Source organism: Prionailurus bengalensis, chromosome E2 (assembly GCF_016509475.1).
Source record: "Prionailurus bengalensis isolate Pbe53 chromosome E2, Fcat_Pben_1.1_paternal_pri, whole genome shotgun sequence".
Classification (NCBI taxonomy): Eukaryota; Metazoa; Chordata; class Mammalia; order Carnivora; family Felidae; genus Prionailurus; species Prionailurus bengalensis.
This window is the reverse complement of record NC_057352.1, coordinates 51,671,782-51,734,965: the sequence shown is the minus strand read 5'-3', so window position 1 is coordinate 51,734,965 and position 63,184 is coordinate 51,671,782. Positions and strand designations below refer to the sequence as shown.

General features: G+C 40.5%; 1 protein-coding gene across 1 annotated transcript; it reads right to left on the bottom strand.

Annotated features, from left to right (window-relative positions):
* Positions 1–21,092: 21,092 nt before the first annotated feature.
* Positions 21,093–23,024, bottom strand: LOC122495224 (metalloproteinase inhibitor 1-like). The gene is made up of 5 exons (XM_043600979.1): positions 22,822–23,024; positions 22,565–22,638; positions 22,303–22,417; positions 21,922–22,043; positions 21,093–21,647 (listed from the first exon to the last, which is right to left on the bottom strand). Exons 1-5 carry the CDS (start codon positions 22,934–22,936, stop codon positions 21,435–21,437), a joined length of 639 nt encoding a protein of 212 aa, XP_043456914.1. The 5' UTR covers positions 22,937–23,024; the 3' UTR covers positions 21,093–21,434.
* Positions 23,025–63,184: the final 40,160 nt, after the last annotated feature.

Sequence of the window (63,184 nt, the reverse complement as noted above, 5' to 3'; positions counted from 1 at the left end):
AAAACCTGGAGGTAGACAAGTGCCAGGTCCAGAGTGCTCTAGGTTAAGAAAAGTTCTTATATCTCGTGAATCTCCCTTAAAGTCTGTGGAAGGCATGAGCCATCTGGGGTAGAGAGACAGGGAGAACACAGCCTGTCTGGAGGGTTGAGTGATAGGTCTGGCCCCTGATCCCCACAAGGTCTTGGTCAAACACAGGAGATGGACTGGAGATGTGAGTTTAGTTTAAGGAGTAGGTCCATGCTTCATGGATGCCACTGGCAGCTTGACCCTTTTTCTCTGATGAGCTTGTAAGCCTGGCTCCCGGTCCAAGGCAGGAACAGGGCAATAGTTCACGGGGTAGTGGACAGGCTTGTGGAAAGGGCATGATGCACAGGGAACGCTTCCTATGTTGTCCGTGACATCCCCCTGTCTAGAATTTTATTTTCCCCTGAAGATTAATGGCCCAGTATCCCTCTTCCTGGTCTCCTGTTTTCAGGGGGCTTTTGGGGAACTACACTGCTTGAGGCAGGAAGCACCTACTGTGGGTGCTCAGGAGTTATGACAGACTAGATGAACTGGTCCAGGCCCAGACAATCAAACTTACCTCCTCTAAAATCCCCTGGGGACTTTGAGAGGACAAAGGGTACACCTAATCAAATAGATTTGTTTCTGATATGCATGATCTCCTGCTGTGTGCAGAGGAGGTCATGGGGAATGGTTATAGCCTGGGGTCACAATCCAAGTGAAGGACCCTGGAGGGCAACAGGGGCATTGGTGCCTGGCCTTCCTATGTCCTCTGGCCAAATGCCTGTTCATCTCTGGGTCTTCCCAGGACTGAGGAAAAGCTGAAGATTTGGCTACAAATTAATGTGTATCCAGCATTTATGAAGGTATGCTGATTGCTTTCTGACCTGTAATTGCCCACTCATTAAGTCTTTGACTAGATAGGGACATTTCCTTGCTTGACGTGTGCTCTCCTGTGACTCTTGCATACAGGATCTCCAATGCTCAAGGATACATAAGACTTTTTGGAGGGTCCACAAACTGTAGTACAGACCAGATGAACGGGTTGAGGTCTTGAAGCCATGGGTAAGAGGAAGCCAGATTCTCTGTTCATTCCCTGAGGAAGCATGGACCGGCTTTGGTAATGTCTTGGGCATGGCCAATCTTGTAGTTTGGGATGAGAGCCATAAGCATTGACCACTGACTTGTGTGTGACCTTCCAGTGAGGGCCTGACAGGTCTTGAACATTTTTAGGATGGGGATGAGGCCATTAATGTTGCATACGATTGGCTCAGTCTAGGACCTGGGAGTTATGCTGCGTCTCTATAATGATTCTTCTAGGGTTGTATTTACTTTTCTGAGAACCAGGAAAGGTTCTTTACTTTTTAAGATTCATACAACTAAGTTGGGCACACCCAGATAATCCGGAACACTCTCCCCAACTCAGTGTCCTTACATTTAACCAAATCAGCAAAATTCCTTTTGCTATGTAAGGTACCACATTCACAAGTTCTTCACAAGTACATCTTTGGGGGAGCCATTATTCTGCCTACCTTCTATGAATTGAATCATGCCCTCCATAATTCATATGTTGAAGCCCTAACCCCTAATGTGATGCTATTTGGATATAGGGCCATTGGGCCATTAGAAGGTTGTGAGAGGGGGTCCTCATGATGGGATTAATGGCCTTATGAGAAGAGACCTGAGAAGTTACTTTCTTTTTCTTTCTACCACCTGAGGATATGGCAAGAAGGCAGTGGTCTGCACACCAGGAAGTGGATTCTCACCAGATACCAAGGCTGTGGCCACTTTGATTTTGGACTTCCCAGCCTGCAGAACTGTGAGAAATAAACTGGGTCTGTTGTTTAAGTGCCCAGTCTATGATATTTTATTATAGCAGCTTGAATTGACCCAAACACTCCCATAGTCCTCAATCCCATGCCACACTCCTATCTTTTTACAGGTGATCAAGGCTACTGAAGGGGTATTTGAGTTCATTTATCTGACTTCTAAGGACAACAGTGTTTACATTCAGAAGTGGACACCTCGGAAGAAATTCTTCATCTAGGGTGAGTTGATCACTCTCCAGACTCCTACCCCTAACCCTTGGCATGTGTTCCTCCAAAGTGGACCATTCATCTTCCCAGGCTAAGAGGTCACCCTCTCTGCACATTATTCTTCATGAGGCACCCAGGACACTGCACTCCCAGGACTGGTCAACCATGCCCCATTCTATACCTGCCCCAGGGTCCCCTGAGCCTCTGGAATAGACTATTTGTGGACCACAGTGTGTTCTTTTCTGTGGATACCTGCATGCACTTAGGTCACCCTCAGGCTCTGACTTCTTTTCCTATGAGTGCTTCTGAATCATAAGAAATTAAAACTGAAGGCAAGCCACAGGAATTACTAGGGAGAAGATTTTTAGTTGGAAGCGCTAACAAGGCAAACCACAGATCTACAAAAGAGGAGGCAGCTATGTTATTTATTTATTTATTTATTTATTTATTTATTTATTTATTTAAGTTTATTTTTACTTATTTTGAAAGAGAGAGATGGACAGCAAGCGGGTGAGGGGCAGAGAGAGAAGGAGACAGAATCCCAAGCAAGCTCCATGCTATCAGCACAGAGGGCTCGAACTCACAAACCGTGAGATCATGACCTGAGCTGAAATCAGGAGTCGGATGCTTAACCGACTGAGCCACCGGATGCCCCGCAACTATGCTATTTTAGACTATATTGGGAATATTTTGACTATTATTTGACATGGTTCCTTTTAAAATCTTCCCTTTTAGTAAGTGGCCCACCCATTTGGTTTGGGAACACACACTCTGGCCTACTGCCATGGGCTGTAGTTCAGCTATGAACTTAGCTTTCAAAGCCTTTGCAATGTGATTCTGACTTCTTTCACTTGTGTGCTACCCAGAGGCCAATTGTGAAACCTGTTTGGTATTCTATACAGTAGTCGATTTCTCAGACATTTTGCTGTGTTGGCTCTGGTCATTTTCATACATGCATCTCTTAGGAGTTTGCCAAGACATCGTATACAAATTTAGTGAATCCCTTTCTCTGGCTCCATCGTTTCCATAAACAATGCTTATACGCTCTAGCTGGAATAGGGTAAAGTGCCATCTTGTTATTGAGGGGAAGTAACAAGGGTGTAGGGATGGAATGCCAAGCTCTAGGAAACAAGATGACAACAGTCACACACACACTGAGGGGGAAACAGACTTTTTGTCCAGGCAAGTCACTAAGCAAACAAATAAAAATCCAGCCACCACAACCACTCACAAGGTGGGAACAGAATCCAAAGTTGGTACAATGTACTACCTAAATTGCCAATTTTTCAGTAATACATGCAATGAAATAGGAAAGTATGCCTTTCACACAGGAAAAAAAATCTGTCAGCAGGCATACTGAGGGGGCTGAGATGTTGGACTGAGCAGAAAAGGACTTCAAAACAGGTATTATAAATATGTGATTAAAATGAAAAGAAAGCATATGTAAAGATAATTACATGACTCATAAAATAGATAATATGAATACACAAGTTGAGGTTATGAATACAAACCAATGAGAATATCAGGAGTTTTAAAAGTATAATAACTCATACGGATAAGAGAGTTTCCATGACAGGTTTCAGCTAGAAGTAGGAGGAATCTATAAAACTGAAGACAGATCAATTAAGAGTATCCAGTTGATGGACAGAAAGATAAAAGAATGAAGTACGATGCACAAATCTTAAGATACCCTTGGGGAGCCATTAAATATATTGCATTAAACACATAACCTTAGTTCTAGAAAGAGAACAAAGAAAGAGGCAGAAAAATTTAATGGCTGAAAGCTCCTCAAATTTGAGGAAATGTATTCATGTGTGCACTTAAGAAGGTCAACAAATCCATAACAGCTTAGACACAAACATATCTGACCCTGGAATCTGTGGACTAGATGCACCTAGTCTAGGCCACTGTTCTACAGCGTCTCCCCTTTGGCAGTCTCAGCTGAGATGCACCACAAAGTTTTGGCAGGGCCTTCAAGCTCCTGGGAGGATGTACAGTCAACTGAAGTTCATTTTCATCTTTTGGGGCATAACCATGAGTAAAATACAGGCTAATGATGGGTTCACAGGGCAACTGGAATAATTCTTCTTAGTTTCCTTTACATTGGTCGCTAACTCCACCTGCCCGTGGGCTCCTTTGTTTTATTTTATTTATTCTTTTAGAGACTTTTGATTCTATTTGTTTATTAATTTTTTTTTATTTTAGAGAGATAGAGAGGAGAGGGAGAGAATCTGAAGCAGGCTTCACGCTTAGCATGGAGCCCGATGTGGGGCTGGATCCCAAGACCCTGGGATCATGACCTGAGCGGAAATCAAGAGTCAGATGCTCAACCGAGTGAGCCACCCAGCCGCCCCTACAATTTTGTTTTTTAAAGTATGACTTTTTAAATAAACTTTTAGGGGTACCTGGATGATTCAGTTGGTGGAGAATATGCCTCTTGATCTTGGGGTTGTAAGTTTGAGCTCTGCATTGGGTGTGGAGATTACTTTAAAATAAAATCTTTTGAAAAAATAAATAAATGAACTTTTAACTTGGAATAATTTTAGACTTACAGAAAAGCTGGAAGTTAAGTATGGAGGGTTCCTGTATACCTTTCATTCAGTTTCTTCAGGGTTAACATCTTACATAACCTTGGTGCACCTGTCAAAACAATGAAATTAACATTGGTACAATACTGTGAGCTAACCTAACTTTATTCCCATGTACACAGTCTTGCCACCCATAGCCTTTTTCACTTCCCTGATCAGATCCAGGAGTCTCTATTTGCCTTCTTTAGCTTTTTACAATATGTGACAGTTTTCACTCTTTCCTAGTTTTTCATGATCTTGATAATTTTGAAGAATACAAGTCAGGTATTTTGTAAAATGTCTCTCACTGTTGGTTTGTATGATGTTTTCTCTTGGTTAGATTTGGATTATAGGTTTTTTAGATGAATATATCACAGAAATGGATTGCCCTCTCATTGCATCATATCAAGTGATACCACTACGAGTTATCCCTGGTTATATTCACCTTGATCCCCTGGTTAAGAAGGTGTCTTCCAGGTTTCTCCACTCTAAAGTCACTACTTTTACCTTTTCGTATGTTATTTGGAAGTAAGTGAGTCACTGAATCCAGCCTGCACCCAAAGAGGAGGGAAGTGAAGTTTTGCAGGGGTTTCCACAATTTGCCCCTTCTCTTCACTGATTTCTTTATTCAATATTTTATCTACCACCATCTGGTAAAAGATACTTACTTTATTCTTTTGGGGTGTAAGCCTATACGACCAACATATATTTTGGGCAAATTGCCCCAGCTTTAGCCATTGTGATGTCCTTCAGATCCAGTGTACAACATGATGAACTTTGGTTAATAATACCGTATTGTATACTTGAAATTTGCCGAGAGAGTAGATATTAGGTGTTCTCACCACACACACACTCACACACACATGCACACAAAGTCACTAAGTGACAGATTTGTTAATTTAGCTTGACTCTGGTCATCATTTCACAATGTATACCATACATCAAATTATTACATTATATACCTTAAATATACATAGTGTTAAAATCAATTGTACCTTAATGAAGCTAGAAAAAAAAAATCTTTGGTTTATGGCATGAGATGATGCCCCAGGGCCACTGTGCATTTTCATTTCTTCAGCTCTGGGATCAACTGTTTCTCTAAGGTCCTGCACTTTTATCACATCCTACCAAATTCTTTCCTAACACAAAGCCTTGCGAGTGCTTCCCATGAAGTCAATAACTAAGAGAAAGTCATAATACATCCTAGCCAGGGACATATTGAGCCTGCTAGCAAAACAGGGGCAATATTTCAATAGAATAGTGGAATCTAGCTGTCATGTACTCGCAAGAGCCTGGAGGTGGACATGGGACAAGAATCTGTGATTGGTGGCCAAATGGTATTGAAGATTAAATTTGGAGACAGGACTTAACATCACCATGTTGTACACTGGATCCTGTGAACTTATTCATCTCATTTAAAGTTTGTACCCTTCAGCCAACCTCCTTTCTTTTCCACCCCTCACCCCCACCAGTAACCATGCCCTGGAAGGATGTACAGTTTTTAAATAAGTAAATAAAAGTTACAGATATACCAAAAGGACACGGGAGTCAATCTGAAGGAAATCACAATGGCTAAAGCTGGGGCAATTTGCCCAAATGGCAGGAACTGAATTAGATGGTGGGAACATGTTTCTAGGATGGTTTCTAGAAGTGGGGAATGATGAAAGCCCTTGGTGGAGAACAGCCAGAATTGGTATGGCAGACAGCAGAAGTAGGCACATTCGAGGGGGTAAACTGTGTAAGACCAGGTAGTTTTCTGGCACCTGAGGGGTGTTAGCAGGCCTGGTAGTGTTTTGAACCACTCTTACTACTTTTCGGACCTACTCCCTTGTGCTGACTTCCAAGTTAGATGAAACAGAGATGAACAACCTTCGTCAGTCCTTCAGATAAACCACCAGACAGGTTTGAGCGCGCGCGCACACACACACACACACACACACACACACTCACACTAATTTGCCACTAAAGTCTATTCTGTTCCTTCCTGATTCAGGGAGCAGGGTGCCTCTCTGGAAATGCAGGTTGCTATTGCTTTAAAACCACCTTATAGCTGGGAATGGGGGGAATAAAGGCAAATAAAATCACCACAGAACTTTTCTACTGTGTTGAAGTCATATTGTTTTCTTGATTCAGCATTTGCTTGGCTGCTGTCAGTTGTTGATTGTTTCGCAGAGTTCTGATAAAGTTGGTTCTGACATTTTCTGCTTGTTTTTTGATGTGTCTCGGGGGGAGATGAGAGCTTGCAGCTGCCTACTCTGCCATTCTGATGACATTACTTCTCTGGATATTGGTTTTTAAATACCATACTCTGATTTTAAAAATATGGGCTTTGCAAACGGGTACAGAAGTCAACCTGAAATTGCTCCCCATAGGCAAAGCTAGAACAATTTGAGCAAATACATAAATAATATGAGGACTGGATTATAACCCCCAAAACAAAATAAATCTCCATGAGTCCATAATAATGTCAAATAACTAACGAAATACATAGATGGGGGTGGGGAAGGGGAGCAGATCTCCCTTACAGAGCAATTTGAATTAATTCCAATTACTCTCCCTGCCCTGGAATGTGGGCTGGACTTAGTGACTCACTTCCAAATGAAAAGGTATGGAAGGGGAACAAAAAAAGTGGCTTTACAGTGGAGAGACCTGGTAAGTCACCACTTTAACCAAGTGATAAAGGTTAACATCGCCAGTATCATGTGTATATAATGTACCCCTGATACGATTAGATGAGAAGGGCGATTCTTCTTTGTGGTAATTTTCTCCACAAAAACCATAATTTCAGTCTAATAATAAGAATACAGGAGACCAACAAAAATTGGGGGACATTGTACAAAATAGGTGAGCAACACTCTTTCAAGTTTTCTAAGTTAACGGAAAACAAAGAAGGATCAAGAAACTGTCACAGATCAGTGACTGAGGAGATACAGTGACTGAGGGCTGTGATATTCTGGATTAGATTCTTGTATGGAAAAACCACATTTGTGGAGAAACTGATGGAATCTGAATAGAGTCTGCCATTGAGTTAATAGCATTGTGTCCATGTTGATTTTTTAGTTCTGACCGGCGTCCCCTGGTGATGTAAGATGTTCTCATTAGGCAAGAACTAGGTGAAGGGTATGAAAAAAAATTCTACGTACCATCTTAGAACCTTTTATGCAAATGTAAATTTATTCTATGATAAAAAATCGAATAGAACAAAAAATAGAGGATACACTTTTGTGGAAGGACTCTGAACAAGTTTGGAGATGACAAATTATGCTAAAAGGAGAAATTCCATCAATTCTCCAAAACACTAATTTTTCAGACCTCACTTATTCTGTAAATTCTCTACAATTCTACCCTGGGTCTGCATCTTCCAGTGTTTTCATCTTACAGTGTTTATGGTATTTGGTTTTATTTTGGGAAACATGTTTTACTTTAAAGTAGTCAGATTGATTAATAATGGCCTCCACATTTTGTGCCTTCTGTATCTTGGAATCCTAAAGATAGTCTCCTTTGTGTTATCATAAAAGTTTAAAACTTTTGTGTTACGGGAACTAGAATATTCTCCCTTTCCTCACCTAATGATTCTTGGTTGAGCAAATTACGTAGGGAAGTTTCAGGATATGTCAGCTGGACTTTGACCCCAGGCTTCTCTGGATCTATTTCTTTTTTGTACGCTTTGTTTTACTTTGGATGGAGTGAGGCGTCTGATGTTAGAGAACCCCAGACACAATGGATCTTTCCTTTCATTCAAGTTAATTTTGTGTCTTTTGAGAATGTTTACAGTTCATATATACTTTAGAACTTCTAATTTGTTGATAGTTTTTAACCGTTTTGAAAATTACATGCACATTTTATTGCTAAACCACACTGAAGGTAAATCACAGAAATCAGTATGTTTCACCCCTGAATACATGCATCTCCTAAGAACTAGGATATTTTACACAGCCAAGAAACTCACATGGGCTAGATAAACTTACCTAATATATATTAAATTTTGAAACATTTTTTAATCATTCAACTAACGTAAGGTTCCACGTTCTTGGGCCTCTAGAACCCACATTATAGACAACTCTGTCTAAACATCATTTATCCTACAGACTGTGTACCATAGACAAAATAGATTCCACATCTCAGATATTTCAATATCCTATTCTAGACATTATTTCTAGAGACTCCATTGCTAAGTCCAGAAAAAAAAAATCCGTTTCTGGTGCCATTTCAATCACTCAGCTCTCAGCCACATTCACTTACCCCACGGACATTTGCTACTGAACCCACAGACACTAATCACTGACCCCATACAAGTCCATCAGTGTCTCCATATACCACCATAATGAATCTCCAAAGTCCCATCACCTATTTCACAAACTAAATTCTACAACCCACTGTTCCAGTGAGATTTGTGGGCAAGTCCCCAGGTGGGGCAAGAAAGAAGAGAGGCACCAAAGACCCCATCTTTGCTCACATAAAGATTGTTGTCCTTCTCAAAAATGACCAGCAGATGGCAGAAAAATCCATGTTTTGGATATGTAGACTCCTGCTCCAAACGTTACGGAGCTTTGAGATAGGGGTTTTTTGTGTGTTTGTTTTCTGTTTTTGTTTGTTTTTTGTTTTTGTGTTTGTGTTTGAGACCAGCTAATCTGCCTGGTGAATAATGAGAATTAAAGATCATTGTGATATCAGAAAATTCTCCATCAAAACATTTTCTTCTCAGCCCATTGCAGCCCACCAGTGTCACTGATAACACTCCAGTGTCACCGATCCCAATCTGTACCTATCTGAAGATTCTTGTGGTTCGTGTCACCCTTCTCTTCATTAAAACCCATTAGGAGGCAATAACTACATTGAGAACTATTTATGAAAGTCTTGAATGTAGTATTTCATGTTTCCTACTAGAGTTTTCGGCATTGCCATAGAGATTATTTGTTAATCCAAAGTGATGAATCTGTAATGGCCAGAGTGGTGTATATAACATATTTGGATGAAGCTAAGAGTTCATCTGCCTCTTAAATTAGGTTGGTGGAGGCTGCCCTATACTTTTTGTAATAATAATAATAAGAGCCGATGTTTGTTCAGCACTTACTATGTGCTAGGCACTGTACCAACCACTTTACATAGTAGGCAGATTGAATCTTCACATTAACCCCACAAAGCGATGACTATTAAACATTTTTTACAAAGTATACAGATGCCCAGAGAATTCAAGTAATGTGTTTCAAGGCCCTACAGTTAGAAAAATGCTCAGGACCGCATCTTTGCATCTATTCACACCATATGCAATGAATACTATGGTGGTAGCATTGTTGGGGCTTTATGGATTCAAAAGAAGTTCTTGTTCTCTTGCCCCTGCAACCCATGTGTTGGAATCTTCTCATTACAGGATCTGGGAACCAGTTTTAGTTGTGTTACCCTGGGTAAGTATGACCATTAATTAGCTCTTCAGGGGGCATTGTGACAATATCTAGGCTGATGTGAGCGGAATATTTTAAACCAGGACTGTCCCACTGGCTCCAGGTTACACGACTCCCTTTAGGGCAGTGGAATGTTTAAATTACACATCCCAGCTATTGGCAGGGATCAGTTCAAGTCTATCTTCTTTTCCTTCAGGCAAAACATCACTCCGTTCTTCAACTTGCTGTGTTTCTCTGGTGGTATAGCTTGACGCTCAAGAGCTCTGAGCAGCAGCTCTGCATCAGCACCCCAGGGCTGTTGTGAGACATGTGGTGTGCAGTGTCACAGTCCTGTGCCTAGAAAGCAGTTTCCCTATTCGTCCCATCTCCTACAACTCACTACAGTAGTTGGGATTCTGGGTTGAAAGTAAGAGAAATCAACTCTAAGGCACTCATTTAAAAGGGAGTTAAGAGGGGCACCTGGGTGGCTCAGTTGGTTAAGCAACCAACCGACTTCAGCTCAGGTCATGATCTCGTGCTCTGTGAGTTCGAGCCCTGTGTCGGGCTCTGTGCTGACAGCTCAGAGCCTGGAGCCTGTTTCAGATTCTGTGTCTCCCTCTCTCTCTGACCCTCCCCCCATTCATGCTCTGTCTCTCTCTGTCTCAAAAATAAATAAACGTTAAAAAAATTTAAAAAAATAAATAAAAGGGAGTTAAGAAAGGGTTGCTCTTCTTTCTCTATCAGGAACTTCTCCCTCACCCACATGGCTCTTTTGGTCATGACCATCTTTCCCTGGACACAGAGTAGAAGTCTTGGGTCAACCCAGTCCAATCAGAGTACCCCAGCTCAGACCACACTTATTGGGGAATGAAGGGTACATGGCCCAGTGAGAGTTCTCCTTGGATTTTTATGCCCGAGAAGAGAAAAAGCTGGTTATTTTCTGTGGGGTTTCTGAGTTGGCAGATGAGAACCTGTCTGAGGAAGGATGCCAGAAGAGTCTCGCAGATTCATGAGGGGGAGAGACGGACTAAAAGTCCTACGGGTATTGAGTCCTAGCATCAAGCTAGGCCTGAAGCCAGGGGCAGTTCTTTGTTTCCTAATTAGGAGAGCTCATAGATCTCCCTCTTATGCTGAAGTGACTTTGAGCTAGTTTTCTGTCACTTATAACCTAACATACTGGTTTGTATGCCTCAATCCACAACGGGCTCTGTGGGTTCCTTCAGGCCCTATTTAATCATTTCCTTAATGGATGATTATTTTATTTGTAAGATCTTTATTTTTTTAAGTTTGTTTATTTTGAGAGAGAGAGGGTGCAAGTAGGGGAGGGGAAGAGAGAGAGAGAGAGAGAGAGAGAGAGAGAGAATCCTAAGCAGCCTCCGTGCTGTCAGTGAACTGTGAGATTGTGACCTGAGCCAAACCCAAGAGTTGGAGGCTTAAGCAACTTGTAAAGCCACTTGTAAAGATCTTTAAAGGAGAGCATCTCACTAATCAGCAACAGAGCCCTAGAATGTCACCATTCATCATTCTTCAAACTAGCCTCAATATCTGGTGCTGGCTTTAGCATCATTTGGTGTCGCATTATAAATGAATTCATAGGTTTAGGGATATTATCTTGTTATTGTCCGTTTTCTCTTGGGCGAAAAATTTAAGGTCAAAATCATTAAGTAATTTTTGTAAAGGCAAATTGCTGAACTTGAGGAGAAAATCCACTAAAACTTTTCAACTTTAATATTAGGCATTCCTAAAACCTAAATATGGAACCAAGGGATAATTACGTTTGCACAAAAATTTGGCATCAAGAGCACGAGTTAAATCACACACAGATCACTTAAATTAGCACAAATGGTCTATCCTCATCATCTGTTTGCCAGCTCACTTCCCTGACAAGCAATGATGGTCTCAACCAAATACTGTAGAGACTCCTAAACTCCCCTCAGCTTGCAAAACCAAAAACTGAATTCAGAGTATGTGAAAGAGAGATGTTGTAAACATGCTTATAACAAGATCTGGAAATTACTAAGTATGCTATTTTTCAACATATATGTGCTAAGCATCATGAAGGCCAGGATACCTCCATCTTCTGTCATTAACAATATGAATTGGTTATCTCCAAGGGAAGTATTCAATTTGAGTCACTTTTCAGGAAACATCTCGAAAGACTGGAAGGTAAGAGCTTATATGCCAGTAGTCACATTTTGAGATTGTTTGCATTGTGTTAGTGGGCCCTAGATAGATGTGAAAGTCCAACAGAAAAAGAGGACAAAACTGAATGGTCAGCATTTCATTTTGTTGCATTATTTTAAAGTTAGTGGTTATACAAAACCAAGAGCACACTGTATACACAATATGTTAGCCAACTTGACAACAAACTATATTAAAAAATAAATAAAAAAATAAAGTTAGTGGTTATAGATTCAGTCATACAAATTTAGTATAACAGAGGTTTACAAAGGAATTGTAATTTAAATACAATGCATTATGCGACATATGTAAGTAAATTGCACTTTGAAAAGAGAAAAGGTGTTTTTTAAAATGTACTCAGAGGTGGGGTATGATTTTCATTGTATATGATATTGCTATAAATGATATCTGCTGATATTAGCCTTGATCACCTGGTTAAGATGGTTTCTTCAGTGTTTTTCTACTAGAAAATCACTATTTTCTCCTTTCCATATTCTATTCTCTGGGACATGGTAAGTCCTCTCCATACTTAAGAAAAAGGAAATGAATTTCCCACCTCCTAGAAGGCACATATCTACACATGCTATTTGAATTGTTTTTAACTTTTATTTATTTTTGGGAGACACAGAGAGACAGAGCATGAGAAGGGGAGGGGCAGAGAGAGAGAGGGAGACACAGAATCTGAAGCAGGCTCCAGGCTCTGAGCTGTCAGCACAGAGACCGACATGGGGCTCGAACCCATGAACTGTGAGATCATGACCTGAGCTGAAGTTGGACGCTTAACTGAATGAGCCACCAGGCTCCCTTGCAATTCTTCTGTAAGGAAGATTTGTCTCTTCTCCTCATTTATTTAATATTTTGTTTTTATTGGCACAGAATGATGGATATTTATTTTATTCTTTGAGTTATAATTTAATATTATGTATTTGTTAGGAAAATTGTCCCGTATTTTAATTGTTGCAGTTGTTAAACATTTTGCTTGGAAAATTGTTCCAGCCATGGCTATTGGGAGTTTTTTCATATTGATTCATGTGTCTTTTTAATATACATGGGATCATCTTGTGTTTTAACTGCCCTTGCCCTGTATACAGCCCTTTTCCAAAAGAGTTCTGATTTCTTTTATTAGATAATGGTGTTTAGAAACCAAGATCTGGGCACTAGGTGTGCTCATTGTTATCAGGGTGTCAATGCCTCTAGGTCTGCTTAGGAGACAGAGCCAGTAAACAAACAAACTAATTTTATAAATAATACAAACACATATTTATATATGCATATTTATTTATATATACATACATATGCTAACCTTTGTATATAAGCATACCTATTTGTGCATCTGTGCATCTGAATATATATTAAAATAAACATGAATTCATACTGCACTCATATATCTCTGACCACAGATACAATGTGGTCTTTCTCCCCCTTGCTTATGCAGGGGTATTGGATGAGTTCATGGGTGGTACTGAGAGGACATGATAGGGCATAGGAACAAGCAATTGATCCTTGACCCATTTGGCACCTTCTCCTGATGCCAAAGCCTGGGCATGTGGCTAAAATCAGGGTGGGGTGCCCAAGTGGCTCAGTGGGTTAAGCGTCCGACTTCAGCCTAGGTCATGATCTCACTGTTCCCGAGTTCAAGCCCTGTGTTGGGCTCTGTGCGGATAGCTTAGAGCCTGGAGCCTGTTTCAGATTTTGTGTCTCCTCCTCTCTCTCTGCTCCTCCCCCACTCACGCTCTGTCTCTCTCTCTCTCTCTCTCAAAAGTAAACATTAAAATAAATAAATAGGGGCGCCTGGGTGGCTTGGTTGGTTAAGCGTCCGACTTCGGCTCAGGTCATGATCTCACGGTCCGTGAGTTCGAGCCCCGTGTCCGGCTCTGTGCTGACAGCTCAGAGCCTGGAGCCTGTTTCAGATTCTGTGTCTCCCTCTGTCTCTGCTCCTCCCCTGTTCATGCTCTGTCTCTCTCTGTCTCAAAAATAAATAAACGTTAAAAAAAATAAAAAATAAATAAATATCAGGGCTCATGGCCTAAAAAAGATTAAATGTTATATATTAGAGGCATGGCAATAGGCTCCTGATTGGCAAGTAAGGTCCAGCCAAGTGTCTGCCTGAACTTGGGTATTTGTAGAGAATGGAGAGAGAGTGGTCATTGTAAGCTGAGGATGTAGGGACATGGCTATGTACAAGAAAATTCATTGCCGACTTTGAAGGACATTGGGGGAAAGTGAATATAGGGACTAATCTCTGAGCAATTTTGTGACATCTTACAGAGTTCTTTCATATTCCAGGACCTTTCCAGGGCCAAAGAAGTAGTCACAAGAAAATATTGGTTTCCTTTTAGGAAATGAGGGTGATTTCAGTACATTGTTAATTTGCATTATGATAACATTAAAACCATGATTAATACTACACTGGTGAATCTTGTTGTTCCTTTTTAATCTATATGAAACTAGGATAGTTGTGATGTGCCATTGATATCATTTTTTGCTTTTACATTAACAATATGACTGAAATTAATACTGCAATTAGGAATGAAGAGATAGTTCAAAACTAGGAGAATAAATTCATATTTTTATGAGTATGGTGAGGCTTGAAAGAGGTAGATCCTTGGGGTGCCTGGGTGGCTCAGTTAGTTGAGTGTCCAATTTTGGCTCAGGTCATGATCTCATGGTTGGTGGGTTTGAGTCCCACACTGGGCTTTGCGCTGACAGTGTGGAGCCTGCTTCAGATTCCCTGTCTCCCCCTCTCTCTCTGCTCTTCCCCCAATCACACTCTCTCTCAAAAATAAATAAACATTAAAAAGAGGGGTAGATAATTATTTATTAAAGTAGTGTTCATTATTGCTAGTGTGAGTAATAATAACTGCTAACCATGAAGTATACAATACAAGTCCAATTGATTGAGTGCTTACTTGGTATCAGGTAATACTTCAAGTACATTTCATGTTTTTAACATTTAATCTTAGCAGTGTTCCTGTATGAAAAGTTCTGTAATTATTTACATTTAACAGTTGAGGATTCTAAGGAGTGAGTTGTTGAACGAGCTGTCCTGAGGTCCTACAGCCAGAAATTAATGCAATTTGGATTTTAACCCAAGTACCTTGAGTCCAGGTACTATTAAGTTAAAATTTGTCTCTCATGGTGGTTAAAGGAATACTTACCACAAACCACTAATATTATTTATCCACATTCTGTAATATTATGTTATATCAGTAAAGACAGAAGAACTGTATGAAAGTCTTTTCCTAAATTTATTGGTATCCAGGCTCCTACCTGGCTCCCAACTTCCTGGTGGTCTCTGTATCCTCCTGGCTATCATGGCCATGCCTGGGCAAGTCTACTCTTGTACGCTATTATACCACTGGATTGTTTACTTAGAAGTTGGTGAGTCTGTAAAGAATGCAGAGTCCCTGCCTATGGTATTTCACCATTTGGTTGTAAGGGGTAAGAATTCTCCCTGCTGTGGTGGTTGAGTGGGGGATAGGGCATGTGGGTGCCATGGGGCTACACATTTTGTCTTTCTGAGACTTGGCTGGAGACACATAAATACATAACCACGAGAGGGCCCATGTATACTCTTTTCCAACCTCTCAATCAAGATGGCTTTATTCTAGGGCCTCACCATTTCAATAGGAAAATGCAACTCTATGAAATCACATCACCCTACCAGCTCCTCTCCATACACATCTCCCTATGAGAACAGAGGATTCTCCATCCTGCTGTGAGAGCATGTGCAGTATGTGGGGGTCAGACAGGTCCTGGTCAGATACCAACACTGCAGCCTCCCATCCCACACGTATTCCTGAGTCTGCATCATTTTTCCTCTTTCCTCCACAGATGATCAAGTCTCCTGAGGAGAAATTTCAATATACCTACACATCTGATGAGAAAAAGTACCATGGTGAAAAAATACATTCATGAGTGAGTATTTTCTAGCAAAAAAATACTCCATTTAGAATGAGCTCATATACCCCAGCACTTTGTTTTCTCTGACCGCCAACATGAACCCTCAATTTTGGCCAACAGACCAGAAACACAGTCATTGTCTCTCCTTAATAATTTAGGACATTGTGCTCCCAGGACTGCCCATCCAGGGCTGATCTGCTTCCTTGCCCAGGGTATCCTGAAGCCCCAGGGCTGGATTCACTCAAACTACAGAGGGAACACAGTGTGCTGACACTCCAAGTTTGACTTCTTTCTTCATGAGCGGCTTTGAGTAACAATAAATTAAAATTGAATAGATGTAGCATGCAATATGGGAATGTACAACTAGGAGCAGAAAGAAAGCATCTTGGTGTCTACAAGGCAGAAGCTAATTCTACCATGAGTGATCCACCAAATGTTCTTTCAGCCCAGGAGCTATTGCTTTCTCTCTCCAGCTGTACCTTGCTCCATCTCCCTCTTCATTTTTTTTTTTTTGTTCTCCTTCTATCTTCATTGCCTTTACTTATTCCTTGTTTTCTTTCTGTTTTTGCCCATTCTTTATATTTGGTGTACCTCTTTGTCTTCTCTTTTCCCTATCATCATTACCTGCACCAAGCCTTTTTCTTTACTCGTAAAATTTGACCCCCTGATGGACAAAGACAGACCCAGAGTTGTTAATAGATGGGCTGGCTTAGTGTGTTGAAACAAGGTGAAAATGGATGGCTACCATATGATATGCTAACTCAAGGGTGAATTTCAAACAAAGAGATGAGGGAAAAATTCTCCCAATTCAGAGAGGACAAGGAAGTGCTCCTGGTCATATTGTTTCTGTGGAAAGAGAAGTGACCTGAAGTTAAAAAATACCTGCATTAGTTTTCTAGGACTACCATAGTGAAGTAACACAGACTGGGTGGTTTAAACAACATAAATTTATTTTCTCACAACTATGGAGGCAAGCTGTGAGTAGTGTTGGTTTCTTTTGGGGCTTGTCTCCCTGGCTTGTACATGGCTGTCTTTTCCTGTGTCTTCACATGGCCCTTCCTCTGTGTGTCTGTGTCCTAATCTCTTTTTATAAGGATGCCAGTCATATTGGATTAGTGACCCAATGACCCCTAGTGACCTCCTTTTATTTAATTATGCCTTTAATGACCCTCTCTCTAACTACAGTAATGTTCTGAGGTACTGGGGGTTAGGACATCAACATATAAATTTTGGGAGCACAATTCAGCCTATAATAATAAATGGACACATGGGCAGTGGCAAATGAATGTTCCGGTCCATTTCCATCAGCAGCTAATTGCAGATGGTGTCACATGGAGGGGAGGCTCCACCTAGCCAACCCATGGAATCACAAGAAGTAATAAAATGATGGCTACTGATGTAATCAAATTTATAATGGAAATGGACACACAATGCAACTTGCACATTTCAATCACACAGTCTAAAGAATTTTTGTGAATAAATACACTAGGTAACAGTATCTTAATCAAGAGACAGAAAAACAGCATAAATACTCCAAGTCTCTCATACATGTTTGGAGCTAATCATTCCCTTAGGCCAGACAAACATTGACCTATTTCTATAAATGTAATTTTGGATGTTCTAGAATTTAACATAAATAGACTAGTTCAGTGCAATCTCTTTTATAAATGGTTTCTTCCTCTCAGGACAATGCTTATAAAATGCATCCACGTGGTCATCTATACTGGTAGTTCGTTCCTTTTCTTGGTGGTTACTATTACATTGTATGAATAAACCAAAATTTGTTTATTCATTCAATTACTGATGACAGATGTTTATTTCCCAGGATTTTTGCCATTATGAATAAAGCTATTATATACATTCATTACAAGTCTCCTTATTTTAAAAGAAGTTCTCTGTTTTCATTATTTGTATAAATAATACGTTTGTAATCTGTTGATCCTATGATAATTGTATCATTAACTTCATAAGAAAATGTTGAATGTTTTCCAAGTTGGTTGCAATATTTTATAATCCCAAGAACAAACTGGAAGAATTCCAGTTACTTCAAATCCCTGTCAACACTTGGTATTGTCATTCTTTTAAATTTTAGCCATTGTAGTGAATATGAAGTTGTATCTTATAGAGGCTTTATTTGTGTTTTTCCAATAATATTTTTAGGGACTATTGGCCATTCCTGTATCATGTTGTTTTTAATATTTTTTTAATGTTTATTAGTTTTTGAGAAAGAAAGAGAGAGAGAGCATACTTACCGGCAGGAGAGTGTCAAAAAGAGGAAGACAGAGAATCCAAAGCAGGCTCTGTGCAATGAGCACAGAGCCTGATGCAGGGCTCAAACCCACCAACTGTGAGATCATGACCTGAACCAAAATCAAGAGTTGGCCGTTTAACTCACTGAGCATCCCATGTATCATGTTTTATGAAGTGTCTATTCAGACATTTTGCTCATTTTTATTGTTATTTTTCCTTTTGAGTAGCAAGAGGTTTTTTTTCTTTTAATATATTCTGGATATAGCATGTTTGTCAGATATATGTGTTTTGCATTTAACTCCCCTCTCTGGGGCTCATTCTCTTATTTTTGGAATTGCAGCTTTTGAAGAATGAAAGTTTTAAATTTTAATGAGGCACAATTTATCAGTTTGTCTTTTATACTTTCTGGTTTTTGTGCCCCATGTAAGAAACTATTCCCTATGCAACTGATAAATTTCATTTCATTTAGTCTCTCAGCAGATAAAGCTTCCTAGGAAATATATGTCACCTACATATACACAAATATTTATAAACATTTTTGTGACTGTGTGTGTGTGTGTGTGTGTGCGCGCACATGTGTGTGTGGCCTGATAGGCACAGAAAACCTTCCTGTTCCCGTTTGGTTCCCTAAGTCTGTGCCATTTTTTCCACAGTCTTCTTTTTCTAGAATTCTCTTCTGATTCCAAGGTCACTGGTTGAACTCCAGGGAGAGCGAGATCGCAGACAATTGGTGCGTGGATTTGGCAGCCTCTTCTGTGCCTATTAACCATAACCATGTCTACTTACATTCTTGACCTTCTGCCAGGAGATATATGTTTCTCTGAGAGTTTTAAATGGGAAGACCTGCTCACTGGAAGGTTGAAATTGGGGGTCGGGATCAATTAGGTTGGGATTGTAGATGTAGAAATATCAGGCGGTGTCTTTATTCCTGGCAATGCATGTAAGTTCACCCAGATTTCTGAGTCTGCACCATGTCCCCTAGAGCCTCCTTTCCCAGAATGGACCCAGGTGTGTTTGGGACCCTTTGGGGCCTTAGGGTAGAAACTGTGTGCATGTGAGTTTGAATGAGTGGATTTATGTTAAAAACTACATAAACCTGGTACTATATTGGTAAATTTATTTTACAGGGGTATATGTTGAAACTACTTTACATATATACTAGGTTCGAACAAATAATAAAATAAAAGTCAAGTTTCCTATTGTCAGAAAAAAAAAGGTACAAATAATCAATAGGTGAGAGCTATAATGAGCCCTATATTATTCTGTAGTTGGCATTAGTATGAAACTCAGGTTTATTTTAATATATTGAGAGAAAGGGTCATAGTTATAACCATGTGGATATACTTAAATTCATATGCATACATATGTTTCCTAGTTCTGTCTACTGAGAAGGCCTGGAAGCAGTGACACCCCAGTAGCCATGACGAACCCGTGTCCAGATACGATTTTCTAAATTCCATTGTTCAACTAAAAACCAATGGGACATGGCGAAGAGTATAAAAAGGAAAAACGGTGCCTTTCCAGTGGAGAAACTTGGCGGACCCCACCCTAACCAAGTGATCATTGTTAACACTATCAGTGATGTAGTATCAAGGCTAGGTATTTGTGATACAGTGCAATGAGAGTATTTCCTCTTTGTGCTATTCTTGAAAATCGACAGCCCCAGTCTGATCATGAAAATACATCAGACACATCCAAATTGAGGGAGTCTCCAGAACACCAGTACACTGTAAAACTGCCAGGTCACTGAAAATGAAGTTCCTTTAAGAAGTTGTCACAGACCAGGGGTGCCTGGGTGGCTCAGTCATTTAAGCGTCCGACTCTTATTTTGGCTCGGGATGTGATCTCATGGTTCATGAGTTTGAGCCCCCATCTGTCAGCGCAGAGCCTGCCTGGGATTCTGTCTCTCTCTCTCTCTCAAAAACAAATAAATAAACTTCAAGAAATAAAAAAAAAAAAAAAAAGTTGTCACAGACCAGACTAATTTCTTCAGTATCCTGGATTAGATTCTGGCACAAAAAAGAGGGAAAAGTGGTAGAAATCTGAATAAAGTGTCATTTAGTTAATAGTATTGTACTCATGTTAATGTCTTAGCTTTAACAAATATACCAGTGTTGCATAAGATGTTACCATTAGAGCACCTAGGTAAAGAATATGTATGAATTCTTTGTACTATCTTGGTACCTTCCTCTGTAAATCCAAAATGATCCCAAAATTTAAAATAATTAACAAAATAAAATTAGATTAATAAAATACATAATTAAATTAAATACTTAATAATACAGAGAAGACACTCTTTTTGGAAGGACTCTGGGAAATTTTTAAGTTCATAAATTATGTTCAAAGGGAAACTTCAACCAATTCCCCAAAACATTCTTCAGACCTAATTTTTATCATAAAGCTGTAAATCCTTTCCAATTCCAATCTATGTCTGTATCTTATATTTTTATAGTGTTTATGGTACTTTGGTTTATTTGGGGAAAGATATTTTATTTTAGAGTAGTGGAATTTATCAACATTTTCCTTCATATATTTTGGAACTTTTGTGATTTGAAGTCCTAAAAATATTGCCCTTTGTGTTCTTATAAAAGTTTAAAAGTCTTTTATTTTCAGAATTTTAATATGACAAGGAACAATGTTTATATTTGCAAGTGAGTCTTAATTCTGTGGGAACAAGGAATATCCTTTCTCCTGTGATTTATGGTTCTGCAAATCATCTGGGGAAAGGTTAAGGGTGTGTCAGATGGAGTGTGACCTTGGTCAGATTGGATCTGGATCTGTCCCTTTGTTTGGACCCAGGGCTCTTGCTTTGAGAGGATGAGGAAATATCAGGAATTGTGGAATAAGAAGGATTAGAGTCTGGCATGAGGTTGCTGGATGAAGAAGAAATAAAAGATAATTGATGAACAGAGAAGATAAAGGGAATTTGTCATCAGGGTGGTTTATCAACTTGGGATTTGTTTTTGTAAGTTTTATTGATGCATACACTACTTACAGAAAGTAAACAAAACTTAAGTGTACAATTCAGTGGAGGTGTACAAAACTAACTCAGTTCTGTTAACAGCAGCCAGACCAGGAGACAGAATATTAAACTCTATTATATGATTCCGGGCCTAGTGAACAGAGGTCGCTGGAGCCGAGGTTTGGTACGGATAGTTCATCTGGATGCGGGTCCATTCACAGTACCCATTCATGGAGGGCACACACATGGAGAACAAGGAATGGTTTCCTTCCCATACCTTGTAGTTACAGTCTTTTTGTTTCCACACACACTCTCCAAAGTCAGGTTGAGGGCAGGAACGCCAGCAGTGGAGGCAGGGCTGAACCTAGGTGTGGAGGGAGATACAGAACTGCCCACTTCCTGTTCATACACTCCATCCTGGACCGACAAGAGCAACAAGGGTCTGTCAACAAGGAGAGGCTAAAGGGAGCAGTGAGGAGGGAAAGGACAGAAAGGAAACAGTGGGAAGAGGTCAGGGAATGGAAGGAAGGTGAAAGAGCAAGGGTCATCCAGAGGGAGACAGCAGGGAGGAAGATCTGGGAACAAGGACATGGGACAAGAGCAGTGCCTGGGCTGCAGAGAAAAATCACCATACTCACTTGACATTTGCATCCTGTTCTGTATGCTGCCTCAAAACCTAGCCTCTGCTCTCTGGTGAGCCGGTACCAGAAATAGACCAGATGGCATCTTGTGAAGCGCAATGTGCCCCCCCTCAGATAGCCTGCAGTGATGGGGGAGCATGGCCTGAGTTAGTATACCATGTATGCATATCCCCTGGGAAGTCAGACCAGAGGGTCTAGAACCCCCGAGGCTGGTACAGAGTCAGCCATGAATGAGGGTCCAGCATTGCCCCAGGAAGAGTCTGTCAGATCATGACAATGGGGCCCTTGGTCCTTGGTGGGGTTAGTTGCAGAAGTCAGGTGGTCCTTTTAGGAGGAGGTAGCAAGGTTGAGGGGCTGTATGTGGACAGGGATGCTCACCTGCAATAAGTAATAGTGATTGTTGAGTGGTCCTCAGCCTATAACTACAGTCTTTCCAACTGATGGGTGAGTAGATCTCGTGGATTGTTGGGATGCCTCTGGGAGCCTTGAGTACCTGCAATAGGAGGGAAAGAGTGACTAGGACCTTAGGTTTACATAGAAGTTGCTAGGCTCCAGAAACCATCCAAATCTCTCAGCAAGAGCAGATAATCTTGCTTATTTTGAGGAAAGGAGGTAAGAAGAAAGGAGGTACTGAGTTTACCTTAATGACATTGACTCTGAAACCTTGTTTTGTCACGGTGTTGTTTCCTGGTCCTTGTATATCAGCTAATATGACTGGGAGGAGGAAGAAATGTGTCAGGGGCCCATAGCTTCATTGCTCTAGGATTCCCACATCCAAAGTCTCATGAAGGCATTGATCAGATCACCCACCTCTGAGCTCCCCCACCTCTGCATTTCTACACCCTATGGTGAGAGCTCCTTGGGGGAGACTTCTCTAAGGTGTCCCCTTAGACTCACCGACATCTGATGTGCAGTAATATGTCTGAGGGTGCTGAATTTTACAATCACAAGCATTGCAAGGTGTTGACAGGGCCAGGAGCAAAGGAAAGATTACCAAGAATGAAGGATCCATGATTGGGCCCTAGGGAACACAGGGCATAAATTACAGCATGAACTTCTAGCCCAGCTCCTCCATCCACCTCTAGACAGAAACTGGGATAACTTCGGATGACTGTTTATCTCCCTTAATGTTTAAGGGCCTGAGAAAGATTGGATCTAGCTCCTGGATGCATGAAGTCTATGTTCTACGTCTAAAATGCCTTACCTCTGTCAGTCTGAGCCAAGGTGTCCCGCGGCTTCTGCAGAACACCTAGCACCAGGAAGGATGAATAGCCCTCTGCATTTCCTTTTCGCCCTAGAGCATATCCACTGGGGAGGTACAATTTGATAAGTGGGTGTATTAGCTGGAATCATTTTTCTCTCATCTGCATTTCCTTTCATCCTTCAGGCATATCAACCAGGCAGGTACTGTGTGATTATTGCACGCACTGTCACTTGGAATCTCTCTGTATGGTTATTCAAAGAGCCACCAAATTGATCCATTCCTGGTCAGTATTTTGGGCTGAGCTGTGTCCCTCTAAAATTCCCATGTTGAAGTCATAACCCCCAGTCCCTCAGAATGTGACTGTATTTGCAGATAGGGTCTTTAAAGAGGGAGTTAAGGTAAAATGAGGTCATTAGGGTGGACCCTAATCTGATATGACTTTTATCATATCAGATCATACTTTTATGAGAGGACATTAGGACACAGACACACATAGAAGGAATGCCATGTGAACATAAAAAAAGAAGGTGGCAATCTATAAATTAAGGACATACTCTCAGAATAAGACAACCTTGCTGAAACCTTGATCTTGGACTTCTAGGCTCCAGAACTGTGAGGAAATAAGTTCCTGTTGTCTAAGCCACTCAGTCTATGGTGCTTTCTTATGGCAGCCCTAGAAAACCAACAGACACCTTTGTTTTATTTTTAAATATATTTAGGACCATGGGGTGCTTGGGTGGCTCGGTTGGTTAAGCATTCGACTTTGGCTCAGGTCATGATCTCATGGTTTGTGGGTTCAAGCCCTGCGTTGGGCTCTGTGCTGACAGCTCAGAGCCTGGAGCCTGCTTCGGATTCTGTGTCTCCCTCTCTCTCTGCCCCTCCCCTGCTCACACTCTGTCTCTCTCTCTCTCTCTCTCAAAAATGAATAAACGTGTAAATAAAAAAAAAAAGAAAAGTATTTAGGACCTTTATACAATTTAAATTTGCATTAGGATTTTAAGAAAACAAAGTCACCTGCAATACCAAACCTACCAAACAAAACTTATTCACTCATTCAATTTCGACTCCTTTCCCGCAGCTCTCTTCTCTGCTACTTGCCCTACACCCCCCACCATGATTCAATTTACTATGTTGTGGTTTATCCTCCTGTTGCTCCTTTAATGGAAATACCTATAGGCACAGACACAAGGGGTGCCTGGTGGGCTCAGTCAGTAGAGCACATGAGGCTTGGTCTCTGGATTGTGAGTTCAAGCCCCACACTGGGTGTGGAGCCTACTTAAAATAAAAAGTTAAAAGAAAAAGCACAGACATAAGCACATCCATTGTGGTGCACTAAATATAGCTTTGGTCATCTTGCCATTTTTATTTTAGGGCATACCTCATGATACTCCTCATTCTTTATACAGTTGTATAGTACTCTGTGTTGATAGGCCCTGGATTATCCAACCATTTCCTAATAATTGGTTCTTTCAACTGTTTTCTGTGGGAATACATCTTTTTGGAGCACCTGGGTGGCTCAGTGGGTTGAGTGTTTGACTCATGATTTCAGCTTGGGTCATGAACCCAGGGTCGTGGGATTGAGCCCCGTGTTGGGCTCCACGCTGAGTGTGGAGCCTGCTTGGGATTCTCCCCCTCTGCCTCTCTCCCTGAGTTGCACTCTCTCTCTAAAATAAAGATCAGAAAAAAAATTTAAAAAAAAATACATGCATCTTTTCTTGTATTTAACAAGGTGTCTTTATTTTTTAAGCATATTTTTATATTTTTTTATTTTAACCACTCAGTGCTCACCATGACAAGGGCTCTACTTATTCCCCATCTCCTATTTCACCTGGAATCCCTCCACCCCCGCTCTGGCAACCATCAGTTTGTTCCCTACCGTTCGGAGTCTGGTTCTTGGTTGTTTCTGTCTCTTTTTATCCCTTTGCTCATTTGTTTAGTTTCTTAAATTCCACATATGAGTGAAATCATATGGTATTTGACTTTCTCTGACTTATTTCACTTAGTATTATAGTCTACCTCCATCCATGTTGTTGCAAATGACAAGATTTCATTCTTTTTTATGGGTGAATAATATACATGCTACATCTTCTTTATCCATTAATCTATCAGTGAACACTTGGGCTGCTTCCATATCTTGGCTATATGAATAATGCTGCTATAAATGTAGGGGTGCAGGTATCCCTTTGAATCAGTGCTTTTGTATTCTTTGGGTACCCAGTAGTGTGACGGCTCATTTGTAGGGTAGTTCTATTTTTAAATTTTTGATGAACTTTCATATTATCTTCCACAGTGGTTGCACCAGTTTGCACTCCCACCGACAGTGCAAGAAGCTTCCCCCTTCTCCACATCCTCAACAACACCTGTTTCCTGTGTTGTTGATTTTAGCATCCTGACAGGTGTGAGGTGATACCTCATTGGAGTTTTGATTTACGTTTCCCTGATGATAAGTGGTGATGAGCACTTTTTCATGTGTCTGTTGGCCATATGTAGGTCTTCTTTGGAGAAAAGTTTGTTCATGTCTTCTGCCTATATTTAATTGGGTTATTTGATTTTTGGGTGTTGAGTTTTAGAAGTTCTTTATATATTTTGGATACTAACCCTTTATCAGATATGCCATTTACAAATATCTTATTCCATTCCATAGGTTGCCTTTTAGCTTTGCTGATTTGATGTAGTCCCAATAGTTTATTTTTTCTTTTGTTTCCCTTGCTTCAAAAGGCATATCTAGAAAGAAGGTCCTGTGGCCAATGCCAGAGAAATTAACTGCTGTGCTCTCTCTAAGATTTTTATGGTATCTGGTCTCACATTTAGGTTTTTCATCCATTTTGAATTGATTTTTGTGTATGGTGTAATAAAGTAGTCTAGTTTCATTCTTTTGCGTTTTGCTGTCCAGTTTTCCCAACACTATTTGTTGAAGAGACTATCTTTTCCCCATTTGATATTCTTTCTTGCTTTGTCGAAGATTAATTGACCATATAATTGTGGGTTTATTTCTGGATTTTTCTATTCTGTTGACTTATGTTCTATTTTTGTGCCAGTATCATCTGTTTTGATTACTACAGCTCTGTAGTATAACCTGAAGTCTGGAATTGTGATGCCTCCAGCTTTGCTCTTCCTTTTCAAGACAGCTTTGTCTATTCGGGGTCTTTTGCCGTTCCATACAAATTTTAGGATTGTTTGTTCCAGTTTTGTGAAAAATGCTGTTGGTTACTTGATAGGGATTGCATTAAATGTGTAGATTGCTTTGGGTAGTATAGACATAGATATATGTCTTTACAAGTGACTTCTAGAAATACGGTTGGAGTAAGAGCCATTGGCATTGTTTTTCTGTGACTTGTCCATATCTTGTCCTATTTTTTCTACAGGGTTATTGACTGTTTCTCTATTTTTAGAAACTATATATTAAAAACATTAACTCTCCATGGTATAATTGTAATTATTTTTCTCATATAACATTTTACTAATCTTGAGTTAAAAAATATATAATCAGTTTAACAATATTTTGATTAACTGCACCTGGAACTTGAATCATAGTTAGCAAATGCTTCCACTACTAACAAGTATTAGAGGATTTTACCATGATTCTTTCCATAATTTCACTTTTTATATTTAGATCTCTAACCAATTTGGGATTTCTTTTAGTATCAGTATGATTCATGAGCACAATTTTATTTTTGCCATATGGATATCCAATTAACCCAATACCTCTATTACAAAGCTCTCTTTTTCCATACTTAACTGAGATATCACCTTTAGCATATACTAAATTTGCAGATGTATTTGAGACTATATAATGATTTTCTATTTAATTTGTCTATTTGTGCATTCCTTCATCAGTATCACATTAGATTTTAAAACATAATTGAATATGTCCTAGATATTTTAATATTTTTCTAGAGGGGAATTTCTCTTTTTCGTTTTTGGCTTTTTCCAACTGCTGGTTGCCCCCAGTTTTGGTCTCATGGCGCCTTTCCATCTTCCAAGCCAGCGATGGCTGGCCGAGTGTTTCTCACATCACAGTGTACGACATTGACTCTTCTGCCGTCTTTTCTCACATTTAAAGGATCTTTGTGATTGCACTGGCTCCACTCTGGTAAGCCATGATAATCTATTTTTTAAAACCTTTTAAATGTTTATTTATTCTTTAAGAGAAAGAGAGAATGAGAAAGAGAGAAAGAGAGAGAGAAAATGAGCAGGGGGGTGGGGGCAGAGAGGGAGACAAAGAATCTGAAGCAGGCTCCAGGCTCCGAGCTGTCAGCACAGACTCCGATGCGGGGCTCGAACCCACAAACAGTGAGATCATGGCCTGAGCCGAAGTCAGCCGCTTTAACCAAGTGAGCCACCCAGGTGCCCCCATGATAATCTATTTTTAAGTGACCTGATTACAAACTTGATTCCATTTGTAACATTAATATACATAATGTTATTTAATATGACATTTATAGGTTCCAAGGATCAGTATCTGGTTATCTTTGGAGGGGCATTATTTTGACTACCATAGCGGTCTCTCAGTCTCTCTCTGTCTCTCTCTCTCTTACACACACACACACATTTTTCCTATCCAGGGATATGGAGCTCCACCAGACACATTATGAGAGCTCCACCAGACACACCATCCCTTTTACATTTTGTGAGGCTCTTCATTGGAATTATCTCGAGGCAAACAGAACTACATTGATGCATTTCAAGTTAACTGTTTTATTTTTCAATAAATTTTAAATAAATGGTTTTATTTTATTGCATAAGATATTCGCTGTTTTCTTTTAGTCTGGCTTTTTTTCCTTACAGTGTCTTCTAAATAATACACATATTTTCCTTTAATTAAGAAAAAGTTGTTTTCTAAACCTTTCATGTTTTTGTCGTTGTTGTTATAATATAGGAATTCTTTGCCTATGTCAAGGTTGTAAAAATGTTTTGTTTTCTTCTAGAAGTTGTAGGCATAAACTTTTGGCCTTACGTTTAAGATCCATTTCAAGTCAATGTTTGTGTGTGGTCTGGGGACAGAATAAAAGTTAATTATTTTCCATATAACATCAATTGTTCTGGCATAATTTCTTGAAAAGACCAATTTTCTCCATTATATTACCCTAACCTCTTTGTTGAAAATCAACTCACCCTACATGTGTGAGTTTGTTTCTGGATATTTTCCTCTACTACCTATATAAGTATTCTCATGCTAATACCACATTTTGTTACTGTAGCTTTATGATATACTTGAAATTTTGTAGTGTTATTCTTTTAGATGTATTCTTTTTTTTTTTTTTTTAACCCATCTTGGCTATTTCCATTGCATACAGAGCCTGCAGCATATACAATTTAGATACTGCTTGTCAAAAATGCCTGCTAGGCTTTTGACTGGAATTGATTTGAATCTAGAGATTATTTTAAGGAAAACTGATACCAATATTGAGCCTTTCAAACCATGAGCATTTTATCTCTATTTATTATACCATTTAAAATTTCTCTCTGCAGTTTTGTATTTAGTGTTATGAGTCTGGCACATATTTTGTTAAATTTGTTCTTAACTATTTCTTATTTTTATGCTGTTGAGTAGGTATTGATTTTTATTAAAAAAATTTTTTTAATGTTTATTTTTGAAGGAGAGACAGAGTGTGAGTGGGGGAGGGGCAGAGAGAGAGACACACACACACACACAGAATCTGAAGTAGGCTCCAGGCTCCAAGCTGTCAGCACAGAGCCCGACGCGGGGCTCCATCTCGTCAACTGCGAGATCATGACTGGAGCTGAAGTCAGACGCTCAAGCTCAACTGACTGAGCCACCCAGGCGCCCCAATTTTTAATTTCAATTTGTAATTGTTCCTGTCGTATACAAATGAGTACGAGTGAATTTTCTACATTGTTCTTGTCCCTGTGACTTAGTCAAGTTCACGTATTGGTTATAGTAGCTTTTCTTTAGATTTCTTAAGAAATTTTACATACAAGATTTTGCCATCCATGAATAACAACTGTTTTTCTTATTATTTTCCAATCATTATGACTTTTATTCCTTTGAATTGCCTTATATACTGACTAGAACTTTTGTTACAATAAAGAATAGTAGGGTTGAATAATGGCGGGCATAAGAGCAGAAATCTTTACCGTGCTGCCTATCTTAAGGAGAAATCATTCAGTCTTTCACTATTAAGTATGATGTTGGTTGTAAAGTGTTATTATACGTTCTTTAATATGTTAACAAATATTCTCTCCTATTGCTATGTTTCTGAGAGATATTATCAAAAATAACTGTTGGGGGGTGCCTGGGTGGCTCAGTTGGTTAAGCATCTGACTCTTGGTTTTCGGCTCAGGTCATGATCTCATGGTTCATGAGTTCGAGCCCTGCATCAGGCACTGTGCTGGTGGCTTGGGGCCTGCTTGGGATTCTCTGTCTCCCTCCCTATCTGCCCGTCCTCTGCTTCCACTCTGTCTCTCTCTCAAAAAATTGAATTTTTCTAGATTTTTTTTTCTGCATCTACATACATAATTAAATTGATCCTCTTTAACCATTTATTTGGTTAATGTAGTAAACTGCATTATTTGGTTTTTGGAAAGATCAATCAACTTTCAGTCACATTGCTGGATTTAATTTGCTAATATTTTCTTGTGGAATTTATATGTATGTTCCTGAAGAATATCGATATTAGAGGGTGTGTGTGTGTGTGTGTGTGGGTGTATGTATTTTCTTGTGTTCAGTGTCATAATAATTTTTCACTGATAAAATAACCTAAGAAAAGACATTTCTCTTCTTTTTTCTTAGAGTTTGTGAATGAATGTATTATTTCTGCCTTAAAAGTTTGTTAGATTAAGTGGTGAAGCAAAGTTTATTTGGATGGTAAGAAAATTTCAGTGAACAAAGTCAATTTCCTTGACTGATGCAGCGGTAATTAAATTTCCAATTATTCTTGTGTGTATTTTGGAAATCTTTATCTTTCATGGAATTTGTCCAATTCACCTACACTTTCAAATTTATTAGCATAAAGTTCTTTATAATATTCCCTAATTTTATTTTTATGTGTGATATATCCGTCGTGATGTTCTTTTATCATTCCAGATAATGGTAATCTGCGCATTTTCCCATTTTTCCTTGATTAATACACCCCTTGAGTCGTCAATTTGATTGCCCTTTTCAAAAGACAACCTTTTTTGGTTTAATCGCTATTCTCTATTTTCCTATTGATTCCCATTCGTTTTCTGAAAGAAGGTAAGAAGAGACCCTATTTCTGATTTTCCATATCCTAGAAGCAGTACTCCTTCTTGCCTGGTCAGTGTATATATAAGACCTGGCAGATGGGGATGGGGAGAAGGGCTTTCATAGTAACAGAGAGAACAGTAGCATTAACAGGCATTTACTGAGCACTCACTATGTTACCTGCCAATGACTAATATTAATAAGGGAAGGCTATCTTTCTGCTTCTTCAACTTTGTAGCATCATTCATTTCTCATTATGGCAATGTGAGATTGTCCAGTATTGCAAGTATTACTGTTGACTCACCTAATAAGCCTTGGTCTTTGATTACCTCACAAGCAGAGCAAGTATTGCCCAACCAGAGAATATCATTGCTTGTTTCCATTTCCCATGTATCTGGGATCAAAAACGAACAGGGACGTTGGCTAGGCAATACACACCAACTTGTCGCTGTGGAGTCTAATGTTTCACCCACTAGTTTGAGTATCAAAAAAACAGTCTTAGTCTCACCATGAAATTGCTATATGATAAGGAACTCTTTTGATTCAGTTCTTTTCTAAAAAATTGAGAATGATGTGCTAAATGTTTTTTGGCTCTTACAGGGGAGAAGTCTGTTTTATAGCTATTATAGAGAGAAATTAAATTATAGTCCGTAAAACTGGTTTTGAACAGCTAAGTTCAACTTTGAGTTGGGACACTCAGAGTTTAACCATTTTTCAATATTTCACCTAAAGAAGAACAACTGGTCTTGAGTCAAGGCAAAAATACTAATTAATACATTAAAAGGTGGAGAGTTTTATGATGTTTAAAATGAGTGACAAAGAAAGTTCGGTAGAATGATTAAAAGAAAACTATGAGGGAGAGATGAAGAAGGATGTTTTGAATTATTTTTTTTTGTTTTTAGTTTTACATTTGCTTCATTGACTATAAGAATAGTGTCCATACATCATTCTTTGATTCAGGATTACTTATGGAGCCCCTAATATAAGTCAATCCCTAAGGAAACAGGAGACAAGAACAGTCTAATTTTCCAAGTTAATAAAAAGGTGTGTTGGTGGAGGTAGGTGGCCGGGAAACGTATCATAATAGGGTGACAAGTGCATTAGGACACATAAGAGACACCTTATATGGTCTTGGGGGTAGGATAGAGCATGGGAGGAATTTATTATAAGCTTGAAATAGGGAAACATGCAAAAATAGTAAGAGAACAGGAGTTTTAATAGTTAATCACTACAAATACGTGAAATCAGCTCTACAACAGAAGATAAAATTACCTTGCTGGTGACAAGGGACTAGTCTCCCCATTGCTGCTTTATGTATTGAGAAGATAAAAAGAGTAAATGAAAAAAAATTAAGGTCTTGTTTTTTTAATAAAACCTTTTTCTTAAATTATGAAAGACATGAAAAGGACATCAAAGACATAGAAAGTGAAGATTTTGTGGGTCAAGATACCAGGGACACAGTGACCATAACAACCAAGAACAAGTTTAAATAATTCTTAAGAATAATTAACGTCTGAGGGCACCTGGGTGGCTCATTCAGCTGAGCAACTGACTCTTGATTTCTGCTCAGGTCATGATCTCAAAGTCATGGGATTGAGCCCCACATGAGACTCTGGGCTGAGTGTGGAATCTGCCTGAGATTCTCTCTCTCTCTCTCTCTCTCTCTCTCTCTCTCTTGCTCCCTCTGCCCCTCTCCCCTGCTCATACTGTCTCCATGCTCTCTCACTCACTCTCAAAAAAAAAAAAAATAATAATGTCCAAAACTTAAATGAAAAGATGACAATGTGTCCTTTTTAAAGTCATAGGTCATCGTTAAAAGGCCTCATCCAAGGATTATTCAATTATTTAAGAGGACCCATCTGTGTTTGATTTTGTTCTTTACTACTTGATGGGAGCATTGATAACATCATTTAATATGTTCACTTTTAGATTTCTATCTCACCAGAAATCTACACTCCAAAAGGTTTCAGTTTATGGTCCTAAAGAGCATTAGCCAGTTTTATATCTATTAACAAATTCATTTCACCATTCATCTGACTCTTTACATTTCTGTTCCTTGAATTCTGCTTTGAAACAGGTATATCATCTGATTGATTGCTTCATTTCTTAACAAACTTAATTAAACTGTTGGCATATCCTTATCATATGTTTATGTAAGTTGTGTTTTTAACTTTTTGAAATTATCCCTCAACAAAAGGCATTACTCTATAAGTAAAGTCCAACAGGAAATGCTGAGATTATTAGACGTGATTTAATAATAGACAACTCACAATCCCTCTGTTAGAGCAATCTAAAAGTCTACTTTGCTCTTGGCTTAAAGACTGGATCAAAAATCTAAAGTTCCCAGTGGGCTCCACACCAAAGATGAGGACCTAGAAATTAAATGGCCCACCACTGGGGTGCCTGTGTGGCTCAATCAGTTAAGCGTCCAACTTCAGCTCAGGTCATGATCTCACTGTTCGTGGGTTTGAGCTCTGTGATGGGCTCTGTGCTGACAGCTCAGAGCCTGGAGCCTGCTTCGGATTCTGTGTCTCCCTCTCTCTCTGCACCTCCCCTACTCGCACTGTCTCTCTCTCTCTCAAAAATAAATAAACATTAAAAAAAATTTTTTTAATAAATAAATGGCCCACCGTCACATCAAAATAAAATCTTATTGCTGAGTGAAAAGTTCATGATTTTGTCCTAGCACTCTTTGTATATGTATACACAAACAGATTTGAAATGATAATTACCATATCTCAGAGCAGAAAGGTAAGAGATGATAAGGTGCTTTCATTTCCCACTTGGTACAACTGTATCATTTAAATATTTGAAAATGAGCATCTATTAGCTTTAATAAAACATAAATTAAAACAACAAAAATATCCCATACTGAAAAATGGCAATTTCGTATTATTTGTATTAATCATTCCTACTGTAATGCTTTGAAATCAACATGGGTAATTTGGAAAGGAGTATTCCACTTAAATTTTTTCTTCCATTGGTTGAATACTGAAAATCCTATAACAATACCACTGCGAGGAGTACCCTCCCCGCCCCCCAGCACTGGCAACAATCATAATTCACTGAACCAATACTGTGTATCATGTATAGGAGACATCTGATATATACTATCTCATTTAATCCTCAGCACTCCTTTGGAATGGCTATCACTATCCTATTTTAGAGATAAGTTACAAAGAAGCTTAGAAAGCCTGAAGCATTTAGTCAAGCCGAACTGGAATGTGCACCTCCAGACTTCATGAAGCCTCATCCACTATTCCACGCCACCTCTGCTCTATTCTAGTGCCCATATTAAAATGCAAGAGCAGGAGCAACCTCCAGAACTGCCTGCCCAGAATACAAGGTCACAACCTGGTCACCAAGACTCAGAAGGCGTCCACTGCATAATGGTGACGGGTGGGTGCTTCTGTTTGCACAGGTCCCTGGATCCCAGATCTGATTCCCTGTGGAAGTAATGAAGCCGGTGAGCATCATCATTATTCAGAGAATTAGAAAACAAGAAGGAGCACAAAATCATTTCCAAGTCACCTGCTGCCAGTTAAATAAGATTTGAATGGATTTTCTAATGTTTCAAAGTACTTCCTTGCAGATGACTAAGACATTCATAAAACCAGCCATGAGAGTTCTATTCCCTGTAAGAGTAAACAGTTATGATAGAGGAGTAACTGCCTACACCCAGAGAGCCTTTTAAGAGGAGACTGATAAGAGTTTATATATCTCAGACAGAGAGAAAGGGCCCCTTTGATCATTCTCCTGCAAATCCCCAAAAGCTGACAGAAAGCTGCTTTAGGTTGTGCCATATTTTCTTTTTAAAATGCATATGGAACAACTAGCTTAGAAGTAACACTTTCCTTTTGAAGATATTTTTTTCTTAAATTGGAAACAATTATGGGAGTTAGACTCTTCCTCTTTTTTAAATAGAAATTTTCATTGTAACTTTTTCTCTGAAAAACTCCTTTGGAGGTAAAGGCAACAAAACCATGCAGTTAGCTTCTGGATTTGTTTATCAGAATGGCTCAAAATTCCCCCCTTTTTTTTCCCTCTGTCTTGTATGTAATCAGAAAACGAGGCACAAAACATCACCACCAGCTGCCTTATTTCCTATTCCTTGGATTTCAATAGAGACAGACCAAATGGTCTCCTGACTTAGCTGAAGGAGATAGAACGATGCAGTTAGGGACCCTTTATTTATTTTTTTTTTATTTTTGAGGGGGAGGGAGAGAGGGAGAGAGGAGGAAGGGAGAGATAGAACACGACTGGGGAGGGGCAGAGAGAAAAGGAAAGAGACAATCTCAAGCAGGTCTGCACTGTCAGCACGGAGACCCATGTGGGGCTTGAACTCAAACTGTGAGCTCATGACCTGAGCTGGAATCACAAGTCAGACGTTTAACTGACTGAGCCACCCAGGTGACCCAGGGACACCCCCTCCCCCCCCTTTTTTTTAACTTCCTGTGACCTTTTTCTCCAAGAAAAATGCCTTTCTGGTACCCTCTACTTCTCTGGTCACTGTGATGGGTCTCCAGTTTTCAGGTGAGATGGGGTCCCTTATTACTTGCTTCACTCCAGTGCTCTCATTACTTGAAACAGTGATAGAATTCTGCACAACACAGTGGCATTATCAAATTAGGCAGGGAGGCATGAGCACCTTCTTCCAGCTCCTCTCCCAGTCTAGAATGTCCTACTCCCTTTCTTCCATTACATCTTCCAAGTACAGCTTTAGCATTACCTCTTCCACGGACGCACCATCATTCCCACTGGCAGGCATCACAGAACTTTTTGGAATTCCTAATAAACGTAATGATCATCAGGCTCACAGAAGACATTGGGACCTAACTGTTCTGTAATTATTTTTGGATAATTTAGCTTTAATTTATTTCTTCATTAATTGAGCACATATTCCTTGGGGCCTTCTAGGGGTTAGATGGCACAGTCCATGCCCTCAAGGACCTGCCAGTTTCCTGGTGATGGTAGACAAGTCAACACCTTTGAGGCTCAGTTGGATAGTTATCCTCAAATTCAAATTGTTCTAAACTGAACTTCGTCCCCTTCCTCCAAACTCATTTCTTCTCCTAGTTACAGCAATAGCAGTCAGGCCCAAAGTGACTTAGGTCGTCCCCTTGAGGTCACACTTGCCTCTGCCTTCTCCCCCATGCTCAGGTCCAATTTTTAACAGCCAAGTAAGCACCCCCTGGAACTCATGGGCACTTGTGGTCCTTCACTGTCCCTTCTGCCTGAATATTTTCCTTTAGTCTGGTAAAGTTGGAAGGAAAGAGTCTATGAGGACTAATGCAAAATGGACACTTTGCATGGGGTTGATAGGAGTTATAAATTATTATTGTTGGTGTCATTATTACTTCAAAGGGGAAAAAACCCAATTCAACCTGGCTTAAATAATAAATGAGCTTTGTTGGCTAACTGAAGAGAAAGGAGAGACTAGCTTCGGGTCAGACTTGGTCCAGGGCTCCAATGATCTGGTCAGGATTCCAGTTCCTTCTCCATTTCTTGCTCTTCTTTGTTGGGGCTCACAAGTTTCTAGCAGTCTCTTTCCTCTGATTCCAAGACGGCTTCAGCAGTTTCTTTGGGTATATATGTCCTGCTTATGTCCGGAAGGGATCAGAGAGAGTCCATTTCTCATAAGTTCCTCCAGAAATCTCATTGACTTGGGTTGGTTCCTATGTCCACCTCTGAACCAACCACTATGGCCAGGAGAAGGATCATTGAGAGTGGCCTAAGCCAAAAAAGATCCACTCTGGCCTTGGAAGTGAAGTCAAGACTACTCACGTCATAGCAGGGAGTACTTTTCCGAAGAAAATTCAGGGTGCTGCAGCTGGCAGGAGATGGGAGTACTAAGGAAGTGATACACAAACGTCCTTTCTAGGGCCCAAAGAATGCTTTGATGGCAAAATGCAGGTTTGGATGCGATAATGGCAGCAATGGGAAGCCAGTGGGATCTTCATGTAGTTGGTTATTTTCAGATTCCTCTTTCTTGTTTTTTTTCTTAATGTTTATATTTGAGAAAGAGAGAGGGAGGGAGGGAGGGAGGGAGGGAGGGGGCGAGAGAGAGAGAGAGAGAGAGAGAGAGAGAGAGAGAGAGAGAGAGAGAAAGGGGCAGAGAGACGGAGACAGAGAATCCCAAGTAGGCTCCATGCTGACAGCAGCGAGCCCTAAGTCTCTCAAACTTAACAAACTGTGAGATCACAACCTGAGCTGAAATCTGATGCTAAACTGACTGAGCCACCCAAGGACCCCATCCGGTCTCTTAATTATTGAATAGAATAACGATGAAGGGGAAAGGAGAGACTTTGGAAGTTGGTAGAATGTTACAAAACGTATGGTAGTCATTTTTGGAAGGGATTAAGCCAGTGCTATGTCTTGGCAAATGGAAAAGTCTAGGTTAAATAAATCCAACAAATGAATAAACATGTATTATTGGTGTGATCAGCCTTTCTAGCATTCATCAAAAAATATCTGAATATTAAAAACAAGCCACCTACTCAGTGCTCTTTGCATTCTACAGACTTTAGAGTAAATGAATCAATAGTTAAGAGGCTTTACACAGAAATTAAGAAGGAGGAGCTTCTCCAAGAGGAAGATGATGCCAGAAACTTTATACCTACCCACCTTATTACTGAGTTGTCCTAAGGAATGCTAAATTAGTTAACTGTCTAAATGTTATACTTTCTCCTCAGCTTAGTTTTATTAATGAAGTATAGATAAGCTTCTTTAAACAAATATTTGCAATCTGAGAGACACTGGAACACCAAAATATCAGAGCTAGCAGGAATCCATAGTGTGACCCATCTGATAGATGAGAAGGTGGGTTGGGAGAGGGAAGTGGCAAGCCTGAGGCCACCCAAAGAACAGGTGGCTAAGGTACTGCTCTGGAGACAGCCAGTGTGGAGCTCTAACCTCCCTGAAGATCTAGGCCTTTGTGTTTCTTTCCATCTCATACGGGATCTCAGTCCCTGGAAAGTGCAAGCCAAAGATGATGCCCAGGAGCTGTTACTTACGTAGCTTTATTAAAGTATATAACTGATACACAAAACCTGCACATATTTAATGTGTAAGATTAAATGAGTTTGGGCATATATGTACACCTGTGAAATCATGATTCCGCTTATATAAGGTACGTAAAACAGTCAAACTCCTAGAAGCCAGTCAGGTTCTTGTGCACTGTCCAGGGTGGGACAATGCCTTCTTAGCTCACTTAAAGGCAGTTGTCCTCAAAAGTTGACCGCTAGATGGCAGAAAAAATCCATGTACCTGATAGGGAGGCACCTGTTCCTCAGATTTTGGAGCTCTGAGTATCTCTGAGGAGACAAGCTCATCTGCCTGGTGAGTCTGGAGAATTAGGCATCAGCCTACCACCATGTCAGTTCTGCAAGTCTGCATCTCTCTCAAGAGTCCATTGGTTAATTGCATCTTTCTTTGCAATAAAATATATTAGAAGGAAATGATCTAGTTGGAAAACTATTTTTGAAAAGGTTTAAATGACCATTAGGTAGTATTTCATATTTCTGAACTAGAATTTTCTACATTACAGAAGAGATTATTTGACAACCCAGAGAGATGAATCTCTAACTGCTAAAGTGGCATCTGAAATATTTTTAGACAAAGGGGAGGGAGGTCATCAGCCTCTGGAGTAAAGTCAACGGAGGCAGCCAGATACTTCTAGCAATAATAATAAAAGGCTCATCTTTGTTCAACACCTACCATGTGCCAGGAACTGTGCAAAGCAATTTATATTGGTAAATTTACTTAATATTCACAACAATCGTGAAGTAATGCATATTAAATCTGTTTTACAGAAAAGTATACAGAGGTCCAGAGTTTAATTAATTTGCTCAAGGTCATATAATCAGGAAAATGTGACTTAAAAAATGTATATAGACTGCACAGAACTAACAACATGGTGCTTGATGTCAGCATTGTTAGGGCCTTATGAATCCAGATGAAAAGTAATTGTCCCTTTGGGCCTGGGACTCACGTACGAAGAACATCTCATTACTGGAACATTGGAAAAAGTGGATCTGGAAAACAGTTTTAGCTGTGTTACTCTGAGTAAGGATGAGCAGAAGTTCTTAAGGGAGCATTGTAATATACCTAGGCTGCCGTTAGCAGAGTGTTTTAGACTAGGACCAGTCTGCTGGCTCCAGGTCGCATGGCCTTCTGCACAGCGGAGTAGTCAAGTCACACATCTTGGCTTCTTGGAGCAGCCAGCTCAATCTGTCTTCCATTTCCTCCACCGGCAAAGCACATCCAGCCTGACGTACTTCTCTGGTGTGTAACTTGATGTTCAGGAATTTTGTGGAACACGTCAGCACCCGTGGGACAGAGTAAGCTTTGTCGGGGGTGTGGCGTCCTGTGCCTAGAAAACCACCTCTCGGCTCACTTGGCCATGTCCTGACACTCACTGCGGTTGTTAGGATTCTTGGTACAAAGTAAAAGAACCCAGCTCCAGACAGCTCATTAAAAAGGTGGCTATGAAATAAATTTAAATATACCTCATAGTACATAGAATGGAAAGCGGCTAGACTTCAGGTTGAGATTAGAAACTGGAAAGATCCTGAGATCTTCTCCCTTCACCTCCTGTCCCCACCTATACTTCTCTGTACATCTTCATTATTCTTGGTTCTTAGCCCTGAACTTTTCCTGCTGCTTAGTAAAAATCCTGGCCATCCACGGCTCTGAAATCCCCATGGTATGTGTTCTGCCACACAAGAAAATCTGACTTCCAAGTTTCTCACAAAAATATATGATTCTGAGACATTCTGGGACAATATTGTGCAAAGACCTTAATTCTTCTGGCTCAGGCCGTAACAGGCTTTAGAAGCTTTTTGCTTTGCTTTTCCATCATGATGGGGGCTGTTCTTGCTCACTTTCAGATAAGGCTGTATCAGCTCTGCTAATATAACCTGTTAATTTCAAAGGACTTTGTAAGTTGGCTGTGATTCAGATTCTCAGAATTGGGAAAATCTGTGTCTTTTGAGATAGGAGAGTTCTTTTCTTTCTCCTTTTAACTTTTGTTTTTTCCCCTAAAATATCAGAATGCAATTTTTCCAGGTGCCACGTGGCTCCTCCACAACATACAGACTGCGGTAGTTGTTTTTAACGAACGTTATCACCAGCCGTTCAGCCGTGGCAACTTTTGTTTCAGTGTTGTTGTTGTTGTTGCTTTTAACTTTGGGAGGTGACAGAGAACTCCTTGTAAGATGCACACACCGAATGTCACCGTCTGCATCACTGATATTCTCCCGGGTACCAGGAACTCGGCACTGCAGAGGGCGCCAGCACTCATCCTGTCTCTAAGTGTGCACACACAGGGAAAGCCTTAGGTAAAACTGGCAAGTGTCAACAGGCGTCACTATGTTTGCACCCCAGTTCTCTCCTGTATTGCCCCCTTTCCCCGGCAAGACCACCCTGGTGTGATGAGATGTGGGTATGTGGAACTTGTCTGGTTGCCTAAGAATTGCTAAATGGGATCCAAAGCTGAAGGAAGAGGCATCAGAGCTCAAACAACTGGGGACAGATCCCAGATCCCAAGAGAAGTCTCCAAGCTGCCTCTGCTGCCTCAGTGTCATCCCTCACCCTTTCCTGCCAAGCTTATACAAACAGAAGATTTGGAAGAGGAGGGTGGGCTGTACTGTGGCTCTTCCCACCATGATTTTCCACCTATGTTCTAGCCTTTTAGAGATTCTCCAAGACCATCCTTTATGAAGGACACAGGCCTTGGGAAAACAGATAAGCATTCTTTTTCCCCAGCTCTGTATGTCTGCACATACAGGAAGACGGCCTGTGTCAACAGGGAGCAGGAAGGAAAGAAGACAGAGTGCAGTGGAACCCAGTTACCTTGGAGGGTCAAGGTCATGAGAGTGACCCATGGGTCAAGAAAAGTCTACTAAGGGTCTTGACCTTAAAACCAATAGTTATTATGAATTCTTTCTCATGCCACAGGCAAAAGTCAGTTTCAGGTAGATTACACATCTAAATATGAGAGAGAAAACAAAGATGATTCCCATCTATGATTTATAACATCCCCACGACCTTGTGGCCGGCAACAATTTCTTCCACCGTACACACTCACATGTACTGTAGCAATGCTATTTAGTGCCAGGTGTTTTATAAAGTTTATGTTCTACTCACACAATTCTATGAGGTAGGAGTAACTTTCCACTTCTGTCTGGGAAAACACAATTCCATATCTGACTGGTTGCAAACCTGACAGGCACGCGTTGAGAAGTCTGCTTGGAGTTCTCATCCGAGCGCTCATCTCAGCCCACAAGTTGGCTGCAATGACATTTCTAGTTAAATCAGGACTCCTTTTCATACAGAAGTGTTAGATATTGCAAATTGAGAGAAAACAAATCTAATATTCATTAAACACCTATCATGTCAAGGACTAAACTAGCTCATCTATATGCTTATTTTGCTCAATCCTTACAACAGCCCTATGAGGCAAATATAATTATGCCCATTTTTACAGTTAATAGAACTGATACAGAAGTCAAACATCCTCCCCCCAGGTCACAAAGCTAGAAACCTGGGTAAGAGCCAGGACTGGATCAAGATAGTCATCTACGTTTACTACCCATGACATGAAAAGGGTAGGGGTTATCTGGCTTAGAAACTTTTCAGAGCATACGCTATTCACCTTTGGCCTCCACTATGGGATACTCTTCGTTTCCTTTCCATGGAACCAAAGGGATTCCATGTTCTTCCTTTTCAATGGCCAGTCAAGGGGTTATTTTCCAATTATACTGAAAGATCTTTGGGGCTAGATTCACTTGGATTTTGGAAATTTGTCCTTAATGATTTTAAATGGCAAGTTCAGTTATATAGGACCATGGATGTTCTATGCTTGATATTTCAGGGCAGTGATCCATGCTTCCTTTAAAAAGGAAACTTAAAAGAGATTTAAATTTTCAATTTTATCGGATTCATAGAATGGGAAAAAAATATATGGAAAGGTACTATGGGGCACAGAATTTTTTTTTTGTTGTCATTTCAGGAAAGTTTTCTTTATTGTCCAAAAGTTTGTTTTTAAATAAAAGTTCAGAGGCAGAGACACTATCACTGATGAAGATCATTTATCTCACTCTTTGATTCAAACCTTTGTATTTCTGGCCTTCCCCTATTTTTCTCCAAGATTATAAGCTTTTCCTGTGAAATCTGTTTTCCACTCAGCTTTCCTCCAACCTCCCCACACTCCCTACCCGGTAAGCACTGGAGACTCAAGAAACAGATGGTACACTTGGCCTGAAGATGAGGGGGCCATGTGAAAGTTGTGAGAAGGAAATGAGTTTGTCCCTTCTCGCCCTCCTGTCATCAGGAATTGGGCAGTGACTGCCATGTCTGTGGAAAAGTCTCACATATGGTATCACAAACTAACCTCAGCATGATGCTGGAACCGTAGGTGGAACCAGAAATGTCCATCCTTCGAGGTGATAAAGCCGTCTGTGACTTTCCTAGGAAATAATCATATGTGATAGTTGGATAAACCCATCCATGACATTTTTAGGAAATAACCATATAACCTTATCTTGTATTTCAAATTACTTTAGGTATTTGGTAAAAAAATCATGAGTTTGTGCCACTCCTCTGAGAAGTGGGTTTATCCTGGTTGGAGAGTCAGAGAATAATAAGGTTACATAGTTGCCAAAATAATTTACTTAGAAGGATAGCATCTGGTCATGAGAAGTTTAGAAACTTGGATTGAAGGTTTGGGGATGGCGGTAACCTATAGAAGGAGGAAGGTTCTTTCAACTTTAGCTTAGGTCAGGGAGAAACACGGCAGGACAGACCTAGCAGCAAAGTTATGTTCAGATCGTACTTGGAAGGAAGGCAGCTGATGCCTGACAGAATGCCTGAAGGGGACAGTGTCCCTGGATGGAGAAACTCCACAGAGCAGGACCAGGCAGAATATGCCAAGTCTGTGGTGTCTGTGCCATAGAGGACAATGGCTTCCTAACACCAGACACTTTATTCTGATGAGTTGAGAACTGGAGTTAAATTTTAAGAAGTAGTACCTAACATACCACTTGTTGATTTAATGCACGTCTCCTTGAGGAAGGGTCTGTCTCTTTAACTCTTGTTTCATGTTATTTAAGGGTTAACCTAAAAACAAAGTTATGTTTGGTTAAACAGCTTTATTTTTTAACTAAACTGCATTTTATTAAATGGCAAAAACAACAGCAAAGAAACGGGAAGATGTGGGGAGCCTGGGTGGCTCAGGTGGTTAAACATCTGACTCTTGGTTTTGGCTCAGGTCATGATCTCACAGTTCGTGACTTTGAGCCCATGTCGGGCTCCACACCGACAGCGCGGAGCCTGCTTGAGACTCTCTCTTTCTCTGCCCCTCCCCCACTCACATGCGCACACTGTCCCTCTCAGAATAAACATAAAACAAAAGCAAAAAAAGAAACAGGAAGATCTGATGGAATTAACTATGGTTTGAAGTCAGACATTGCTGGTCTTCGAAATCTTGATCTGCCACTTCTTAGCTGGGTGACTGTAGTTAGAGCACCTACTTAGTTTTCAGCATTCTTGTTTTTAAAACTGGGATAATGGTATGTTTTAGTGTTGCTGCGAAAAACGAGTCAAATAATAAATGCAAAACCCTAGTTTAGTGCTTGAAACTTAGTATGCAACTGATAAACAATTCTGGTAAAAGAACATTATGTCAGTCTCTTCGTTATGCACATCAAAGGAGTTATATTTACCCCTAAACCCTTCTTCCCTAGCTGGCACCAACCTTTCTAACAAACATGGAAAATACAGGTATAGGGTTCATGAAGAAACAATTTCTTGATAACTTATTTTGCAAATGCAAGGTATTTTAGTAATGGCAAATCCACGGCTCACAGCTGCAAAACTTACATGAAGTTTCTCCTCTTCCCATCGTAAAATGCTCCAGAGATTTGCACTGGGTGACTATTAGAATTAAGGAAAGACCATGACCAAGTCTTTAAAACCCCCAAATAAGAGGACAATTGGGTACACTTTGGGAAGAAAGGAAGCATTCCTTTACCTTGGTTAAGTAGATGAAGCCACCAGTACTCTACCTGAATGACAAACATAGTTGAAGTCGCACATGCAGGTCATGAGGAAATAGTTGCTCCTCAGCGGTTAAAATCTAGCAGGTATTTAAAGAACATTTGGAGATGTGTAGCTTTCGGCCCAACTTCAAAATGGTTTCACAGGGGACAGCTTGAGCGAGAACTGACGATAGTAGTGTTTAAAAAGTGAAGGGATCGGGGAGATCCAGGCCTTCTCATTCCTTTCAACTCCCATTTCCCAGAGCTCAGCAGCCCCCAGCATGAAGGTGAGGTCTGCAAGAACTGGTGGGAATCAGCTTCATGATCAAAGGAGCCAGCCAAGGAGCAGCACAATGGTGGTTTTGTACGAAGACAAAGCAGATGGCTGTGTTTCAACCAATTTACCTCTTTATTCCATCCTATTAATATTTGCAGCCAGGGATAAAGGTTCTTAAATACTTTTTGCAGCATTTCACTGTTTTGCTGAATTAGAATAACAACATAGAGGGCTGTGGCTGCAAGGAATGGAAAATGATTCTGCGCAGCTTAAATGCAGAAGTTATTTCAAGTCTTATTGGGTAGCTCATCAGATTGAAAGAAGAATTGAAAATCAATCAGCACAGTATCAAGGTAGGTCTAAGAACCCCGTAGCAGGAGTGATCAGTCAGTCTCTGTGGAGACTGATATACAAATGGCTTAGATCTACCTCCACTCCCATGATAGGTCATTCTTCTTGAGACTCAAGTCCTGGGAAAGGGAGTTGAATTATCCTGAATGTCCAGTGGGGAGGGGAAGAGTACAGGGCACTGTGATTGATACAACGAAAGATGTTGATCAGTTTTGCAAAGAAAAACCAAAATAATATTACTCAAAGAACTCTGGAAGTATTCTGGGCAGGCAAAGCCTGTCTCTACAAGACACATCATTCTGGCAGGTAATGATTTTACCTGGAGTAAAGCTTTCCCAGTAAATCAGGTGCTAATGATGAGTGAAGTATAACAGGAGCTAATTATCTGACCGACACCTCACTCCTATTAGAGCTCAGGAATAGCGGGCACTTTGGCATAGATGATTTTACAATAAGTAAGAGGGAAGAGAAAGAAAGAAGAGGAAGGGGGGGGAAAGGGAAGAAGGAGAAAGACCCAGTGGCTCACAAGAAGCCATGATAACCCAATGAGGGCTTGGGGGTGGTGGTGGAATAAATATCTTCAGCCCTTCCATCTTCCCTGTGTGCAACATGCTTCACATAGTTCTGTCATCATGTCACAAGGCACCTGAAGAAAGGGCAGGTAGAGCCTATTCCCAGAAAGAATATCTTTCTCCTAGATCAGCACTGCCTACAAGAAATATAATGCCAACCACGTAAGTAATTTTAAACTTTTTAGTAAGGCACACTACAGGTAAAAATTAACAGGTGAAATTACTTTTAATAATATATTTTGATTCATTATATACAAAATATTATCAGGCAAACATATAATCAATGAAAAAAATGAATGAGATATGTGACCTTCTTTTCACACTAAATCTTTGAAATCCAGGGTGTAGTTTACGCTGACAGCACATCTCAGCTGGGACTGGCCACCCTCCAACAGCCACATGTGGTCAGTGGCTACCATATTGGACAATGGATGCTTAGAAAATTCTGGCATTCTGGCTTTGCTTTGCAACATCGAAGTAACTGAACAATTATTGTATGATTATACAATTGTATCTGGGGTATGTGTGAGGGTGGGGTGTTTTGGTTTTCTTTCATTTTAAGCAAAAGTAAAGGGAAACACACTTTATTTCCATTCCATGTTTCCCAAGCTAGGACATTGTTTCTGTTCAGATTCACAGTTGCCATTTTTTTTTTCCTAATCCTGTTCTGGGAGGAAGCCAATGTTCTGTGAAACTTCAACAACGGTTTCTTGGGAGACAAAAGAGAAGACTCCCATACAGATGAGGAACATGAGGCCAAGGGAGACCAAATAACTTGCCCAAAGATTGCAGGCTGCATGGTTGCAGAGCTGGGATCGGAGCCCCCATGCACGGCGCTCCCATCTGTGGGTGCAGAGCTGCCTCCTCCGCGGTGTGTCCCTGACCTTTGTCCTGCATCAGACCCACTGGTGTCTGGCCCAGCGACTTCTCCAAGTCCTCATTCCCGTGCTATCGCCTCTGGTGTGTGGCTTACTGCTCCCTGGTTTTCCAGGTGAGGATGGAGGTGGTCAGAAGGATAAGTGCCCTGCTCTGTGAGGGTGAGGAATGGACTACGGGGAAGAGAAAGCCGCCTCTGAGTCCTTCCTGTTCAGAACACTTATTCTACGCTCTACAAAGGCAGACTCAGTTGTCTAATGACTCTGCGTTTGATGATGCACACTTTTAAAGCTTCATTCTTTTGGGTACAGGGAGGCCATTTGAAGGGCATAGGAGGGCTTGGCTCCATTAGTAGTACTCTTCCAAGTCATAGGCTGGTGTGGGTCACTTGTAGTTTTTTTAAATTGTAGCTTTTTTTCTGATTACGACAATAGTACATGATTAATGGAGAAAATGTGGGGAAAAATAGGTCTGCATCAAAACACAAGTAAATAAAAATCACCTGTATTCCTAGAAGGCGGGGAAAGAAAGGCTCAAAATGTTGAATTCTGATGTTTCCTTCTGATATTTTTCAAAAATATGAATATGACATGTATACAGTTTGCAGTTTTAGCGAGATTGCACCGTACGATTTGTTTTTTAACCTAGTTTTGCCCTTTGCTTCATTGAGGCCTGTGGGTAGATTGCGGTTTCTAGTCATTTTCCTGGGCTGCCAGAATTGCTTTATACAAGTCCTTTCTCACTGGCCTAATGACCTAGCTGAGGCTGGACCCAGTTCCCCAGGTCTCTACGGATGGAAAGCTTCGATCAGCTACTCTGACTCCTGCTGGATTCCCAGGACTGAGGATTCCAATAGGTTAATTTCTCAAAATATACAAAAACTTGCTTTGGCCTGCTGGACAGCTCCAAATATAGCCGGAAGCGTGTCGAAGACTTCCGTGGGTTTGGAAGAAGGGTGTTTACCAGCTTGGGGCTTGGAAGGGTGTGTGGAAAGGGATACAATACAATAAGTAGAACACAGGTGAATAAATGTGAATTCTCAGCCCGGTCTGTGATGGGCAGGCATGGTTACATGAAACCTAGGACGCTGCCACGTGGCCAGCTCATGCTTGGTTCCCTCCACCCCAACACACACCTGAGCAGTCCCAAGGGAAGGCTTAGCTTTCCCCTCTTTGGGGATGTAGGACCTAGATGGGCCCTGAGAAGAGGAGATGGTTGTCTAGGTGGTACGTGTGAAGGCAGGGGACCAGCGATGCTGATGCGTGTCTGCCCCATGACTTCATGTTCCCGTTCATCAGGTACATTTGGCTAGAACGATGGGTTCCTCTTCCGTTGAGGGAGTGAACTTTTGTTTCCTTTTCCTAAGAATCAGGAAGCAATCGATTATCTTTCACAGTAACAAGCAGCAAGAAGCAGTCAAAATTTCTTTTCCTGGTTTTTTCATGGATACATTTGTTGACCAACTCCCTGAATTCATCATAACATGTGCTGGTAACTGCATGGGAAAAGCAAGGAGAGAGAGATTTTTCCACCTGTGAACAATGAATAATGGCATTTGTTTTTCCTTTACTTAAAAAAATAAAACGTACTGTCTACAAATACTGAAGATGACAGGAGTATACGCACAGATAATTATATGAATTTAGCGATCCATTTGTCTAGGGAAATCAGCTTTGTTTCAAAGAAGATTAAAGAACAGTGCTCTCTCAGAGTACTTTTCTCTGCTGATCACCTTCTGATTGTTGACAGGGAGGTTTGCCAATTTCTTTTTCCCAGAAACTTTGTGCTCATGTCAGGATTCTCTCCAGCAGTGTTCCTGCAGAGGTATTGATTGTTCTTTCCCGGAGTAAAAGAACAGCCAAGCCCACCTTCAGCGAGGCCACTCTGGCTCTAGAATGATCAAACATTCTGCCATTTACACACTATGTAGCTCTGGGCAAGTCACACCAGCTTCAGGAGCCAGACTCCTCACCTGCGAGACGGGGATGAGTCTGTCTCCCTCACTGGGGTGTGGTGTGGACACAAGGAGGCGTGACTGAATGCTGAGAAAATGCACGGCTGATAAAAGCAACAGTGTTATTGTCCTCCTCTCCCTCAGAACCGAAGGACAATGCCAACCCCTGCCATTTACTGAGCATGTGAGTGTACTGGGTATCTAACCGGTATGTTCTTGTTTAATCCTTGGGACATCGAAACAATGTGATGAAGTGAGTATTACAAACTCACTTTGCAGATGAGAAAAACGATTGATTTAGGGATTCTTTTCATTATAAAGGAAAGAGCCAGAATGTGAGGCCAGAGGAGTGAAACTTCAGAAGGGATCATCGCCAGCACTTACCAGGGTTCTTCCTTACAGGGGATCTTGCTGCCTGATACATCCCCAACAAGCTGGCGTGTGTGTGTTTGTGTGTGTGCGTATCTTACCACGTGGGAATAAACTAGGAGTAAATGTTAGGCACACAAAAATACACTTTCCCCAGAAGGAGACACTGCCCGTTTCTCTCATCTCTGCACTCCTGAGTGGGTGGAAACCAAGCACTGTCCCAGGTCCCCTTTGGCATGGGGGAAGGCTCCCGTTCAGAGCACCCTTGGCCACGCAGAGGCAACCGACCACTCAGTCCCTCGATACAGACTCAGAAGCTTACTGGAGAGGCTGCGTCACCCCTGCAAGCAGCATCTACCCCTGTGCGCACCTAGAGGGGCGGTGAGCTAGGCCTGGGAGACAGTCCTTCTCCACCTTCCCAACATATGCTACCAGTCAGCTGCCCCCGCTTCTGAAAAGAGCCTATTTATTTTCATTACTAATATATGGCTCTCCCCCCTGCCACAACATTGCTCTGTGAACCTTTCCTCTGAATCCCCGAATTCCTTCTTGGGCTATGTTCTGTGCTAGAAGCTTGGCAATTCAGCGGTGACCGGGACAGGCTATGTGAGGAGTGTCATACTCTCTGATCAGGACAACAGACATCAGGCAAAATATCCTGAATTAGTATTTGCAGGAGATCCATGTGCAGGTACAAGAAGTGCAGAATGCTTTGCAAACATACGACTGGGGGCCTCTGAAATCCTCAGTCTCAGGTCCTCACCATTAAAATTGGTAGTAAAATTTCTTCTCATGCTGATAATAGCAGATTTTCTGAGAGTCAAATTATAAAGTGCTTTGTCACTTTTAAATGTCTTATGTTATTTTTCTGCTTTTTAATAGGATTATGAGGATACCTAAATTATAAGGAAGCATATTACCATTACTGATTATAAAATAATCTTAATCACATTTAATATTTTTCCTACCTTCTCTACAGACGAAGTAATTCCACTTCCCAAACCTTCTTTGAGATAACATATTCTAATCCTTCGTACAGATGTGGATAGAGCCCTTCCTGGACAAAACTGCTAGCTGTGGGGGTCATAGGCAATGAGGGCCAAAGGGGATAGGAGATCGCTCAAGAGAACATGCCTTGAATGTCTACCATATGTGAGCATCTCACAGCTGCTTTACAAGATGGGTGTTCTTTTTCCAGTTTTCTGAGAAGGAAGCAGTTTTTAGGGTTTTCATTGAACTTGTCAAGGCCACTCAGCAGGTGGGTGGTGCAGTCATCAGCATCTGAAGCCTGTGCTCTCCCATCAAGCCAACAAGCATCCCAGGAACATTAACTTTGTAGCCTTTCTGCCCCCTTGGAGGTGCTTACTGAGCGGCACTTTTCTGGTTTAAAAAAAAAGGAAGTGGATGGACATTCACTGAAAGTGTTTTTGACTTAGCTGGGAGCTCCCCATCCCAGTGCTGAGCTCCTGGAAAATGGAAACTCCCTTTTGTGTTTGGTTTTTGATACTATGAAGCTTCTAGAAGGTATGCAATACAAAAATTTAAACTGAACCAAATGACCCCTTTCAATGTCATCTCTATTATAAAAAATGACTCAGAAATGGCACTGGCTCCCTTTGGCAGTATTTCAGATGGAGCGAAAAGTCTAGAGAAGCAATTAATGGTGTGCATTCTTGAGTCTGTGGGGGCACCCTCAGATCTGGCTCCCCACTCCACTGACTCATAATTCTTGCTGAGGCTTGAGTTCTTTTCTGGAAGGCACTTCTCCAAGTTCCACATCTGGCCCTGCTCTAATTCTTGGTGACCACAATGAGGCCCGTGCTCTGTAGCCTGCCAGGGTACAGGGTAATATTTCCCATTTGCTTTCTCTCCTCAGAAAAACTATTCAATGCAGAGAATTAAACAATGTGGCAGACACGAGCATTTTTTTTTTTTTTCTTAGCAGCAAAGTCTGGGATATATGCCCTTCAACAGCAATTAGGTTTCTTGTTCACTTCAATCTCCTGTATTATCTTACACCTTGGCATGATTTCTGATGTGACATTTTCCTGTATAGACGCAAGGTAAGACACTGACACTCACTTTGCATTTGACAGGAAGTTGTTAAGGCAGCACTCACAGTTTGGAAGATATAGGAAAATAAGTCATCTTTGCATGACTTATTCCCAAAGCCCATTATAACAAAAAGCCCCTGATAATTCCAGTTCATATTAAATTTTTGCCATTCAGAGAAAGAACAATTTGGGCAAATAAGTGCTCATTAAAATTTATTTAGAGGGAGTATTTTCCATTAGGGTATTTCATTATTTAAGAAGAAAATAGAAGCCTATGTAGTAATGCATAACTCTCACACCAACATGGCATTTCAGATAAATTACATTTGGATAAAGACGAACGTGTTTGGGTTTGGAAGGCTGATTGATTCTAGCAGGTACTGTAGTTGCATAATTATAAGCCATGTTGAAAGAAGTTACTAAAAAACAAGGATGAACCCAAAGAAATCCACCAACAAGCCAATACAAAATTATTCCATGCTGGCCTAATTTTTGTTCCTTTGGGAACTGAGGTTTGGGGCGCCCATATGGAAGGAGCAGGCCTGTGTGCATTCCTGAGACTGGGTGGTTAAAGGGTTAGAGAGGCAGTTTAAGGAGTCAACAGGGAATAGTAGGCAGTCTCAAGAATACAGACCCTACCTCATGGCATCACATTTCATTTTTTTTTTTTAATTTTTTTTTTTTTAACGTTTATTTATTTTTGAGACAGAGAGAGACAGAGCATGAATGCGGGAGGGTCAGAGAGAGAGGGAGACACAGAATCTGAAACAGGCTCCAGGCTCCGAGCTGTCAGCACAGAGCCCGACGCGGGGCTTGAACTCACAGACGTGAGATCATGACCTGGGCCGAAGTCGGACGCTCAACCGACTGAGCCACCCAGGCGCCCCACATTTCATTTTTTTTTTAAGGCAAAGGAAAGATGACTTGGCCAGATCTGGGGTTGGGCCCACCAGGGAGCAGCCGTGAAATTTAGGTAATCACACATCTGTCTTAAAGAGCTGCATTTTCCATTCATAACTGGCTTAGTAACTTTTTTAACACAGACTCACAGTAAGTTCTCAGGATGCCACTTTTTGCCTCAAGGCCCTCTGCCCAGACACCTCGGATGATTAAGCTTTCTCTCTAAATAGGTTCTAGTACCAATTCCAATGTGTGTATGTGGTGGGGGCGGGGGGGGGGTGCTTCCCACACCAACAAGCAATTCTCAGGATACCAGCAGATTGTCCTACAATTCAACTCAATTCCGACACCATCTACCTGGAGACGGCATCAGATTCCACAGGTTAGAGGCTCAGTCCTACAAGACTGTCCCCAGCCCCCACCCCAGCCCCATTTACATGCCAGTTGCAAGCCCAGGCTATTATTTGCACTTCTCACTGATTGGCTATACACTGGAAGTTCCCAAGAGCCTCTACAGTTGATTAATTTGTTAGAGTGGCTAAAAGAACTCAGGAGAAATATTTTACTTCCTGGATTACTGGTTTATTATAAAAATATAGAGCTAATAAGGAATAGCCAGACAGAAGACATGCAGAGGGTGAGGGGTGGGAACCGGGTAGGGAGCTGCAATGCCCTTTCCAGGGGCGCCACCCTCCCAGCACCTCCACGTATTCACCCCCCTGGAAGCAATGTGAACCCTGCTGTGCTGGGTTTTTATGGAGGCTTCATTCCATAGGCATGACAGATTAAAATCGCTGGCCAATGGAGATTGATTCAAACCCTGGCCCCTCTCTTCGCCTTGGAGGTCCGGGGCGCCAGGTCCTGAAAGTTTCAACCCTCAAATCATGTGGTTGGTTCTCCTGGCAACCAGTTCCCCATCCTCAGGTTACCTAAGGACATTCCAAAAGTCACCTTGGTAACAAAATGAAAGACACCTCTGTCACCCTCTGCACAAGAAATTCCAAGGGTTTTAACAGCTGTGAGCCAGGAATAGTCTGATAACCAAATATATTTCTTGCTGTCCATCACAATATCACACTCTCCATCTCCTACTCAGGTTTTCTTCAATGAGCCCCCTTTCTGCCTCCCCATCTTCCTCAAGTGGCATCCTCTGCACATAGTTGCCATGGTTACTTGTCTTTCTGTTGTTCCTACTACTGGAATCCAACAAGTTTCACAAACCCTCACCTCACCTCTCAGAGGGTACATTTACTTTATTTACCAGTTCCAACTTGTACCCCTTCCTCACTCCTCAGCCTGAATGACTACATCCTGCTGAGCCAGAAGAGTGAGCGAGCACAGCACAGGTAGGGAGAGCTCCACATGATCACCCACGGCTTTGGTACCTGGGCCAAGGAAGTCCATTACCTACTTTAAGCCTCAATTTCAACATTTAAGAAATGGGCATAAAACATCCATTTCAGGGAAATTCTGGAGATAAAATGATATAATGTACAGGAAAAGGCAAGCAGGTTGTTACTGATTCAACAAACATTCATTAATCAAGCAACATTTTATGTGCTGTGAGCTACACAGTGTTTCCTGGTCCTTGTTTTCGTGATCCTTGTCATCTGCTGTCTGGAATGTGGTTGGCAGTCAATTAATAACTGAGGGTAACACTACCAAAAAAACAAACATTTTCTTTATTCTAGGTTATTAAATTAAATGCTTAACTTCTGCTTTACTCAGCCCTGTATATGATCAACATTTATTTAATATTCTAAGCAGGTTGCCTGCCACAGCTTAAAACTTTTGAATGCCAAGGGCCAAATCAGATTCTTATCTCATACAAAGAAGCACTTGGTAAATCTTCTGATGGATTTCAACCTTCTGTCATTTAGCATATATTAGGAGTAAGTCTCCTACATCCCATTCATCAAGTGATGTCCAACATGATTAAGATGTGAAATATGTGCTTACCCAACTGAAAGAGACAGTTGCTAGTAAGTTAAAAATCGGTATCATTCTTCTCCATGTTTCCCAAACTCAGTAATTGCTGGCTAACTTGAACTTCAAGGATAATTGCCAGGAATTAGAAGACCTGTAAGGTAAAATGAATTTTAGTTCTAGACAGACCACCAGTATTTTCCTTTTTCTTGTCCTACATTTTAAAAAATATCATTTATCATGTTTACTTGAGCAGCTCTGATTCCTCAGGGAAACAAAACTGATAGTAAGCTATAGAGATACAGTTTCCAGAAGTATCAAAATAAAGCAGGAAAGAGGAAATCAAGATATTTAATTTTTCCCAAGATATTTCTGGAAAACCTGGAGCTCTAAATCCCATGCTCTTAGTTGATTATTCTTTGTATACGTACATTGCCATCCTAGCGAGGGCCCACTTTGCATTCTCATGTTCTTTCACTGGTGTCAGACTTGAGTGGGGATAATGGGGATAATGCAGGACCTGTCTGGCAGTGAAGGTCAGGGACATGTTTTCAGTCATGGAACTAAGAAATGCTCGGACTTGCTGACATCTATATCTTCACGTACCTAAACTCTCCTAACCAATATATGTTTAGTTTTAATTTTAAAGCCTTAACTTCAGAACTCAGAGTTTTTAAAAATTTTTAAATTTACGTATTTATTTTGAGAGAGAGAGTGCCTGCATGAGTCAGGGAGGGGCATAAAGACAGGGAGAGAGAGAATCTCAAGCAGACTCTGTGCTGTCAGTGCACGACCCAACATGGAGATCAATCCCACAAACTGTGAGATGAGAACCTGAGCTGAAATCTAGAGACAAGACACTTAACTGACAGACCACCCAGGTGTCCCTCAGACTGAGTTTTAGTCTCACATGAGATGCTCATTAAAGTCAAGAGTTATTTATTTATTTTATCCTTATGCAATGGTTATTATCAATTAAACGGTAGTGGTCAAGTTAAACAGCTTTGTTCCCCTACCAACAATTGTGTATACTTCAAATTCATTTACATAATGAATACAAAATTTAACTGTTTATAGTTTATAGGGGCCAGATAAAGAAAGAATATTATGATTACTATTTTTAAAGTACATGATCAACCAGGACATTCAGTTGAGATCCCATAAAGTCAATGCCATGTGGGCAAAGACATTATGCGTTAGGACAAAACTGTTGTACATCCAACCTAACGAAACCTAAAAGTGGGCCTCACCAGAAACAAAGTGATCTGTTGGTATTTTAACTGCGCTTAAGACAAAAGCCAACACTCTTTAGGAGAAGATAACATAATATGCAGTCTCATTCACAGTGTCCAGCATGCAATAAAAAAGTAACCACACATGGTAAGAAGTGTCCAGTTATAAATAGAATAGTCAATAGAAACAGACCTAGAGGTGATCCCAAGTTGGCAGGCAAGGGCTTTAAAAAAGTGGGTAATGTATAAAAAATAAAATGAATGTAACATTGAATATTTCAATAAAAAATTGTGATCTATAAAAGTAATCAATGTCCTAGAAACGATAAAATACAGTATTTGAAGTAAGGAACTCTTTGAATGGATTTAACAGTAAAATGAACACAACAGAAGACAGGATTAATAAATCTGAAGAAATATCAAAGCAGAGGTCAATGTACATGAAGCATGAAGAATGAAGAAAAACAACAAAAAAACCCAGAAATAAACAAAAAGAAAATGTAGGACACTGTCAACAAGTCTAAAATATGTGTCATTGGAAAACCAGAAAGAGAGAAGATGTACAGAAATTATATTTCAAGAAATAAGAGAGCCAAGACTTCCAAACCTGATGACAGACACTACTCCATTGACCAAGAACTTCAATTAACACTAAGCCAAAGAGCTACAGAAAACACCACACTCAGGTACATTACATTTAAACTGCCAAACACCAAAGATAAAGAGAAAACCTTAAGGGTAGTTGAGCTATGTGTGCATTTTGTTGTTGCCATGGTAACCTTTAATAGCAGAGCTAGGTGTACATTTTTTTGTTGCTATGGTTACGTTTGTCCCATAGGGGAAGAGGAAATGGGTAGGGATTTATGCCTTTTGTACCACCCCATCCTCCATCTTTCTTGTAAGCACCCAGTGACGTCCACGAAGAATAACCTGTGAGTTGGTACAAAATCTCTTTGTGTCTGAGAACCTCAGGAGTTCTATACTCTCACACTTGCCCATGCTTGGTCTTTAGCAACTCATTAACACTTTTTTTGCTGAAATATGACCCAGTTGCTTGTCTTGGTGAATAAATTAGGATGGTCTCCTTATTCAAGGCATAGTTGTGTTTGTGTCAAGTTTTCTCTGACTGTGGGAAGCCCAACCTATGATGGGGGAAGGAATATTTGGTCAACCTTGTCCATGGAATTAGTTCTATTGGTCTAAGTTCACTTTCTGCATCCAGACCAATGCATGGTAACTATTGCATTTGGATGGTTCCTTTTCTGGGAGCAAAGGGCTGTGGGTCCAAGCTGTTGATACATTTCTAAAACTATGTATTTATTTTGTGATTTATGAAATCTTATAGTCTTTGAGATGAAGTGTGATAATCTATTAATTCCCTTTGGAACTTCATAATATGTGGATACATGAAGAGCAGAAGGAATCTTCCTAGACCCTTGACAGACACAAGTGCTTTCAGCATGAACTGCTCACAACTACAACTCACACTGGCTGACGCATGACAACTGGACTTTCTGGTGGAAGTGCACTTGTAAGATTTGAGGTCCAAACTTTAGAATCATTAATTTAAAAAGATCGAAAAGGGGAAGGCACTTATTATGGGGGAGGAGGGATCCCTTTTACCATGATACCAGACTTGCTGATGTCTTATTTAATAGCCATTACCCCCCATAGCTTTTTTTCCTTTTATGGTGAGGTTCTTCCTTAAGCCTGTCATGATACTAATTCCCTTGGTCAAGGGCTGGTTTAGGAAGGGACATGGGAAAAATTATGACCAGGTGATGTGTGTTTATGGGTATGGATGAGAAGAGTGCTGGGTGGTTTGCTAATTTTGTTGTTGTTGTTTGTTTGTTTTTGTGGAGACACTGTGAAAGTATACCTTCTTCTTTCATTGGATTTTTTTTTTTTAATGACACCTGGGGTGACAGCATCCAACTTATGTCCTAGTAGAGTAGAAAGAGAGAAAGAACATAACTCCTTGACAATGACGGTGAGACACTGAAATACAAATTAAGCAGTCATATAAAAATCTAAGCAATATACATAAATCATGGAATGACAGTATTGATAACTTGAGAAGTATATACCAGCACTCTAATTTTAATAAGTACCTTATTTTCTCTAATAATAAAATGAAAATACCTCCTCAGTGAAAAAATAAATGTAATACAAAAGGCTATAAACTTAAACATGGACCTTTCTCTGTACCACATTCTCCCTCTCGGGGGCCGTCCAGCTCCTCAGAAGTAACCATGGCCTTTGTTCAATATCCTTCTCATTCCTTTACCTTGTATTTGAGCCCTAACAAAAGGCTTAGACATACACATACAGTTTCATTTCACAAAATGGAATCAAGGCACACGCATGTATCTTCATAGTGATTGTTTACTTATTAGGCTATATTTCTGATTCACCACATACACTGTATATTTATGTACATAAAAAAGCAATTCAGTAAGACTCTGGGAAGAGGATTTGCTGCACCGGTGGCTATGCCTATTTAAATTTTGGCTGATGCTACCACACTGCTATCTAAACCAGTGTTAGCAGGTTATGCTCTCACCAGAAGCGTGGGAGAGAAAGCAATTTTATATTTTATGGAAAACTTTGGAGAACAGATGACAATCAAACAGAGAAGTTGTTTTCTGATAGGTATCAGATTTTTATTTTCTACACCCAATTCCCCTTCTAGAAATTAATCTTACAGAAATAATTACACAACAAGATCTGTCATAAGGATGGCAAATACAGTGATGCTTGCATCTTGAATTGGAGACCACTAAATGTCTGGCAATAGGCAATTTGTTAAATAAATTATGATATGAAAGACTGTGTGCTTGAGAGATTTAATATGTCCCATAACCACCCAGCTCAGGGAATATTTGTTCTAAGAACATAAGCCCTAAAATCTAATGCTCTTATTTCCAGCTGTCTGTGGACGCTTCCATGAACATTTAACCCACAGGTAAGGGATCTAGCAAATGAAGCAGCAGAAAACAGGATTTCAAATTGATATTCCCAAATGGTTCCTCATATATTGTTTTAAAAAGACAAAAACCCTAAAAACTATTTGACCTCGGGATTTAAAAGGTGAGTATCAAAATCAACCAATAAAAACGAGGAAGATAAATGAACTCAGATCAAAGATATGAAAAGTTTTAGTAGAAGTGAAAGCAGAAATGTTTGGTAGTATATGTGACACTGTAACACACTTCCAGTTCTACTCAATATTCATTCCTGTCCTCTCATGCAGGGATAGAACTTTGTTTTTTTTTTGTTTTATTTTGTTTTTTTTATGAAAATCTACAAAGGCTGCATTCCTAGCGCTCCTTGCATCATGCTGTGGCTCTATGAAGAAGTTCTGGCAGATATATACACAAAAGTATGGTCAGCAACTTCTGGGAAGGTGAAGAAAGGGGGCTGAATCATCGGCAAAGTGGTCCTCTTATCTGCCTGTCTTCTACTTGCTGCTGTCCAGAAACGTGACTCTGATCATTAGAGCTCCAACAGTTATCGTGAATAATAAGGATCATAAGGATGGAAGCCAGGTGTTGGGAATGCGAGCATGAAGACAAGTCTGGGTCCTTGATGATACCAAGGTTCTGACACAATGGATCTCTTTTCCATGAAAGGAGAGTGAACTTTTAAGATACTGTTCCTTAACTTGTTGTAATATGCTACACGTTCTATGTTGCATGATACAAAATACACATTTTGTTCTTTAAGAATACAATAAAAGGGAAATCCCTGGCAATCCTAACAGACAGACATAGAAAATGAATATACAAGGTTAATAATGAGATACAGTCTTCAAATACAGTAAAGCTTAAAGATGTATATTAAAGCATTGGTACAAACTTACCATAATAAATACGGACAACCAAAGAGAAACAGGTAACTTGTTACCAAAACATAAAATACCTCATTTGACCCAAAAGGAGACAGAAAATTTGAACAGTCCAGGGGTGCCTGGGTTGCTCAGTCAGTTGAGCACTGGACTCCTGACTTCAGGTTTGGTTAAAGTCATGATCCAAAGATTGTGGGATTGCACTCCACGTCAATCCACTCCCAGTGTGGAGCCTGCTTGAGATTCTTTCTCTCTCTCTCTCTCTCTCTCACCTCCTCTCACCTCTCACTCCCTCTCTTTCTCAAAAATAAAAAAAAGATAATTTGAATAGTCCAATAATCCTAGCCAAATCTGGTGGCAAATTTAGGTGGTTTTACTGCCGAGTTTAATCTAAATTCACACATGATGTAATTCCTACGTTATTCTAAACAACTGTAGTCCACAGAGAAAGATTAAAGATCCCTAATTCATAGTTATCAAGTATTGTAAAGATAGCACACAAGAGAAAATATGAATTCCAATTACAAACATAGAAGCAACTATTTCAAATAAATTATTAGAAGTCTGAATCCAGCTATTCATTTATAAAATTATGATATAAACAAATGGGATTAATTTCAGTAATGTAAGAACTTCAGAAATAGGAACTTTATCAACGTATTTCATTACAACAAACTAAAGGGTAACAATAGATGTTGAAAGCTATTTAATAAATTATAGAGCTACTGTGAATAACTACAGGGAGAGTAGAAGGAAACCACTTAAATGCTATTTACTGAAAAGAGCAAACAATATTTTGAAGGGTGTAATATTAAGACCATTTACCATTAAAAACTGGAATTAGTACTGATCACTTCTCGTATTCACTCATTGAATCTTCCCATTGGCCTTCTGAGGAGGACCATTAATGTCCCCAGTTTAAAGACAGACAAAGCGAGGCGTAAAGTGGTTAAGGTAACTTACTCAAGCCAGCTAGCAGCGAGGCAGGATCTGTACTCACGCAATCTGGTTCCACAGTCCCCCCCCCCCCCCCCCCCCGCATTCAAGATGGTTTATTCCTTTTCCTGCCCACTCAGGCCCGCCTCCCCGGCCGCCGGCCTCGGCTTCTGCGCCAGCACCTTCACTCCGGAGCCCGAGGAGTCACTGTGCCACCCATTGCACCACTACGTGGCGGCGGGCCTGCAGGCTTCCCCTCATTCCCGGCGTCCACGTGTCCTTCCGAATCAGCTTCCGCCCGCGCTCCAGGGTGACCCCTAGGCCCACTGCATTCTGCATGACGTCGGAGCACGCCGTCCCGCGCTACGGCTCTCAAGCGCTGACGGGCCACCGGCGCATGCGCAGCTCTCACAGCTCAGCGAGCCCTGTGTGGTGCATGGAGCCATCGAGCGGCGTGCGGAGCATGCACGTCAGGTCTGACATGCGCAGTGGTTTTCCTCTTTTACTCCTCCGCAGTCTGCGGAGGCTTCTCAGGCTCGAGGGCTGAGGTCTTTGGGGGAGCAGTGACGGGACTCTGAAGCTGGGAAACGCGTTGTGCTTGTCCTTGCTTGGGGGTTGAGCATCATCTGGGCAGCTCCTGCAGGCGGGCTTCTGCAGGAAGGGGTTGGACGAAGGCTACCTCCCATCAGGGAAGCCGGCACCTGCTCCTGTGTCGCAGGCCGCGCGGCAGCCCTTTCTGTTGCTTACAACTGGCTCCCCGCTGCTCTCGTGGGCCTGCAGCTGCCAGCGATCTCCTCCGGGCTGGTGCAGAATGTGCTCCAGGATAGCCTCGCGCTCGTGCGGGCAGCTTTTGGCTCGACAACAGGGTGGTGGCAAGGTCGCAGAGTTGCAGCCGCAGTCGAAATTGTAGACTTCAGTCCGTCTCTGTTAGAAGGTCTGGGTCCCGAGGCTTGAGGCCGCTGTGTCCCTCTCAAGGTAAGTATAGACGGGGCCTGCAAGGCCGTTTTTGCTGTGCGGGGCCATCCTCACGATTCCTTGTTTTTTTTTTTTTTTTTTTTTTTTTTTTTTTTTTGTTTTGTTTTTCCCCCGGCTTCTTCACCTGTTCCCCTACAACGGAAAGGCACCAGAGAATTTTGTCTCCTATTAATTTAGCTAGCTTTCTTTGGATTGGCGTTTTCATACTGCATCTTGTTCCATCTTTTTACTTTTAACTTATCTGTTCTTTATACTGAAAGGTGGTATTTTGTGGATGACAAATAGTTCTTGCTTTTTCTCCTGTTTGACCATCTCTGTCTTTTGCTTTCAGTGCTTAGACAATTAACAGTTAATGTTACTTTTAGTATGGGGGGATTTAAATTTCCCATCTTGCTACAAGTTTTCTGTTAGTTCCATCTGTTCTTGGATCCTTTCTCTCCCCCTTTTCTACCTGCCTTTGGGCTGGTACAGTTGTTTTTATTAATTATTTTTTAATCCCTGTGTCCTGATAAGCTCACCATGTATCCAGATGAGCAAAGCCTTGTCCTTATAAAATAATTGTTTTTCTAGATATGCAAACTGTTTGCCTGGATAGAATGAATTGCAAGAATTTCCTAAAGATAATAGTGAAATATTGTTATTATTAATATAATTAATATGTTACTGTTAGGCTGCAGTCCTTTTGCGTGGGCCTCTCCTGGAGCAAATAGTTACATTTTGTTGACTCAGGTCACCTTCTCTCTCAGCCCAAATAGCTAAGTTTAACATACCCACAGGGTAGGCAAATGGATAAAGTGTGACATTGTTACACACTTGAGTATTATACAGGAGTGAAAATTAATGTAGCATTATGAATTAACATGAAAATGATGAATCTCAAAAGCTGAAAAAAGCAAGTTGTTAATGAATCCATACTGTAAGAAATCACTGATGTGAATTCAAGAACACATAAGTGACAGAACTACAAATATAAACAGAGGAATGGTGAAAACAAAATTCAGAATAGTCACGCACCCTTTCTTTCACAAGAGGAAGATGGCATCAGGAAGTGTCACAGTGAAAGCTTAAATAGTATTGCCGTTTGTTGACATGAGTGGACTATTCATGGTTCTTCAATTAAAACGTGTTTAAACAAGTATAAAGTATATATTTTTTAATTTAAAACATATTAACATAAGGGTTCCTTGTTGGCTAAGTCGGCTAAGCGTCCAACTTCAGCTCGGGTGATGATCTCACGGCTCGAGAGTTCGAGTCCTGCATCGGGCTCTGTGCTCACAGCTCAGAGCCTGGAGCCTGCTTCAGATTCTGTGTCTCCATCTCTCTCTGCCCCTCTCCTGCTGGCAATCTGTCTCTCTCTTTCTCAAAAATAAACATTAAAAAATTTAAAAATAAAAATATTCATTAATATAAAAAGGCAAAATGCTAAATGTGTATAGTGCTCAAAACATACTTCATTACTCTCTTCCCTTTTCCAATCAAGTATCACCTGGCATTCAGTCACCAGTAAATCAGGGCATTTCCAAATTGCCTTCACACCCAGTTTTGTCTCTGCAAAATAAGGAGAAACATTTTACGATCACTAAAGTTCCTTACAGATTTTATAACTACATTTGTACCTGCCAAGAAAGTCCCCAAAACCAAAAAGCAAAAGTAGAGTCTATCAGTTACTTATTTGGATCTTTTTTTTTTTTTTTTTGAGCAGCAGCTAATGCAATACGAACAAGAAATATTTATGATAAACATTGGAGAAAAGAGACATGATTATAAAATTTAAAAAAAAAACCATGAAACTTAAGAAAAGAATTTGATAAAGTAGTGAACAAAATATAGGAAGTATTAAGTGCTAAGAAGAAAAATGAGTAAGAGGTGTGTTAGAGCTTGTCTGTGAAGAGGTTGCGTAGTTTCAAGGTAATCAAAGAAGGTGTGTCTGAAGATATATTTTTGCAAGACCTTGAATGATTAATTCTGTCTTGAACCAGCGTTGGAGGATGTGTGTCGGATCCAAACTCCCAGGTACCCTTCTGGCCAGCTGTGCGTGGGTGCAGAGAAGGAGATGTTCGGTTTAAAGGACCTCAGAGACACATAACTGTTGTCAGGGGAAGGTTAGAAAAACTGGCTTTCCCAGCTTCCAGCTTCTCCTGATGACGGTGCACTGACTGATGGTGAGCCAGGACAGGAGACGGGAATGGTCTTTGCAAATCTCAGATTTATCTTTAGTTTGGGAGAAGAACAAAGCCCCCTACATAAGCCTGCTGGTTTTGGATATGTCGGAAACGTCCTTTTCCTGAAAGCAAGATGAACCATTCCAACAGCCAGTGACCACAGGGGGCAAACCTTTTGTCCAGAAAAGTAGGTTTATTGACTTCATGCAATGAGGGAGGGTGTGCTAGGTGAGTCCTGAAGTGTGTCTTAGTAAGAAGGAGCAGAGAGAGCGTTTTATTTATTTATTTTTTATGAGGCTTGTGCTTGTGTGAAATGATTTTCAGGAAGGGTTAGACCAAGCAGGAATCATCTCTGAATTGTTTGCTATCATAGAAGCTGCAAAGCTGGGCTGAGGACATCTTTTGTAAAAGAAAAAAAAAAAAAACCCAAAAACTTAGTAGCCCTCAAAGAAGAGGGTCATTATGATATTCTACAGCTGCAGCATGACCTTTGGAGAAATACTCTTTAATGTTAACTTTGCAGTTGGCTTTATTGTGTCTGTTATCACAATCTGTTTAATGGCAGGCCTGATATTTAATGCCTTAGAGAAAAAGTGTAAAATGTCCCTGACATTTTTAGGAAATCAGGGCCGTGATCAATAGTGTTTTTTAGCCCCATTGTGCTTGAAGTCAGCAGAAGGAACCTACAGAATAGCCATAGGCTGGCTTAAGTTAGATTGACTGTCTTCCATCCAAGTCAGACTGACTCTAGAGTCTGACTTGGAATGGCCTGTTTTGCTGAACTGCAAATGGAATCTAAATACTTTTTTTTTTTATTGAACTAAAATTTTTTTTCAAAAACATTACCCAATGAAAAACAACAAATTAGTTCAAATGAAAATTTAAAACTTCAAAAAATTTTTAATTTTTAGTTATTGTAAAAACATAACATTAAATTTACCATCTGAACCATTTTTAAGTGTGTAGTTCAGTCGTGTTAAGTGTATATATATTCACATCATAGTCACAAAAAAAGTTTAGAACTTTTTCATTTTTTCACATTGAAACTTAATGTCCACTGAACGCTACCTCCCATTCCCTCTCTCCTCAGCCCTTGGTAACCACCTTTCAATTTTCTTTTTCTGTGGTTTTGACTATTTCAGGTGTTCACATGCATAGAATTATATAGTATTTGTCTTTGTGCCCTTGACTTACTTCATTTAGCCTAAATGTTCTCAAGGTTAATCCATGTTCAAGTCTGACCAGATTTCCTTCCTTTTTAAGGCTGCATAGTACTCGCTTGTATGTAAAAACCACATGTTCTTTGTCTGTTTACCTGTCTGTGGATATTTGGGTTGCTGCCACCTCTTGGCTATTGTGCATAATACTGTGATGAATACGGCTGTATAGATCTCTCTTCAAG

Coding starts and splice junctions, on each gene's coding strand:
- LOC122495224 (XM_043600979.1), bottom strand. CDS start 22,936: ATGGATCCTTCATTCTTGGTAATCTTTCCTTTGCTCCTGGCCCTGTCA. Junction 22,044..22,302: donor ATCACTATTACTTATTGCAG/GTGAGCATCCCT, acceptor CCATCACTGCAG/GCTATCTGAGGGGGGGCACA. Junction 21,648..21,921: donor GAACAGGATGCAAATGTCAA/GTGAGTATGGTG, acceptor CTCCACACCTAG/GTTCAGCCCTGCCTCCACTG.